Raw genomic sequence first — 72089 nt, 5'->3', positions numbered from 1 at the left:
GCTGGCTAGCCATCCTACCCCTTCTGCACAGTTCACTGCAGCTGTAAATAGTGGAGGGAAACGAACAGACAGCCAATCACATTACAAAAAGCTGAAAAGGTCAAAACCGCACAATTTACTACTACCTTTTCCAAAATACAGGAGGCTTTAAGATTCCATTATTTTCTCTTGAAACAGTTAATTAAAAGAAGCAAAAATTGTGTAAAAGGAGTATGTGGATGGAAAAATAAGTAAGGCAGTCCTTGTATAATATGTGTCACCAGTGTAACTGTTTCTTTACAGTCTTAATGTCAACTACTTCTAGTCTTTCTCTGTTATTAAGAGCCAGTCCTGCAGCTGCCTTCTTCAATTTTCTGTAGGGCATCCCAGCGACTGGCTAGCTGTCAGCCTTCCACCCTTCTTCTGCTTTTCATCTGTTCTTACAAGCAATTGAGCGAAAACCTGGCAATTTTCTTCAGGGAGATAAATTTTGCAAACACACAAAATTCACTTCACAGCTTCCAGCAGACCGGAGGACACCAATACGTAGGAAAAGGAAGAAGACAAGAATTTATCTTGACATATGCAACCCCTAGACAACACTACAATCTCCTTTGAGTAATATGCAAGGAGCCTTCTTTTAGGCTGAAGATGACACTGGAAAAAATCCCTCCCTCTATATTTGCAACACCACCATTCATTTTGCAAGTCAATTTGCTCTTATTTCTGGCTGAATCAATGTCTACAGCATCACACCACTGTCCCTGTACTCTCTCCACACTGGCTTTCTGTCCATTGCAAATAGTTTAAAAATTCCCGCTGTAGACAGAAAGCAGCACCACCCCTCTGCTCCCCAGTGCATGGAGAAACAGTTCAAGGATGACAGGCTGCCACAGCTATGTCACCCCCAGGTATGGGCTGGTGTCCCAGGACTCCATGATTTGCAGGCAGAAAAGGAATTTTTTGTTCTGTGTAACTTATTCAGCCAGTTCAGCAGGTGAAAAAGAGGCCTCTGCTACTTTGCCAGCTGACTGGTCTTCTCTGTGGAAACACTGTCAAGTAATTGTTAGGGTGTGTTTTCCTAAGAGTTTTCACTTTTTTCTTTCAGTTGGAGTCATATTTATGTAATTTTATGACTTTTGTTTGGGTATCCTTGAGAGTAAATTAAATCAAAAGCAGAAGAAAATTAATAGAAGATATAGACCCTTTGGGTTTTGATACATGAGAAGTAGGGTAAAAAGAAAAAAAAAAAGAAGAAAAAAAGTGAAAAAGAAATACCTTCTCTCCTGTTTTTCCACAGCTATTTAATGGAAAATTTCAAAGAATACCAGAATAGTTTTTCTTCTGTCAGGCTGTATGTATATTTCCCTAAGGAAAAAGAAGTAATATGGAAGCTTATGGAATATCATATGGAAGCTTATTCATTTGGTCTTATTTTCCCTTTCTGCAAAAAGGATGCCCACATTTTGTGTCTGGTCTCTGTACTGTACATGGCAGAGGAGCCCTGGCTGAGGATGTGTTGTTGTAGCTCTACTACAGCCCTGCACTAGGGTGAGAAACCATCTCAGTGCCAGTGTGGTTTAGAAGAGCCTCCCCCTTCTTCCAGGGCTGAGCAGTGGCCCCAGACATGTAACTGGGAAGGGTAAAACTCTGCTGGGGCTTGGATGAAGGGGCAGCTGCTGAAATGAAGCTGGATGGGGTGCTGCCAGTTCAGCTGCCAGGGACTGCAGCTGGCGCTGCATTGCATCCATGCAGAGGTCAGTCACACAGTCACACAGTTACACAGTCACACAGCATGGGTGCCAGCCAGGAGGCAGCAGTGTGTAACCAACCTCATGCCCAGGGTACAAGGGACTACAGCTCACACCAGCCTGGTGAGCAGCAATTTGTCTGAGGTTACCTACTAGCTGAGGGTTCACAAGTGTAACGTGTGGAATCACATCGTTAATAGAAAGGTGCCATTTCCAGATTTTTTCACAAACAGACCTTTCAATTCACTGTGCTCAAAACACTGAATGCACAATTCTCAGGTATCCTACTTTGTTAGAAAAAACATCTTAATCTGGATTTCACATGCTCAGCCATGAGGAAACGGCCCCCACTCCCAGTAAATCGTTCTAATAGTCAGTTTCTCTCTATGTAAACACTTCAGTGTTTATATGATGAAAGGGAGCTTTTGTAATTGACTTTAACTTGTAGCCATTTCCTTCTCCTCCCCACTTCGAGTTTTCTGCTTCCTCATGTCATTTTACTCCCAACTATTGTTTATCTTCTTTCCCCTCAGCTTTGTTTCCTACCCACCTTCTATTGTTTCTGTTTTCTCAGCCTTTTTGACCCTCCATTCCTTCTCTCTCTCCGTTTCCTCTTACAACATCCGCCTTTTTCTGAATTTATCTGCTCTGCAGAATTTCACAGTGCCCGAATACAACCATGGCACAAAGCCTGCTGTGATTTAGTCACCAGCAATCTGTCACTCAACCATAATGAAAGCCTGTCACAAACAAAATTCCATCATATGAGAGGAATTTCCTGTATGGAAATTATATTTTTGGATGAGAAGGGCATTTCTCTTGTGGCAACTCTCCCCACAACATCCCGTTCTTTGCAGAGCCAAAAATTGATTTACTTCGATATAAGAGAATGCCAAACAGAGCCTTTTGGGGACGGAAGAAGTAGTGCAAACTACTGATAATCAAGATAAATCAAGCCATGACGTAGAACATAAGCACTATGCTCCATTCAATTCAGCTAGGGAGCTCAACTTGTTCAGCACTGTAGGTTATTTTCCATTTGTAATTAGAGCAACAAAGAAACAGCCTTTCCCTGTTCTGCTCCATCAGCACAGCCCCAGCAAACATCCTCATTTTCAATAACTCTTCCCCTTTATCTCACTCTGCCTGATGCCTAATAAGCTGATTGCTATTTACTTTGGACCAACAGCTAATCTGTTAATGATTGATTTTAAATTTTTACAGCCATTTGTCTTTGGCAGGACTTGAGAGTGTGAGCAGCAGTCTTTCTTACCTGATGAATTGGCTTTTCTTTAAAAAAAAAAAAAAGGATTTAAGTCAAAAGTCTTCACTGTTATGTTTTGCTGACAAACAGCTGACACACAGTGAGCAAAGCTTAGACAAAAGGGTAAATCTTCATCAGAAATTTCATAAGCCTTTGAAACCACCAGTAAATAATGTAAGTGGACATTTTGTTAATAGTTGTAGAGGGGTAAAGACCTACTTATGAAGTAAAACATAATTGTACTATAAATTCACCGGGCTTAAAATTCTTAATTAACAAAATTGATGCTTGTAGCAATGGTTAGGTAGGGAATAAGAACTAATCCTGCTACTGTGCTCGAAAATGATCTAAATTGTATACCATATGATATATGTATTACCATGATATATGCCTAAAAGTGAATTTCATTTCCCATTAAAGGACTGCCAAATAGACAGTAGTTATTTTAATTGCTACAACCCAGCAGTGTGGTGCAATTTAATTGTTGATTCTAAAAATGGAAAAGTGAATAATAACAGCTTAGCCTGTATATTCTGAAAAGAATAGGAAAAATTCTATACCAGGAAGCTATGCATATTTATAAATGTTGTTTCTTCAATGAGCCACTTAGGGACAGGCCCAGCAAGGAAATAAATCATGGTTAGAATGCCTATACTGTGTCTCACCCATAGATCTCAACGCTCTTTAAAAAGCTATGCAAGTTGTGTGATTATCATTTTACAAAGGGGAGATGCCAAATATCAGAAAGTGATTTCCCTAACATCTAGAATGTTCCCGATCCAGAGTTTGGTTTAGGACTCACACTGGAAAGGCAATCCCTGTTCAAGAAACCAGAAAAGCCACTTTGTGCTAAACTATCAGCAAGTTCTAACAATAAATGCCTTTTAATCAGTTAACAATTGATTTATAAGATGATCCAAAAGTATATTCATTATACATGCTGTATATACATTATATATGCATCCAGGATCCAGGTACATTATGAGGGATAGTCTGACAGAAACAGGGAGGCAACCTAAAAGGTTGTGCAGCTGCTCTGTCCCCTTGTTGACAATGAAATAGCAGCAGAGAAGGTTGTTTAATCCTCACCAGTCTCACACCACAGTTCTGGTACCACAGGGAGCCTCTGTCAGGCTTGAGTTGTGGAAGCCTAAGAACTGCTCCCAAATAACCCCAAAAGCAGACTGATGCACATGGAACTTGTGACCCACCATTTCCTTATGTATATTTTGCATAATTTGGCCAGGACTAATGAGCTGTAACCAAACATAAACGCTGTATATACATCCAAACCTCTCAGCTCCAGGCTGAGTTACCCAAGCTTACTATCCTTCACAAGAATTTTGAACTTATGGCTAGCTTAAAAAGCAAACTGGCACTTTCTCAAAGGAAATGAACACTGGGGTAACCAATTTTGGCAAGACCAGCCCAGGCCAGCAACCATTGGTGCAGAGGTTTTGCATTCCATGGACTGGATGCATAATTGCAAAGCACCGAAAAGGAAGCACTGAACTCTTTGAAGGATGCAAGCTCTAATCTCATTAATATTTTAGATGCCACAAGACATGGAAGCTCCACCCTCTGTCAGCAATATCGTGAAGACAATCAAGGTGACTTGGGAACAGGACTCATGGGCCTCCACAATGGTCTATTGACCTTCTGGTGAAGCAGATACCGTGTGACAGAGATTGCCTATCTCAGCAGGCAGGATGGAAACAGGAGAAAGTGTTAAATATAACCAGGTAGACAGTGATGAATTGACATGCTGAAAAATCGAACGCTTCAGTAATCAGCCTAAGGATCTGATATCAACAACATTTTTCAGTTTTGTCTGAATTCATTGAAAGGTGTAGTTTAGCAAGCTCACTTCTCATTGGTAAGACCTTTCATCTTTATGCAGGTTTTCTGATTGGATTCTGAGACATCATCGCTGGGCTCCATGTCTTGCTGTTCTTTGCATAGAAAACAGAGAAAACATTTGCATGAGAGTGAAGTGGCCTGAGCAAATCAGAGAATTGGAGAAATTACTGGATTTGTGACGCTCAAAAGTATTACTCTGCTCCACTTACCATAAGAAGTCAGGGCCAGATTCAGCCCCAACATTCCTACACAAGGTTGTGCAAGGTCTCCAAGCAATTTCCAAAACATACCTGTGATCCTCATCTGACATGAAGAAAACATCAGGGTGAGAAATTAGGGATCTATCTGAACCTTTGTTGCAAGCTGGAGGTGACATTTAGTTGAGGCATGCTCCACAGCAGCCCCCAAAAAGAGGATCTTGCAAGGCTGCAGGGAGTCTAGAGGAGGTGGTCTCCAAAAATGTAGTTTTGTGGGTTATTTGCCCTGTTTGAGACTCAGAGCCCTCTCACCAGTTTGGAGGCGAATCCCTCCTCCACAGCTCTGAGTTCTTCCCTGGATGAAAGGTGTTTATTGAAAGCTTGAAACAAGTAAATGTTGCATGTATATTTAGCACTCTGAAGCCTTTGTAGCTATAATTCTAATTACAGAACTCTAATGAATGTCTTTATGGCTTCATTAAATCTTTGGGATATTTATATTATCCAAAGAAATAATCTCCATCCATTAAGAGTGCATAAATCCTGAAGCAGAAGTTTAGATATTGCTACAGATATGCTTATTTCATTGCAAAACACATATAGAGAATTTAAAGAAATCCATTAAGAGGATTATATACCTTTCTTCTAAAATATATTTTGAACATAATATTTTATTACAGAAGCCTGACTGCTAGCAAAGCACTACAGGAGAGGACATTCTAAAGTAATTACTCAGATGGTCAAATGGGCAAATATTATTCAGCCAATATTTGAAAGATCTTTCATAAGGAAAAGTTTAGTGTACTTTTCATCTGTATATTATTAATCTCAAAATTAAATACTTAGGGTACAAATGTCAAAATCTGGAAGTTTTAAAAAAAAGAAGAAGAGTATTTTTCAGGGTATATTTATCTCAGGCATGTGCACAGGACTTAAAGGTTCTCAGGACAGCTATAAATTGCACATGCAAAGCACCAGTTTTGCAACAAGACCTGCATTTTTATGGGACTGAATCTGTTACCTAGACAAGGGGGCTGGTACCACCTGAGATGCCCTTGGACAGCTGGGATTGCAGATGGGCAGAGGTCTCCCACAGATCCTGTGTCACCCCACCCAGCCTGAACAGACCCCTGAAGAGGCTAAGGACATATCCAGTGGGAGGAGGCAACCATGTACAGATACATAACTGAGATTCACCCCATCTATTTTCACACAAATCTCATGCGCCTTTATACCAGAGCGTGTCAGGAGGTGTCCCCAGACCTCGGGGAGCTCTTCTTTCAAGATACCCACTGAAAAGTGGGTCTTACCATCTGAGAAAAAAAAAAAAAAGGCAATTCTGAGACAGAGATGGATTTCTTGCATTATTTCCTCAGATCCCAGTCTTTTCCCTTTCTTCTTCCTCACTTCTGTGGAAAAATGATCCTCAGATCCTTCCCTGAACTGACTCTCTCAGATCCACTTACATCCTGATTGCCAAGCTGAAATCAACCAAGAACTTTTCCTTTTCCCTCCATTTCTCCATCTATTTCCTACTTGGACTTTCCATTCCTCCACATATATCAGGACTGTGGCCATATATTTTTATTCTTTAACAACTTGAGTGTCGGAGGTCTAATTTGCAGCATGATTTTGAGCACAGTAGTAACTGACAATGGTTAGGTTTCGCAAGAAAGAGAGCTAATATAACTATTATTCCAGCCCTTCAACTTCTGAATGCAACAGATCCATGTTAGGTTTTACACTTTTGCATCATTTCCCATTAATATTGCAAAGAAAAGCAGTATTCTCTCTCAAATTGGCTGAAGTGTGCAGTATGTCTAGGAGCAACCTCAGCAGGAGATAGATAGTGGCTGTCCCCAGGGTATCCTGCTGCTACTGATGAGGACAGATTCAGCCCTGCTCAGACATTATCTGGTGCTACTGAAAGCATACCAAGCATCTCTGCACTGAAAATTTCCAGATAAATAGGAATTTGCTGTAAAATTGTGTGTGGGTATTCACAGATCTCTTACTGGGAATAAACTGTCTGGACTATGGCACAAGGTTAGGGCCATGGTAGATATGAGGGATGCCACATGTTTTCCTTCTGCCTTCACTCTTCATCTTTCTTAACAGAAACAGGTTCCATTTATTGTGCTTTACCCCAGCCCCACTGAAGTATAATGATGCCTTGTAGTTTAGTCAGCTTGGGTGAAATTTTTAGTTCAGTTCTACATACACCAGGGACTGGCAAAAGTGCCTCAGAGCAAGACATGTAAAAGGCTCATTCTGGTTAGCTTATCAAAACAATTATACAATTATTTTTTAAGTAGTGAATACTATGGGCAGTATTTTTTTTTCTTTTTGATACTGCAATTTCATGATGCACAAATTTGCAAGCAAAGGAGTATAGAGGAAGATTGGCTAAAAATGCAGCAAGATTTGTGGAAATAATGTTCTTGAGGAGAAAAAGTCATTATAATTCTCAAAATGGGCGAATCCACAGTGTGTGTGTATATATATATATATATATATATATACATATATAATATATATATATGTACATATATACACAGAGCATGCTAGGGATGTTTGCTATTAATAAAGTAGTGGTTTGTCTCACCTGGAATCAAGTTTCTCCTTAAATGCAACAAGACATCGCCCCAGTATGTGGGATGTCTGAACATCAGCAGAACCATCAGCTGTCAGCTGAGATGGGTTTTTAAGCCTCTGTGTGGAGGCAGATTGTGAAGAAGTCAAAGCTAGCTGCATCTTTATTTTGCTGTCCAAGATGGGGTCCCAGTTTTCAGTACCTTAACACTAAATAACAGCTACCAGTTGACTTTCTATGGCAGAGAGAGAGGTTGGTTGAACAACTGCTTATAACCTTTTCTGTTTCATATTTCTTGAAATGAACCATTAGCAAGCTGAATGTTTGCAATAATTTCTGTTTCGCAAATCTCCACACTTGTCATCAAAAATTGTCAAACCTTTATGGAAAGGGAACTTCTACGAATGGGGAAACTAGAGTAGTTTACTCCTGAAAATTAGCTAGGATTTTTCTCCTGGGAAGAGAAACTTTTACCTCATACATTATGAAATAAAGCAATTCTTCCACTTAAACATGATTAAAGTAGCTGTGTGTATGCTATAGATAAAGTTCTATCTTCCATTAAATGGTAAATTTAATGAAATTTGTAATTTCCGGTACATAAACAGTGAAAATTATTTGGAATTTAAACCACCAAGCATCAGTGATGATCCCTGGACTTTTCTCAGTAGCACATATTTTACCTCTGAAAATAAAATGGAAGTCAGACTTCACTTTCTGTGAAGGTAAAATTATGCAGAAGATGGAAATACTCTTAAAATTCTTAATATGTACCTTTTTCCCCTGACTGTCAGGAGTCAAGGAATTTAAACATTTCAGAAGATGGTATATTATAATGGAATTTTTTATAATGAATGTCAGTGGACCTGAAAAGCCAATATAATGCATCTATAAGCAGCATTTCATCAAAGAATCCAGTTGTCAATGTATAATGTATTTGTTTATATTGTAATCACAGTCAAAGACCTTCTCCCTTTTTTTCAATTAAATGTATTCAGAGTATTATTAATTTCTTCTGAGATAGCTCTGTGAAGCTGATGGAACTCCAGTTTTAATTGTATGTTTAAAATTTTATATTTTTGTTTCAATCCTCCAAAATTGGGTTTTTTAATATTTTTGACTCTGCCTCTCCTGCTGTTTCATTTGCAACCTGATTTTTTGACGTCTTAACTTTTCCTCCACCATAGCAATTCTAAAGCTTGAGTAGCTGAAGGTGAAAATGCTGACGGAGGATGCTGCAAATGCCAGACAATTTCTGGATGACAAACACTTGCTAACACTCTCTTCTTACATGTCTCTGTCTCCCTGACTTCTCCTCTCCTGTCTCCACAGAAACAGTACAAGGACTAGACAATATTATTTCAATATGTGTTAAGCCACTGCTGTTGGTTTTTAGGCATATTAGGAAAGGCTGTATTTTGCTCATAGTTGCACTGTAGTCAAAGGTTTACCACATTAAGTTTGTTATTTACCAATATTCCCATTTGTGCAAGGGGAGGTTTACAACTGTTGGAGAAGCATTTTCTGAGATGCAATAAACAGAATAATTAAGCATTATTACGGTTTGGGTTCTCATTTCCCCTCTCTATCCTGCTCTATAATAGGGAGAACTATACTTTTTTGCATAGGAAGTCAGTCTGTATCTAGAGTGACTCTCCCTCAGTTTGAGTCTTGGTACCCTCAATGATAGTGACAAAATTTTAGGGTGACAGTCTGCCTCTCTATGAAGAAAGATTTATCCATATAAAATGTATAAGAATGCACCTGTCCACTTTTTTTATACAAACCTGCATATGTGTGGAGATACACAAGCAGAAGCCACCCAGACTGCAAAACTGCACCACTGAAGACACTCCTCAACTGATATGAAGGAGGAGAAACATTGTGAAAACTTTGTCCATGTTCCTGTAGCACCCAAAATAGTCAATATTACTTAAGTGGGACAATTTTAGCTTTTCCTTTAGGAACCACAACAACTCTGGTCTCAGTGGATCTGCACAAGACACTGTCATTATCACCGGATCATTGACACGATAGACCAAAACAGCTCCAGTCTATCGTGTCAATGTGCACTTAGGGAGCCCTTAATCCATGGATCATTGGCATAGGATGCTGTAAAATCTCTGTAGGAGACGTTATGGTGTAGCGAGTCAATGCACACCTAGGGACTCCTCCATTTGTGAATCATTTACAGTGCATCATGCCAATTTATACTCAGGGAGACTTTAATCTGCAGGTTGGTGCATTTAGAGCAGCCCTGTATACTGGAAATTCTTGTAGGCTAAGTGTTGTACTGTAAACATAAAGTTCACTTTCTTAAATAAATTTTGGGTTCTCCAAAAGGAGCTCCTGAAGGCATATGAATTCCAATGATGTATCATGCCATGAAAATTTGTAGCTTGCTGGGGTTCTAGGGAATCTTTCAAAATCTCAGTGTAAGAACAAAGGCCAAAAAATGCTGCTGCTGAAACCTTTGTGGTTTTGACCCTCCTCTAAGTTTTTAAAAAATGCTTGAACCAGTCTTTTTAGCATGCTGCTTACAAAATAAATTAATCCCAGGGGCCTTCTGTGCTAAAGAATCATTGATCATTTTCATAAGACCACCAAAAGTATCCTTTTCTGCAAATAATGAATGAGTTGCTGATTCAAAAATGAGACTATTGAGGCACCTAAATATTTACCAGGGTGATGAATTTTTTTAAATGGTTTTCTGTTTCACGGTATATATTTGACAACCTGCAAATTCCTATCTACCTGATGACATCTGCCCATCAAGCCTAGAAGCTATGATTTGTGACCACAAGTGGGTCCAGTTACTGAAAACAGAGAAAAGACAGCCTTTCTGTTAAGTATCCATCTCCCAAGTCTTCAGCCTGGTATAAATCACTGTCACTCCATTGACTTCAGTAGGTTTGCACCAATTAACACCAGCTGACAGCCTAGCCCCATATTTAGTAAAAGCTAGTTTCCAAGGCTAATGGGGTTGATTCAGACCTTTTGCTTACCAGGCAGCTTTGCCACAGGGAATTTTTAAAATTCTTTTCCTCCTAAAATGGATGTAAAATTTACCAAAGGCCAGTTCTAACTGCCTTGTTATTTATGATGCTGTGGTTCCCTTTATGAGGACAAGGTATTTCTGCGATGCCCTTTGCCAGCATCCCCTGGTGAACACGAGTGCTGGGTACCACTTGGTTGCTGCCTCCTTCCCAGCTGTATGCACAATTTGCACCACGTTCTGCTGCTCCACAGCAAGAGGGCATGGTGGGCACACCAAGCACAAAAATGCCACCTGAGTTTGAAAATTGACAGCAGTGTGAAACCCTTCTCTTCTGTTTGACCACAACTAAGTGCCCCAGACATTCAGCCTGGGATTAATGTGATGTCTTGGGAGCTTTCCTTGCAAGCTTGTCAGGACTGCTGCAGGCAGGGCCATGGTGTGACTGCCCAGGCACTTCAGCGAGCGCTGACAGCCCGTGTGCGTGGGCAGCGTGGGCAGCGTGCGAGGGTGGGCAGCGGTGTGCAGCCAGGCTGGGGCTGCCTGCTCCCTGGCTTGGAAACAAAAGCACTTGACAGGGGCAAGAGTGCAAGCGCAGTCGGAGCCGGGGAACCAGCCAAGCAGTAATCCAAGAAGTCAGTAGATCAGCTGTGGGGATGGGGGGAGAGCGGGGAGCAGAGGGCGGTGGTGAGGAGAGGGGAGAGCTGGCAGGTCTATTTGAATATCAGGCTCTGCCACACTCGAGGCTCCGCTGACAACTTCATTACCTCCACATATAAAAATGACTGCAGGGTAATGCAAATGGCTTTTGCGTTGTACACTCGCCTGCGTTCTCCGTGCCGGCTGCAGGCTGAAAAGACCTGGCAATGGAGCCTGGAGGCAGACGAGCTTTTGTCCAATTTAATAGGATATCTCTTCAAGGCATAATCCTCCCCTCCCACTCCCCATGCATTATGGAGTCCGGTGACCTGGCTCTTCAGGCACGGGGAGAGAAGGGGGGCTGTCTCCGGCTTGACCTCATCTGTCAATCACAGAAGAAAGAAAGCGAGGGGAGAAGGAGGGAGGGATGCCTATCTATCTATAAGAAATTTCTAATGAATGTTAAGCAAATTTCCTACAGCCTGACACGGTGATCTAATTAATATTATAGAAATGTCGACAGAATATCATTCTGCAGATAGGATTTATCACCTTGAACTGCTGTATAACTGATGGTGAAGGAATGGGCACCCCCGTCCCCCCTGATGCTGATTAAATTAGACATAAGCATCAATATGTTACTTATTGGAGACTAGAATTTCATGCTATTACTCTTCAGTTAATCAGAGAACTGTATCTTTTTTTAAAAGATATCAGACTCCCAGTTCTGCTTGTCTGATAAAACAGATGAACGGTTTGACTATACGACACTCACTGTGTGGGGGAAAAATTCACAAAGAAATCCCACCTAAAGCAGGCTGAAAGGTCCTGCAATGACTTTGGGAAAGCTCATTCTGAATGCACCTGACCCAAAATTCAGGGTGGTGTTGGTCCAGATGAAAGAAGCAGGAATGAAATATTATTGCCCCCTTATTGATCATGAAGAGACTATTTTGGAGGAGCTCTGCCATTCACTTGCCCAAGATATTTGGAGATAAGACTTTTTCTGCTGTACAAGATGCATCCAAGCCTTATTTCCTGAAGCAAGGGCACCTGAGAGTGCCTGAGAGTCCTGGGTTGTGGCACAGTTCTGCTTTCTCTTGCCTGAACCACTCACAGCCCACTGGGCTCTAGTATCTACCTACCTACCAAAACCTGGAAATACAGAGTAAGCCTCAAGCTCTTCTTGTAAAGAGCTTTATCCTAATTATTTGTTGTTAGGAGACTCTCATGTGCGAGTAGCAAACTTCTCTTTCCACAATAGTGCATAACACCTGAAAAGTTGGTGGTTTTTTTTTTCCTAGACATTATTTTGTTCAGCCTTTAGCATCCTTCTTCAAAGGCTGTGTGCAGAAAACTTCTCTTGGAGCAACTTCGTTCAATGCAGAATGATCGAGGCACATCAGCACTGGCACACCACCAATAATGATAATAGCGGCTGAAATAATTGACTTTTTCTTTTCTTTCCTGCCTAGGAATCATTATACCAAAAAATAAAAGCAAGGGGGGGATGGTAACTGTCATTATGTTTTGCAATGATGTGGCTATAAAAGAAGATAGAACTGTTCAAGAACATGTAACCATGTAAAAAGGAGTGAGTCTAAGCATAGGAAAATTGTGGCAGAATATCAGGAAACATTTCCTCACAGTGAAGCTTTCAATTGTGCAATGGTCACCCCAGGGAAGTGATAGAAGTCTTGGCACTTGAGTAATTTAAAATTAGAGTGGGTAAAGCACAGGGGAATATACTGTTGGGAACAATCCTGTATCGATAGTTGAATAGACAGAATCACCTAATTGGTCTTTTCAGGGAGAAGTGGGAGTCTGTGATGACTGATCTGTCCCTTAGGCATTAGGTTTCAGAATGACCATTTTGCATCACTAAATGCCTGTTCCTGATTTTCTGGTTGGACAGTTTAATGCATTTCTAAGCTTGGCTAGCAGAGATGAATATTGTTGCATCCTACATGAAGCATAAAAATGTTAAGCTTGAAAGAGGTTCTTATGACAATAAGAGGATTTGTGAATCTGATCCAAAATGTTGTGATTAAAATCTAACAGCAGGATACAAAATTTAATGAATGGCTGTCAGCATCCTTTTGCTCTAGGTTCAATTTCACAATCTGTTTAATTTTGCACCACCACCAGCAGCAGCAACCCTGCCACCTCACAACATCGGCAATCACTGCCTTCCCATCTTTATCCCTTGTGCCAGCACTAGTGACTGTGGGGCTGCATGGTCAGCTAGATCTCTAAAAATGAAAAGTTACACTGTGACACCCCCCAAAGACTTGTGCTCAGCCAAATCAGCTCTCAAAGCAGCTGCCTGCTGTGCTGTGTGGATGCTGAGGCCAGCAGAAGTGAGGGATACAGATATAGCAATGCAGCTTCAGGCTGGGGGCTCTCAGTGACAGCCCAGGCTTAGGTCAGCCTCTGCTGATCAGCAAATCCAGTCCTCTTTATTTTAATATTTTGGGAAAATAAGGCACAGCCAGCATAAGCACTTTGCTATGGTTGTGTGCTCAGTCTCCCAGAGCTTCAGCTACCTTAGGGTCATCATTTGATGACCTTCCCTTAAAGATCCTCAGCAGAAGTCAGATCCAGAGGCATAGTGTGGGATTCAGCTCATCTCACTTAGCAGACTAAAATGTTAGGCTTCCAGTATCAGCTTCCTGCATCCCAAAAAGAGAGCCAGCATCTCCAGAGAGTGATTCACCTCCTGTAACTTAGGCTTAGCCTTGAGCACCAGTTTCAGGCTGGGATGAATCTCAATGACTGTGAATGGAACCCAGATGACTAATTCTGACTAGATATCTAATTTTCCACAGCAAAAGTGAGCTGGGGTGAATGCCTATCCTTGGATAGAGAGAATTAGCCCATGAAGTGCTTGTGATAATGATAAGCTTCAAAATGATATTGAAATATTGTTTTAAATATGCTTTTAGCAATCAAATCTTCTTTCAGAGAGGGAGCTTTGAAAAATACCTTTTGGGAATGAGAAAGATTTTTTGTGGTCCCACAGCAACACTTCTCTGTCTCAAACAGGTGTTTCATCTCTCACACACATTCTTCTCAGACCCCAGAAGGCGTAGGCTCACAGAGTAATTTTGTTTTGTTTTCTTATTAACTAGAACCATTTTCCCCTTAATTTGCAAAAAGCAGAAACAACTTGATAGCCAGCTAAGGTGAAGGAGTGGTAAGAGTGACATGGGACACAGCTCCACTTTTAAAGCCTTTTAGTCTGGCTGATATTCTCCTGGGTCCAGGCACAGCCACACAATTCCTCGCTCAGGACACCACCCTTGGCAATACATGAAGGTTTGTGTTTGTGTGGACCAACTCACCCACGGCCCAGTAAGTGCTCAGATGCACTGCTTCACTCAACATAAATGTCTTATGGTTGCTTGTTACACCTGACTATAATCTTGGACCTCTAGAAGTTGAGCCTTTCTAATACATGTATGCCCCAGGCAGACGTCCATGCTGTGAAGATGGTGTCTGTGTGACTTCTGCTGAGGCACGACACGACACACGACTCGAGCAAACACAGACTGCATCACCCACCATTTTGTGCCCCTGTATCCTCCCCCCAACAAATGTTCAGTCATAAGTGTGCTTGTGTGTAAGCATTCATTCATCACCTACAGTCCTAAAATGCCAGGGGATAAATACAGCGCAGTTCATTCCTTTTAAACACTTGGGAACTCCTGTGTCCTAAGGAAAGCAAGAGTGGGGTATAACATTGGCTTTAAACTACACAAAGCTGCAAAACCTCTCTCCTTTGATAGCTGTCTGTTTGCAGACATGACAAAGTGCACCTTCCCAGCACAACTTAAAGACTGCTCTTCTTATACATTTAAAACAGAGATGAGGAAAATATATCATGATTTACTAACATTCCAAAATGATGTAATACAGTAGGAGAGGAATGCTAACTTTCCTTTTCAGCAACTGCTCTAACCTACACTAATGAGTAGACTGTTAGGAATTTTCTTCACTTAGCATTTCTCATTATTAATAAATTTTGCACTGACAACTATAAAGTGAACACTTTGGATTTATGCACCTAACCTAATTACATATGCTGCATGTACGCATTTCATTATTTACTTGACAGATTCATTCCTTGATACCATAAATAATTAAAGAAGGATCAAATATTAACAATCAGATACATGCTAATTCTCCTCAAATCTGGGGAAACAAACACATTTTATTTTCTGTTCAATAAAAAATGGGAAAAATTAAAATGCTTTCATTAGAAGGATTTAAAAAAAAATAGGTAAAGTTCTTGAGTGTCATTTTTATTTTGCATAGAGTGAAAATTAAAATGTCCAGCTGGTCCCTAGTCCCTTTACAGGAACACATACAGCAATTTTAACAGGTATAAAAGGTTAGTAATTCCCTTTTGACAGTTTCTAAATGAAGCACTTTGGTTTAGTGTTTGTCAGGCAGTTTGTCAGAGGGAGGTGACTTCAAATGTAAAGTCTGATCCTGTTCCCATGAATGTCAACAGCAAATTTGTACTGAACTTCAAGCAGGACAGCATCCATCCCATTATTTCCTACATATTAGTGGTTCATTTTTTCCAGACTAAAAATCCAAGCTTGCCCTCTCCCATCAAGCACAATTAGCTAAGCAAGGGCCTGATCCTGCTCACTGAGCAGCCCTGCTACGAATAAAAGGTGAAATTCTGCTCCTGCCCCTCTCTGCTGCTGTGTTACATCCTCTCTGGAAGCATCCTACTCAGGCTTTGGTGGGGTTTTCTGTAGAGGGCATTGCACAGCAGGAACCAGGCAAGGCAAGGAACTACGTGGCCTTTCCTGCACTGCCAGATAGCCCCAGGAACTGCTCAGGGCCTCCAGAGTTAGGGTTCTTCTCAGAAGAGCTACTGCTTAAGCTCTGAGTTATAATTAAATCTGCAAGAGAATTATTTGTGACGGAAAGCTGCTCCCAGTCACAAACCCGTACAAACTGTCTTGCCTGCTGTGCAATTTAAATTGATGTTTAAATATTTCTCTACACATTATTCAATATCTCCATTTGATCAAAAATATTCTCCAATTTGAGCAAATTTACTTTTGGATATCACATTCCACAATTTTATCATTTTAAAGGTGTTAAAAATTCATAGATTGCCACATTATTCATCATGCAAGATTAATGCCAGCCTGACAGGTTTTGCAAAGATGTGGGGTTTTTTTTTCTAAGTGCATATACCATATCTGTATGAGATGTACCATGGTTGTTGAATATTGATTATTCACATCTCCTTTCTTATTTCTGATGCTAAAGAGAGAATATTAGGGTGTGATTGTCAGGGTTAGCGTCTCTCTGACCTACACATGTACTATTAATAATTTATGAGTTGATTTGAAATAGATCTCTGTGAAATGAGCTGGCAATAAGCAGGGCTGTCTAAGATGACAAAGATTCAGAATAGGCCAACTCATGTACATTAGCTTCCTGGTTCCAATCTGAAAACAAAATGAAACAAAACCTCACTGTGCCTTATGCAGCAGTTAGGGATATATTATTTGAATACACAAAGCAATATCACTGCTCCATGTGAATCTGTGTCTGAGTGATGTAAACTTTAGTCAAACTTTTTAAAGTATTACACTTTTTCAGCTATATGAATATATTTACATGATGCATAAATGAGCAATACAAAGTATGGCACTCTGTTGGTCAAGCCTATGAACAGAGCCAGCTCACAGACTCCTAATTCCATTTAAGAGTCGTCTTGCTGAATCCACAGAAGGTAAAAATAACAAAGGTCAAGACCTGCAAGTGCAGCTGCTGGATTGGCTTGAGGTTGCCAGCATCTAACGGGAGCTCTTCAAAGGCTGCTAACATTATGGAGTTTCCTACATTAAAAACAATCTTTCTTTGCACTTTATCCCTTAATTTAGAAAGCAGCCCTGCTTATGTCCACAGACTTACTGAGGATGCCGAGATTGCATTTAAGGGGTGTTCTCAGGAGCAGACCTGGAACAGGCAGCCTGTCCCCTGATTGCTGGTAGCAGGCACAGCCTGAGGAGGTGCCTCTGGCAGAGCTGCATCCTGCCAGAGCTGCTCATGGAGAGGAGCTGGCAAGGAGCAGTGGGACCACAGAGTGTCCCACCACAGCAGGGCAGGGGCAGCCACACTCAGGGCCTCCCAGCACCGGCTCAGGTGCAATGGCAGCAAGTGAGACACAGCTAAGAAATCACAACAGGGCTGCCCACTGCCTTCCAGAGGGCACTCATAGAAATTCCATCCTAACACTGACTTCTGCCAGCTCCCCCAGAAGAAAGACTTCTAGTAAACCTCAGGCCTCATCAGCTAATATTTGGTTCTCTGTGTCTATGTCCTTCTTTTCTTGACTGCTGGGTTACATGTGTTTGTTACTCACTAATGAGGGGTATTTCTTCTTTCCCTGTCCATGAACTCTTGAGATTCTGAACCCTAAACCTGCATGGAAATATGTCATATAAATTTGTTTTTGATTTTTTGTTTTTTCTTTGTTTTAAATATGATGCAAAATCAAATGTTAAAAGCAAAAATCCAGCTGACCTGAACAGGAAAGAGACATTTATTTAAACAGCAATCAGCCAACAGTTAGGCATAGGGAAACTAGTTAATACCTTGTTGCAATTTTAAAATTAAGATGTTCAACCAAGGAAATTACATTGAACTGCACAAGCTAGGGCAGCACAGAGCAGTGTGTCAGAGTCACAGGGGTGTTGCAGTGACACAGAGACAATGAAATTGGATGACACCAGCTCTTCTCGGTGGGAGGGTTTTCTCTGTCTGTCTCCTGGGAGTTTTGCTGCACATTCTTTGCAGGGAACCTTTCCACCCAAAGTGGCAGCAAGCCTTTTGGAAATCTTATTAATATTCTTCCTCAGTGCTGTGAAGTATGCTGCAGACAGGAGATGACAGGTGCCTTACCATGAGCAGGGGAAGAGCAGGGGACTAACACCAGCACTGACTTACTCCAGTAAAATTGCCTTGCTGGTATCTCAGGACAAGAAATTAATCAGGAGGGAGAATTGACTCATAATCCCAAGCCCAGCCAGTGGCCAAAGCAGTTATTTATTATTTGTGGTATGGCACACCAAACACACTCTTCCCAGACAAATCGGAGGGCAAGGTCCTTGCCCTGAAGAACATACAATTTATGGAGCTGACCCTGTGAGATGCAGTGGGCCCTCCCGGGAAGAGCTGGGCAATTTCATCTCAGGATGATTTTGGCACATCTTGGGAGGTCTCACCTCTCGCTAACACAAATTGTTCTTCTGACCCCAGGGGATGACTTCTGTAAGTGAGAATGGTTTGGTTTTTAATCTGTGACTCGCAAGAAGGAAAATCTTTTATGTGCCTGTGGAGTTTCTGCATGAGCACAGTATTAGTACCTGCATAACTGAGAGGGAAACTTGAACTTCTCAGGGGAGCTGCAAATCATCATGCATTCAAGCAGCAGAGTTCAGCATACATTTCTCAGCAGGCTCCAAAGCACCATTTTTGGGGGGTGATTTAGGCAGGACAAAACCACATTAAAAAAAAAAACAGAGAATGAGCAAGAGAGGTGATTCTCCTGCTGCTGACATCCCTGACATATCCACCGCCCTTGTTGGGTCAGGAGAGCTTTAGCCAGGGGCCCCTTACTGTCCTTCCTGCTATGGCAGACAGAGAAACTGAGAAGTGCCAGAGGAACCTTCTGTAGGAACAGCAATTCATGTTACAAAAGCAAATCTTTAAGGTCTCTTTCTTGAGTTGTTCCCACAGAGGAATTTGGGTCCTGTCTTCTAAGAAATTTCAGGGGGTGCTGAGGTTGATGGTTATGAATTAGTGCAAGCACATCACCACCACTGCCATGATCTGTCTCACCAATGTTTCAGTACATTTAATATTCAGATCTCTGCACCCAGAAAAATACCAAGTACTCAGTTCTCAGACCATCAAAATTCCTTTTGGACTTCTAAGCCCTGAAGTAGCCCAGAATACTCTTCTTACAGGATGCAATGCATCAGGGAACATTCAGCTCATCAATCCAAAGCATCAATGAGTTGGCCATCTTCAGAAGGAAACATAAGCCTCATCTTTTTACAATGGCTCCAACATCATCCAGGAACAAGGAGGGACAAACTAAACCAAGGAATTTCCTCATGGTTCTCCTCTGTGGGAAAGAGGAAAGATAACATTGTACTTCTGGCTTTTGGAAAGGACAAAAACCTCTCTTATTTACAGGCAGTGGCCTGCCCTGATAAATGTGTTGTAGGAAGCCACTGTGATTAGTAAGGAACAAAGTGGGAGGGAAGAGCCAGTCAAGCTCCAGGAACAGCACAATGCCCTGTCCTTGGCACAGCCTTCATCTCCTGCTCAGAAGTCATCATCACTTTCTACAAACAATACAGAATTAAGGATAAACTTGAAGAGCCTTCTGGTGAAGTCTCTGTCCTTACCCCAAGAAAAAAATCTGGTCAGAAAGCAAAATATGAACCTTAAAAGATACTGCTTGGATTTAATCAAATGGGTTATTGTAATCTAGAAAATTATATTTACCTATAGTGCTTGCATGTCACATCAATTTTTGAGAATTGTTTTTGCTTATGAAAGGTCAGGTCATACATCCCACCAGCAAAATAAACTCGTATGGAGAGGAGGCCTGCTGAAATCAGCTACAGGCAACACAGCTTTAGAAAAGGAAGTTTGCAGTGCTCACTTACACCAATGGTCTTTACTCGTACTAACAATATGAGTAAAGACAATTGGTGTAAATGGTCCTTATGAGTAAATTGTTTTCATAACTAGAGTAATGGATGGATGAATAAAGACTCAAAGATCTGGCCAAAATCAATCTTTCCTATACTTTTTAGTCAACATCAGCTCTCTTTCCTTCAGTCCGGTTCCAGTGATAATGCCATCTAATATCAACAAGACCACAGCACATCTGCAAGTGTCCCTCAGAGAAAATCCTGTCAGTCCTGCTTATTTAACCAAGCTAAACAAGGTACCCTGATTACCTCTCTCTTCTCACTTCCTGTTTTTTAATTAGTGAGAAGAGTGAGTAACTCTCTTTCTCCAAAATTGACATGAATCTCTGTTATGAATGCTGCAACCCAAAAGATAATTAGCCCAAAATTTACAAATGCAATAGATGCCAGAGGGAGTTTGGTTTCCCAGTGCCAGAGTGCACGGTGTGGGAAGCAAAAAAGCAATCCCTTTCAGGTGTTTCAAGTCAAACATCAAAAACTGGGACCCCCCTGCTACCTCTGGAGTGCTTTGTGCTGGCAGCTGGGGCTGAGATTTTCAGAAGGAGCATGGCACTTCATCCCTGCCAGCAAGTAATGCAGTGGAGCCCAGCAGCAGGAGGAAAACTGTTCTTCCCTCATCTAAGAGAGATGTCCTGTACATCATTGTGGTCACCTTACTGTTCCTCAGTTTCCCCAGCTGTAAAAAGAGTAGATCCTGTTTATTGTAAGGCTGAATTAATTCCTCATTGCAAAAGACTTTGAGACTCTGGACAGGAAAGCTTTATCATAAACACAGACAAATTATTAACTTCCTATATCCAGCCCATGATATGTGGACTCTGGTGCCAAGGTTGATGTTGATTTCCCAGCAAAACTCAAACCGTCTAGGAGCCAAACTTGCTTTCAGATTTCTTTTTGTGTGTGACCAAATTGGCAGCATTTTTATGGACAGACACTCATATCCCACCTCCTCTCCCAATGCCTCAGATCATTAAAAGCAGCAACACTCTTGAGTCTTTTAGAGAACAGGAAATGGTAATAAAAAAGATTCATATAAACAGCACTTAGAGGGCATTTCTTGCCAAAAATTAAGAAGCTATCTTATATAAAGAGGTCACTCTTCCAACAAAGTTACTTCTTGGGGTTACATGAATGTCCCAAGGTGGACATTCATATGGTTTCTTTTCTGTCCTAGGACCAGGTCTCCCAAGGCTCTTGCACATCAGGAGAGTGATGGGCTTCTCAGGGAGTGAGCCAGAGTAACTAACTCTGGCTCACTCCCTGAAGTTGTTTAGGAGTCAAACTCCCTAGGTCAGTATTAGCTTCCAAGAAAAGCCATCCCTGCACTTTTAGTGCCTCAGTCTCACAGTACAACACACAAAGCTCTCAAATGACCATTGAAAGTAAGAAGTGTTGTGCAGATGCAAATGGGAACACAGGAATGCTTGAACATTGTGGGTGAATTCCTGTCCCACACCGGGGATTCTAATTAAAGCCCAATTTCATGGGATGAGTGCTGGTTCACACCAAGTTGTGTGTTACTGCCTGACAGCCATTGCCTTCAAGAAAAGTAAGAACTGGGTCAAACCAGCAGGTCCTGGGACTCTGAATCCGCTCTTGGATAGGGGCTGCCAGCACATGGTGAAAGTAGACTGCAGGGGCAGGACAGGAATAGGGGGGTGCCTCTCTCCTGGGAGACGTGCCCAGCTCTCAGCCCTACACTGGCTGCTCTTACCCACACACAGGGATAAAAATACAAGCCCAAAATTTATCAAAAACCAACCAACTCCAAAAAAATAATCATATGTCCAGAAATGCATAGGTCAAAGAATAAGCTGCTAAAATACCTCATCCAGGCATAAGTGAGGAGTGTTATGAATAACTCAGGGCTGCATTTCCAAGTTTTTAACACCCTGGTCTGACCCAGGCTTTTAAGAAGTTTGGCCACTTATGGCTGCTGACTGCCTTCTCCTTGCAGAATGTATTGCTTATACAGGAAACAAAACAGAATCAGGATTTCTGACACTTGGCTCAGAGGAGTGACTTCAGAAAAATCACAAGTACTCTCTTTCTGAAGCACGAGGAGATACTGTTCTTTTGAAACCATTTTCGTTACTGTGAAATAACAGGAAATAAGAACTTATGAGAGGTCTTAGAAACTGGAAATATATGGCATTTTGAAAGCATGAACATGAAAAAGGAAAGAATAGACTTTGTAGTCCACTTTATCACCACTATTATTGATCCCGTAGGACAAAGGAAATAGCTTTAAACTGAAAGAAGGTGGGTTAAGATTAGATATCAGGCTGATATTCTTTACTGTGAGGTTGATGAAACACTGGAACAGGTTGCCCAGAGAAGCTGTTGACAACCCATCTGTGGGAGTTTTCAAGGCCAGGTTGGATGGGGCTCTGAGCAACCTGGGCTAGTGGGAGGTATCCCTGCCCATGGCAGGGGGTTTGGAACTTTAATGTCCCTTCCAGCCCAACCCATTCTATGAGCCTATGAAGACCCATGACTTAATATAAGTACACCAAAAATAGGAAATAAACCCAGAAGTTCACCTATATATTGTCTTTCAGAAACAAAAAAAATCACTGTATTTGAAAATGATCGTTTTAAGATGTTCTCCATGTCAAAACAAACATTTTTCTGTTTTCAGGAAAAAATTTACTACAGCACATTCAAAAAGGCCACCTATTGGTTCCAACAAGAATGTCATTTTTAATCTCAGTGTCATTCAGAAACCAGAATTTTTTAACCCCCACACAAGCAACAGAAAGTTATTATCATGGACTTCAACTGAATCAGTGCTTGATATGTCTTAACCACTTTTACTGTGAGATTTGCATTTAGTATTTGCACAAACACTAAATCAGTCCTCTGGTATTGTTCTAAGTACCAAAATATCTAAAGCAAATACATTTTTGCTCAGAAGGCCTAACTGGGGGGCTTTTTTCTCTATAATTTTTCCTTGCTTTCTGAATAACTAACAAAGAATAAAAATAGTGTAAGAATCTGACAAAATATTCATCTCATCTGATGACTGTTTTCTTATTTCCAAGCCAAAAAAAAAAAAAAGGAGCAGATACTAGAAGTAATTTTGCAAGCACTCAAAATCATGGGTATCACAGGAAAGTTCTACCACTAACACATATTTTAAACATAACTATGGGACGAAATCAGAGAATGTGCAAATACTTGTAATTACAGTATCCATTTAAACTTTAAAATGTTTTTTATTGCTGTTTGAAATAATTCTAAACTCAGACATATGCTGGCACATTTAGCATGGAAATTAGATGTGCCTGATCAACATTTTAACAAGAGGAACATTTGGACAAAACCTATAACTGCAGCAGTACCTGGGTGGTTTGCTGCTCCTAATCATCAGAAAAGCAAAGATAAACTGAGTGAGACAATGGTTGAGTTGGGTGTACTGTCATAAACAATAAATCATTCCCTACCTTTTGGAAAATATGAGATAGTTGACATGTGTCAAGACTTTTTAATGTATCAGGAGCCAGTAAGACAAAATACATTCTTTGAAGGAGAACAATCCAATTGCAATCTATTGGTCTGATTTTTTTGTTTTGTTTTGGTTTGTTTTTACACCAAGAAGATAAAAGCTATGATGCAGATTGTTGGCCCAGATTTAGGACTGAATACATTTTAGTGCCAGGTTTCATAAATTATCCCTACACATCAAGGCCAACATGTATATGGTCAAAGATGTCCAGAGGATAAGAGACACATATGCCTTATTAGCTGTGGGGTTTTTTAAATCTGCATTTGACTTTACAGTCTTTGCAAACAATTGGGGTTTTACTGTCCATACACGTTTTACGACTTTTTCTCCTCACAGCAGCAAATGGTGGATCTAAGCAATTGTGAAAAGGAAATGTTCGAGTGCCAAATGGCATAAAGCAAGGAAAAAATGAGAAAAGGAAAAACACTCCTCCATTTCTGCATGGCATTTATCACAAGAGTAGGTAAACACTTAGCATGTAGAAATATGATGAGGCCTCATGAAAACCTTTTTATGTCATTGCTAACAACTGTATTCACTACCAGGGCAGTCATTAACAGGTTGCCAGGAGAGAAAATATAAGCTCCTAGACTGTTTCCATACAGACTGCACTCAATGTTATTACTACCACCACATCAATGCCAAGAAATGATAATGGGATGAGGGCACTCCCCAGCCAGGCACCACGAAAAACCGAACTGAGAGAAAAAAATCTAACTGAGAGGTTGTCACAAAGCAGCAGACAAAGGGACTTTTCCTTTTCTTGTCCTTGTAGTGGAGAACTTGAGGCATATAATGTGCAGTCACCCTTGCCCTGGATCTCTTACCCACCCTAAGCATCGTTTTCCCCATGAGGGAGAGTGTCACAGTCTAGGCTGTGGGAGTGTCACAGTATCTGTCTTTACAGGAACCTCCCAGTCCTGCCTTCTCTAGGATCATGAACCAAACCTTTATTTTCCAAAATCCCTGCAGCTCTTGGCAGGTTCATGTTCCCAGAACCTCTGACACTGCTGCCCCAAGTGCTCAGTGGCTCCTGGGAGGGTCCATCTGCAGGTCAGCCCAAGAGGCAGCAAGGCCCACGGTGACAGCACAGACCTGTCCTCCAGGCACTTTGCCTTGCCACCATCCCAGGGCTGCCTTTGTGGCATTTTCATTGCCACGAGCTGGGAAAACCCCACTCTGGTGCCTGTGCTGTCCAGGATAAATCCCTCTTCCCCCTCCATTGCTCTGCTCCATCCATGAATAAATTTCTCCTTTTTTTCCTCTCTGTATTTTTTTTTTCTCTTTCCCATTACCCCTTTAATGCAGAGCAGGGCTGCTGATTACAAAAGAGGCAGTTTGACTTGAGCAATAGGTCTTCTTCACTAATCCTCACTGTCATGGAAATTCCAGCTGCTACAAGAATAAGAGGCTCAATCCATATTTGCCAGCTCTAATATGAAATCTGTCAGGGCCCAAATTAATGAGTTCCAAATTCCTTACATCACGATAACAGGTTAAGACTGGTCAATTAATTACATAAATCCTTCCCGATTCATTGTGCATTTTGAGGCGCGATTGTGTCTTACATAACCGGGTGACACAAGGCCTTTGGCTCTCGCTGTTCCGCAGAAAGGCCTCCATTTAAAGCAGCCTGCCTGCCACCGAGGCCGGCAAATGTCACACCTGGGCTCTGCGCCGGGCCCTAATTGCCTTTGTATAAAAATAAAAATGCATTAATTAATAAACAGTAACATGTGCTTTCAAAATAGGGCGGAGCTGTGGGGGTCGGTGCATGAGGGGCGGCGGGGCTTTCCCGTGGGGCGGCAGGTGATGCCCCCGCTACGCCGGCTGCGCCCCTCCCCAGCGCGGTGGGCGCCTCCCTGTTTCGCTCGGCTGCGGGGGGAGCTCAGGGACGGGGGGAGCCGGTGGGGAGCACGAAAACCCAGAAATGACCCAAAAACGCCGGGCCGCCCCCGCGGAGAGCCGCGCACGCCAGCGCGCTCCCGGCGCGGGGCCGCGCCCGCTCCGCCCCGGCCCCGCCCGGCGGCGCCTCCCGCTGGCGCACAGCGCCCCCTGGCGGCCGGCGCGGAGCGGGCGCGGCCCCCCCTTCCGCGGGGGCGGCAGGGAGGGAGGAAAGGAGGGAGGGCGGCAAGAAAGGAGGGAGGGAAGGCGGGAGGGAGGCCGGGAGCGCTGCGGCAGCGCTGTGGCCGCCCCCGCCCCGGCTCCCCCTCCGCCGTTGCCATGGGCTGCGGTTGCCACGAGTTACCGGATGAAGGCTGGGCGGCCCCGCTCCCTGAGCAGCGGGCGCGGGGCGGAGCGGGGCGGAGAGCGCGGCGGCGCCAGGTAAGGCTCTGGCCGCGCTCCGCTCCGCGGCCCCGGGGCAGGGCAGGGTGCGAGGAAGGGCCGGGCCGGGGCGCAGCGGGGAGCGCGATCCGGGATGCTGCCGTCCTTTCCCTTTTCCCCGCGTTGGTTGTTTTGTTCTTTTTGCCCCTCTCCCCCTTTTTCGAGTGCTCACGGCCGCTCGCCGCTCGTAGGGCGCACACGCACCCACGGCCGCGGCCGCCGAGCATCCGCGGGCGCCCCGCTAGCCAAAAGCGAGCCCGAAGGCCGCAGTTCGATTTCTGTTTTACAAGGCCACTTCAATTAATTTGTAAGGAGGTTTTGTTCCAGAAGGCAAAGAAGCGGCTTGAGGCGTTATGGTGCGTTTTTAACACCGAAGCAGAGAATAACTGTGTAATAATTTCCTAAAGCGTTTAGGCCTTTCGTGAAAAGATTAAGCCTGAGACTGGAAATTATTCTTTACATTTTTGCCACCTCGTAAAACTAGGGAAGAAAAGTAAAGCCCCCGGTCCTTAGCCCTGAGCCTAGTCCTGCAATTACAGGGAAACGACACAGGACCATACAAGGTTTATTCTTCTTATCCATACCGTGTATAACAGAGCAAGCCACAAACATTTTTTGTTTAGTAATTCATAGTAATTATGTAAAATTTAAATGTTAATCTGGAAAACAAATTCAGTATGTCACCTGTGAAAAAAATACATGGAAACCGAAGTTTGCACTGTTCTACAGTGTGCGATTTAGAGTGTAAATTTCCCTCCGTGCTTACAGAAATACATTGCAATGTAAACAACAATTTTCACTCCAATACACCATCTTTGTGGAGTTTCTTTGCTATTCTTTTTGTAGAAAATGTAAAGTGGAAACCCAAACACAGCAGACTGTGTATATGTATACACTGTGTATATATATCTGCACATATATATACTATATATATGTATACATATATACATATATGTATATATACACATATTACAAAAATAACTGAAGAATAAATTACATGTGGTAAGTCATAAAGTGATTAGGATATTGATATTGAAATAAAGGAAACCTCACTGTCAGCTTTAAACATGAGCTAGAAAGTAGTAACTTGTTTTATTTCATTACTTAAAAGCTTTTAAGAAATCATCATAAAAATGAGGATGTAAAGCTATAAGCAAAAGAGGAAAAAAGCTTTTGAATGCATAATTATTGCAATTAGATATAATGTAATCTGATTACTACTTCTAATTTATAAATTAGGTATTATCCTGTTTTTAAAAAAAAGCTAGCAGGAAATGTCCGCGTTGTTCAAAGCTAAAAAATGAGAATCAAAGCACCAGTGACAACTGATCAAACTGTGTGTCATAGTACTGAAAAATTACCAAATCATTAAATTTAAAAAAGACATTTATATTATTTTTTGTTTAACATTTACATTTGTAAAAGCTACATTTAATGTTTCAATGAAACAAAATACTTAAAGCCTTTATATGTGATTATATACAGCTGATACATGAAGGAGACATACTAGAGAGCATGGAGTACTTTCCATCCCCCATTACAAAAAAAAAATTCTAGTAACACTAGCTACACAAACAACATTCAGAAGATAAATATTTGAACAAATTTCTCTCAAAACTGAGAAGAAAGTTATAGTATCTTAGATTTTTTTTTTAACAGAATGACAAAGAAAATAAGAGAATAACAATAGAGCTATTAGAAAAAAACATTATTTCAGAAACATCTTCATTTGGAAAACATTTGCTGGTGTACTGATAAGCTCCTAGAATTAAAAAATACAATTAGCCACAAAGGCTCTCCAAACCTTGTGTTTCTGTAATTTTGGTCAGGTACTGAGGATGTGTTAGTAAGCCAGAACTGTAAAGTGCTTCAAGAGTTTAGCTCAATCTTTTAAAACAAAAGAAAAACCTACATTGTCTTAAATAAAAATGGTAATATTCTTCTCAACATTATTCCAGTTTTCCTTTTTAAATCCTTCCCACCTTTTAAATAAATTTGCTAAACAATTTCTTTGTAATGTGCTATCTTAAAAATAATATGGAAAAAGAAATCAAGTAATGAAAATCTCTGACTGGCAGTAACAGCTATTTTTAAGCTGCTTTTAATGATAACTTGTTGCTTTAGTTAAACATTATCACGCTCACATTAAAAATAGCGTTGCTGCTAACTCACATAGAAGCTGAGATGGTGAATAGATACATTTGTGCAATTCAGTAAGACTGAGCAAAAAGATACACAGATATTTATCTTACAAAGTGCTACCATCAACAAAATACAGCGGCTTAAAGTAGTTACCTAAGAGATGTTATTCCCAGGCTACTAAAACCTGTTTCTAAAATTACACAGATTCCCAGCTGGATGCTTTAAAAGAAAAAAAAACATACCCACACATGTTTATGCTACCCCTTACTAGCTGTCTATTTAATAATCTGTTGTTTCTGTAATTCACAGGTTTAAAATGCTCCTTCTTTGAAAGTAACCACAGTTTTCTTTAAAAAGAAAAGGAAAAGAAAAAAAAAAGGGGGGGAATGTATTTACATCCACTTCGAGGCCGGTAACTACCGTACTGAAGTTAATGGGAGCTTTGCTAGGGTGATCAGACCCCCTAGCTCTTTTTAATAGCAGTTAAATGTCACATATAAATACAACACCACAGTGAAACATACGCCTTTGACAGGATCTGGGACAAGACACTACGCAGCTGCTGTGAACAATAAAGAGCAAAACTGACGTTTAATCAAAATAAGTGTTGGTGGTTAAGAAGTTGTGTTGAAGCCTGCCTTTTGCTTGTGAATAAAGTCAATATTCCAACGTGGTAACTACAGCCACAATGGAATCAGCAGCTCCTGTAACTCACAGGGAGTGGGGAGGGCCACATCCATGCAGGGTGTTACAGCTATGTGATTACCATCATCTCACAGAGGGAGATACTCCCCACTTCAGCTGCTGAACCAAAACACCTCTACCAGCACCTTCAAATATAGATGCCTAAAGTTAAACATGTTGGGTGAAATCCTGGCCCTAGTGAGGTCAGTGCAAAATTCAGCCATTGGTTTTGATGGACCTCATCCAGGATTTTCACTGGGAATGAGTATCCATAATTCCTTGGGAGCTGAGAATCTCCAGCAAGCCTAGAAATGATGTAATTTTTATTTATATTTTTAAACTTCTAAGCAACCATGCTCAAGAATTTTTGCCTTCGGTACTGAAGCATGATAAAACCAGTCTTTCCATAAACATTACAGACGGACCAGAGGAAGATGTATTTATATCTCAAATTGTCAGCAGCATATAGTTTGTACCAATGTTGTTTTGCTGATGTTGCTGAGCTACTTTAAAAAGTGAGTACCTTGGTGGGGTGTGTAATTTCATCACCAATGTCAAATGACTTCTAAAGATGAAACTTCTCTGATGCAAATGTCTAAAAGATGCTTTGAATATGTCTGATATGATATAGCAACTTTTAAGATGAGGAATTAAGTTATCTTTATTTTTTAAATCTGAGACACGAACTCACTGAAGAAATTATTTTAACTGCCACGTATGTCAAAAGAGCATGACTTACCCAATACCGAGATTGTAAAAGTCACAAAAACATAAATAGGTAGCATGTAGACCTTCACCAAGATACATTTTTTAAAAAATCACCAAAAAGACAGGTCTGTTTTGAATATTTTGTAAGGACATATGGTTGCATTAACAACGGGTCTTCTAGATTCATGTTACCAGACAGCCCTGCTTGTGTGGCATACACATGACCAGTAAACAAAGCAGAAACTGCTCTGTGCTGTCCTTAAGGTAGCAATACAGGAATGATTTTTCATGATTCTTCAGAAGCTGGGCTTGCTTTACATCCACATGAAATGCTGTCATCACTAGGTCCGAGCCCGGAGGATGAACTGCAGAAAAGGGGAGAGGGGGGGAGGAAAAAAAAAAATAAAAGGAGGAAATTGGTTTTCACAACACACTCAAAGCCTGAGTAACAGAGGAGAACTTTAATTATCTCCAGTCACAAAGAGAGACAGGAAATTTGGACTTTTAATTAGCCATTTGGAGTGCAGTTGGATATTTTTTTAGCAAGATAATTTAAACGCGAATAATTCAAGTCTGACTAAATGAAATTCACATAATCAGAATGCAGATAATTGAATTTCTACTGCATTCATTAATTCAGTGTGGAGGTGTGTGTGAAGACTTCTATGATGAGCTGTCACAGCTCAATAAAATCTCAGTCAATTAATTTTTTCATTATCTTAGTATTACATCAACAAAAAAGTGAAGCATGTGCGTGTGTATGTATGGATATGGATATATAAGAAAGTAAGGATATACAGAAATCACCTCTCTGAATCAGAGTCTGCATCGTTTTTTCCTTTTTTTTCCTCTTCGTCTTCTATAGGAAAACGTCTGTTCAGAGAGGCGAAACTGAGAATGGCATCAGCAACAGAGAATTTGGTCTGCCCAGACACACAGGCCTCCATGTCCTCTGGGCTTAGCTGAGTCTGTAGGAAGAGGTGCAGCCTACTATCTGAGAGCAGTAATGCATCTTGTAGGATCCTGGAAAAGGAAATAAAGGCAAATGTTTATGTATGACCTGCACACACACACATATATATATTCTAAAGTGTTTTCCCAGAACAAATTCTAAATGATGTCCTGCTTTTAAAGTTGCTTTTAAAGATGAATCCTAAATCAGTAACAGAAGGCAATGAACATATTAAAATGATTAGATGCGTGTTACCTTCTTATTACATTATTTGGAATTTTAGGTGAGTAAAAACATGAAGTTAATAGTTAGGCACATCTGCTATTAGAATAACTTCAAGGACATTTCTTCCATTTAACCATCTGCTATTACCACATGGATCAATTAATGATTTTTAGGCAGTTGGAGGCATATACTCTTACAAAAATTTGGTCTCTTTTTTTTTTTAATAGCCAATCTTTTATAAAAATTACAAGTCACCAATTTGTTTGGTGGAGTAAAGAAGTGTGTAAGAGACAGTGTGTAGGCAGAACAGACTTCATACATGTGCAACATCAGGACTTTGGAATACCTGTCAACATCTGAGCCAACACTAGCCAAAATGATTTACAGTTATGCTGGTTTTCATTTACTTGCAGATAGTTTTCAGGGCCTCTTAAATTTTATTTTATTCCAGCTATTATTTTCAAAAATAGGTTTTAAAATTTGGTTCGTATATATTTTAAATTAAACTTCCAAATAAATTTAGCACAGAGTATTTACTTAAAACACATGAAAGTAAACAAAATACAATACATTCCAGTAACACAGAAAGTTGTAGAGAGACTTTTCCAAGGCCTGAGAATTGAGGATCATTGTTTCTATTTTTAAATAAAAGATACGCAACTTTTCTTCAACATTTCTTTAAAGAAGGAATTCTTTACTATACAAATCCTAGAATGATTAACAACAAACTTCTTCAATTTGTGTATATCGTTTTACTCATGTAATAAAGACATCAGAGGCTATGACCAAGCCAAAGAATGCTCCACAGAATATTATTAAAATATCTTTAAACATCTCAAAGCTACTCAGACTGAATATTTACTTATTTATACCCGTTTAGGCTACAGTTTTTACCAAAAAAAGTCATTGCTGTGCAACAGGAAACAAGAGATGACATTAATGTAAGAACTAGTAAGAGCAGAAAGAAATATTGCATTTTAAAGGTACTCTGACTAAAATGAAAAGTGTGACTGATTAGTTCCTTCTCTTGAATAAGATTAATGGTGTGTTTGGACTGTAATGTTTTAAACACAAATACGTTCTGAAAACTGTTCTCTAAAGCAGCCAAGATTACAATAACATTTAATAAACACACAAAAGGATTTCTGGCTTCATTCAAGCCCATAAAAATCTGTCAAATTAAAACAAGTAGTAAGAGATATCTACATGAAACCACAAGAGACTTGAGTGCATGCACATTTCACTTGCCTAGGTGAACACGCATTCTCAACCAAACACCTCCAGCCCTGACACCTTCCAATGAGGAAATGTCTCCAACAACCCTAATGATCTACCAGGTGTGGGTGAAATTGAGCCTCAGAACGATCACATTTTGCTGAAGTTCAAAATAAGCACACTTTTCACACACAGAGAAAGCCTTTTAAATCCAATCTGAGTTCTCACAATTTCAGTAGCAAATATATGTCTGTAAAATCAATGTGGGTAATGTATTAATAGACAGAAAAACTTCTTTGTAGTCTAAAATCCAGCAAAGGCTGTGTAAAAATGATTCAAAACAGAATTTACAGGTCCACACACCTTGACAGCAACAGCTTCATGATTACAGTTTGAAAAGCCATCATTCAGCAGCCACTAAAAGAGGATTTCAGCCTTGACTCTTGATAAACGCACATTCCAAACAAAGACAAACATTGCAACAAAAAAGTAGAGGTATCATTCCAAACAATAAATCCACTTTTATAGTTTATGCAATCAGGAGAGTAAATATTCTACTTCTCTTAAATAAAAACCAAACAAACAATTAAAAGAAGAAAAACAAAAGAAAAATAATGTGCTGGAGTTTCCTGTAGAGTAACTACAGTTACTGTTTTTCCCAGGCACAGTGAGGAGATGCACATTTCTGCAATTCTAACATTTGCGTGTCTAATGCCAAATAACACAGCAAAAAGCCAAGTCATTAAATTCTGTGAATGGCATTTAGTTTCACAGATTTTCCTCTTGCTCTACCTTCAAAAGTTTCCTGCCAACCAGTGAAAACACGAGTAACTAACTGTTCATGAGATTACACTACACTTACAGCTCTGTTGCTGTTTGAAATGTATTTTATTTTCTTTATAAAATAACGGGTAATCTTTAAAATTGATTTTAGATGGTTTGAGGCATTACACCAGAGAAGTAATGAGCACTAATGTCAATGATATTGGACACAAATTCATTTTAGCTTTATTTCATGTCCAGTACAATTCTGCTAAGCCTTGAACTGCTAAAGCACTGTTATTAACTCGGCAGTAACCTAACACATGGAACAGCAAACAAAAGTGATAAGAGTACAGACTGATCAGGACCTCAAGGCTACTGTCCTTTTTCTGCAGCTATAATTCAATTTCCAATTTTACTTTACATTGGACTCATTATTTCACAGTAATTTTCTTTTCTGCTTCATAGTGCCATCTGGAGGTGAAGGGAGTGAAGAGAAACCAAGGTGCAGAAATGGAAAGATGTTCATAAAGCTAATCACACCCACACTCATATATGTATATGTGTGTGTTCACTATGTGTTCACATTGAGAATGCATTGTGCAAGTCATTTAAAACCATCCTGGAAGCAGATATACAAATACCTTTTACCTCGTTGTACCCTTGAAGAATTTCTGTTTTCTCTTAATTAAAAAATAACTGCTGTTTTTCCCACCCCCCTCTGAACCAACAGGTTAGACTGCTTTTTAATTGCAAGCTTCAAGCAACCAAACTGTAAAATAAATTCTCCACTACCCCAGGAGTGTTATGCTTTCCTGTTCAAAATACTCTTTCTTCAAGGGAATACCCACACATTTGTCACCAGATGGTACTAGTAGTATTTAGTGCTGGTATAGTAGTTCCTCTCTGGGGGCTTTTGCTGTCCTGGGGGCTCACTGTGTGAAGGGCTTGACATTTAAAAACTAGACTTGGCTTTGAGGACTTAAGAAATGAAAATTACAAACCACCACCCAAGAAATTAAAAAGGCAGTAGGAAGGGAGGAGCATCACAGCCTTAATACTCGGATGTGTTCAGGGAGGCCGGACGCGTGCGCAGTCTCGACACAGCAGGGAGAGCTCCCAGCGCTGCTCCCGCGCTTCCAGTGCAGCCAGAGCAGGCAGGGCTGTGCTCACAGTGATGGAAATCAGCGCTCCTGGAGAGTCACGGCTCACGGTAATCACTGCTGTGAACTGACTGAGCACGCTGACGGAACAACAGACCTTCCATGCACGCCTGCAGGAACGGAAGGCTAAACCCTGCAAGTCTCGATCCCATCAGCAGTCATTACTTGTCAGAGATTTCACTCCTCTTGGCCAGATTGCTCACATGCATAATGACTACTTATGTGATTAAGGGGGCTGCAAGATAAGGCTCTACATTAGAATTAGATAATAAAATAATTTTTTATTCACAGCCATGTGAATCTTTGTTTGTCAGCTTTCAGTAAATGCTTGTGATCTCTAGACCTTTAAAGAAGCAAGACTGAAAAACATCCCAAGCAGAAGAAATAATGTCATTTTTGAGGAAATGCTGGATACTATATGAGGAATATTTCTCTTTTCCTGTGTTATGGCAAAAATATTTACAAAAGAAAAAAGCATGTGTTTTTTGTTATTTGGACAAGGTCCAAAATCTGGTTTTCTTCACCATGATTTTATTATGTATATTATACACTGTTCTGCTAGAGAAAAACAACATATGGCTGAACAGTACAACTTAATCCTAACTAAAGATTTCCTGTATCTACTGTAACCTAATACAATGACAGATGCATACTTGAATGTGTGTGGAAGGTTAACACTCCGATTTTGTTTTCAACAAATTTACTCTGCCCATTTACAGCAGCTCACGAGAGCAAGGGAAAAACCCGAGGAGCTGAGAGACGGATGACAGCCTGTGCTGTGGTGCCCTCTATTGAGCATCCAGCCCCTCAGCCCCAGCCCACACCAAACAAAGCCCCAGTTTCCTCTGTGAAAAAGCTGACTGTGTTTCCTCCTTCACATTTTATAAGGGAGGAAATGTTACTGATATCAAGCAACTGTGAAGCAACTGTTGGGTATGTGATAATGTGTGCGGTTAGGAGAAGATTAAGCCACATGTGCCTGCTACACATTATTCCCTCACCAGATAGGAAACAACAGCAAGGCTCCACTGGAGACAGACACCTTGCCCAAGGTGGTTCCACCTGCCCCACAACTGCCAATGCTCCTGCCTGAGCCCCAGTCTCCCACTTTCCACATCCCTGAGACAGCACCCAGTGGAGACACCTCCAGAAGAGACCTCTGACCCTGCACCAGCTGCAGCTCGTGGGACTGCAGTGGAAAAGGCAAGGAGGTGCCTGACACCAGACACCTTCAGAAAATGGCTCTGCCTTAGGCTGATTAATTTTGGGTGGCTTCCTCACTCTGGCACCCAGCAAGGCCAGTGCATGGCCCTCTGCAGGAGCAACACTGTGGATGCCCTCTATTCCCTGTGGATCCATGCATTGTTTCTCAAAACTCTCAGTGTCTTCCACCTCATCATAAACTGCATGTCTTCTCCCTAAATCACTACGTTTTTGGGATCTGACTATATTCAATTTTAAAAAAGTCATCAAATGAACTCAACTTCATTCAAAATGGCTTTGTTAATTAGTTTTCTCATGAGCAAACTCACTTGATTTTCTCTGAGGGTAATCTAAATCCCAAAGTTAGACCTGCACAGCTACAAATGGATGAAAGCAAAGAGGATCATGCAGAAGCTAAAATTATAAGATAGTGTTTTACCTCTAGTTTAAGAGTAAACTTTTCTGTGAATTCACAGGCATCCTCAAAGGACAAGGATACTTAGCAGGAAAAACACAAAATTTTCCTTATTCTTACAAAGTAATTCATAATTGAAAAGGGGCTAGCTGACTTCCGTTAATGCAAATGGCCTCTTGAAATATTAAATTATGCCCAGACAAGAAGTGAGCTTTACAGCTCTTCATCACTCAGAGATAATAACCTGTAAGACAAGTAGATCTTACCCTGCATTTGTGCAGTAAAACCAAATCAAAATGGGACACCTGTTCCCAGATTTCACCAAAGTCTAGTGCTTAACTTCCCAGCTGTCAGCCTAATTCTTGAGCTACTGTGCTCAGCACGGAGGGGCTTCACAAAAGCTCTAAGTACACACTGTGCCCTGTGCTAACTCACCCTGGAGTGGGAAGTGAGGAAAGATAACAGAGCACTGTAGCCATCCACATATAGGCAATATGGAAATGTTCCCAGGGCCAGAAGCTGAGCACTAGAGAGCCTCCAGCTGCTCCATCCTGGCTCCTGCACAGGCAGGCACTACAGCAATCTGGTCAGACAGCACATGCACAAACCTGGTCATACAGGCACAGGGCACAAACCAAGACTTTGAAAGATCTAAACCCCCTCTTCAGAGATGTCTTGGATCCTGGTAACACGTGGGAGTCCTGCATCACAAGCAGGCATTTAAAAATGTTACCTGCAAACCCTTCCCCAGACAGGTCCACATAGGCTCAAATCTAATTCCTTCCCACTGCCACAAAGAATTGCCAGCAGGATTGTGAGCTTGTCATTACTGGGGTGAATGGAACTCTCAGCTTATCAGTTTTGGGTTAGGGTCCCCCCTTTCTACTGTGTCAGAATGTGCAGCATCCAGACCCAGAGCTTCAGTAAATTCCAGTGTGTATGTTTATTATTTGTATTATATGTTTATTACATGTAATACCTATGTAACATATGTATATTGTTCATATATGCATACGATACACATAGAACATACATCTATACAGAATATATGTGTATATTTTACATACACATGTATATTATACCTATATATTATACATAGGTATATATTATACATAGGTATATAAATATTTTATACTAACTCTCGTTAGGGAGTTCCACAAAATTCTATTTCACAAAAAGAATCATAACCTTTGGTTCAGCGTCATAGATGGGGGTGGGGGGAAAGCATCACGGCAGCCGAGCCAATAGGAAGATCCTTGTGTGCAGCAGCACAGTGGAGCCAGCCAGCAGAGGGCAATGGTACAGCACATACGGTGCCAGGCCAGTGCATCTCAACACAACCTCCGAAAATTCCTTCCAAATGCTCCCCAGGGCCGAGAGAAAGCTGGCACTTTTCTTGCACTCAAGTTCAAACATTTAAGTCATTCCCTTACAATTGAGTTGCTTCTTTTCCCACTCCTGGACTAACAGCAGCATGGTGAAACGTTCCACATGCTGTCATTTTCTGCTGTACTCATTTAAGCTACAGTCATCCACTAAATTGGAGCATGAGGATGCCTTTTAAGATAATCTACTTTTCTGGTTTGCCTTTTGAAGTGCAGACAGCAGTTATAAACATTTCTGATGCTGATATGCCTTGTTACCAGACAGGCCTCTTTCAAAATGAGAGTGTTTTTTGAAATACAACTACTCCATGGGCCAGCACAGCTAAGACAGAACTGCTCAGACACCAGAACCTGAGCTACCACACTCTTCATATTATCACTGACATGCTTCCAGGAGCACAGCCCTTCCATTTCACTGCTTTTCTTTCCTGAGGTGTAAAAATATTTTCTAATCCTTTTCTGCTTTCTCTTCCCTGTCTCACATGCCTTCAGCCAGTATTTACTGGCTGACCTTTTGGCCACAGATCCTATATAACTGCATGCAGAATATTATTCCTGCAGCAGTTAGCTGTCCCTGCCTTCAGCTGCTAAGCCTAACAAATACACCTCGGGACCAATGATTTGTTGTCTGTTAGGGAGGCTTATAATGCACTGACTGAAAGAAGATGAATAGTCTCTAGCTGCAGTGTTTCACCATGCCCTTACCCCGAGCAGCAGCTAAAGGCAGCCAGCAGAGACACACACAGCTCCTGCTCCAGCAGCTGTGAGCAGCCTGCTCTCACACCAGCAGTGCCAGGGCACGACAAGAAAGGCAGAGAAAAAGCAGAAAATTACACCAACAGGGGCTCAGCCACTGCAGAAGGTGAAGTGGTCATAGCAGTGGGAATGAGGAGTGCAGTACTGAAACTCATACACTGCTCCCTTGTAATGCAGGTCAGGGTCTAGCTAAACCTGATGGATGACTTTATACAGATTGCAGCTGCACTGAAAATGGTCACAGCTGCTAGAGCTTGCTTATGCTAGTGGGACTGGTAAACAAAGTAATTTGCATTTTAGGAAAGCTCTGTGTTAGGAGATCTCACTAGAGAATTCTCCCAGGCTCACAGGGGTTTAGCCCACAAAGACACCGATTTTCCATGAACATAAAAGGGGGAGCTTTCTTTGTACAAGAATATCCAGCTTCTTATTGAAAGCTAGAAATAGACATCACAGTGAAAGATCTCCCAAACTTAGTATGCAATTACAGAGTGATTTAAATTTAAGCCTATTATCTATAATCAGTGCAATGAAACACAATGGAAAAGCGCCAGCTGAAGTCTCCTTATAACCAACCAATAGAGCTGAAGTCACGTGTATGAATTATGACAGTGCAAGTAAAAAATATAACTAAATGTGTAGCATGTACAGATGACCACATGGTGGCTCTCAAGTACCAGAGATGAGCTATTTTAAACTAGAAATTGATGACCTCATAAAAATTCCAACACCTCTGGATAGGCTGTACTCACTTTTCCAGGAATTCTTGTAGACCCTGACGGCGATGGTCCACGTGATTAGGATTGTTCATGTTGAAAAAGGGAGTTCTGGACGGCAGTTCAGGTAGCTGTCTTTATAAACAGGAAAAAAACCACAGTTAAACCAAATGTAAAACAGCAGAGAAAAATGCAGAAAGCAAATGCCGACCCCAAGCACGTGAAAATCATGGGTTATGTTCCAGAAGCTCTTGAAATCAATTTGGGAACACAAGGTTGGGAAACTGAAGGGCCTCACACACCTCAAAGGGGAAAAATAAATCAGCCTTATTAAAAATAATTAATTCTGGTCCAGTTACTAAGCCTACGTCCATGTCTGGCTGCATTTTATGGGTTTAAATGGAAATTAAAAACTTTTGCCAAATTTTCCCACGGAGCATACATTTAGATAAAATGCATTCTACAGAATAAACTTGTGCTAGTAAGAAACACAGGATACTTTCCAGATCTGATTTCTGTAGTTCTCTGAACTAGGATGAAACAATCCTTCCCTCCATGACTGACAGATTATTAAATATATGCTCACATAAGCACTGCATTGCTCTGAAGCCTCTGCCGGAGCCAAACGAATTCTCGATAGCGTCGTCTAACACAGGATGTTTTCCTTGTAAAGCATATACTGTTTGTCTGTTGGGAAATAAAAAACATTTACTTTGCAAATCAGCTTAAGCTAAAGTGCAGGCATGGTATTAGCAACACATCCAAAATGTTATACTAATGCCCGAGACACCAGTGGAAAGCTTGACATTAATTCAGTTTATGTTAAGGGCTGTGCTTTACCTCAGGCAGGACTGCTGACAGTTTCTACTGCTTCTCAGGGAAATATTTTTCATTGCCTTCTTTTTAAAAGGAAGAGATTTGGATTACAGTACAATCCACAGTAACAGGAAAAACAGACCTCAGAAAAAAGTTTCAGCAGATAATGCCAATCTTTGCAGGGGAAAAAGATTCTAGCTGTTCTAGTTACAATCCTGCAAACAGGTACACAGAGTTTTTGCAGTGTGCAGTCCCAACTTAAATCAAACCAAAAAAACCAAGGCAACTGCTCTCTGCAAGTAGCATCATTTGGAAATTTTCCCAAAGAACACTATTAGTTCACTAGGAAAATGCCAATTCATCAAAAGAGAAACACTTTGTGGAAATTAAATACTTCTGCCAAATTTTCCCACGGAGCATACATTTAGATGAAATCCCATACACCAGACAGGACTCCATTAGTAAAATGCCTGCAGTCCAGCCCACCCTCCCTGCCTGCCAGGAGCCATAACTCCAGCCAGCCACAAGGTGCAGTCTGTAGAGAGCACAAAGATGTCAGCCTCCTGGAACAGAGGAGCACACCCAGGATACCACACAGTTGGAGAAGATAAATGCTCTAAGAGCTGGGTAGAAGGGGAACTCAGCTGGCCTAAAAGCCAGGCAGACACAATACTTGGAGTCCATTGAGAAGTCTGGATGGTAGGACTGACCCAGGGACTTGGTGTCCAAAAGCCCTGGCACTGTGGTGGCAGGAAGCTGAATTGATGCTTAATAACTTCAGAGGTGCTGAGTGATGGATCATATATCACTGTATGCTGGCTTTGGCTGGGGGAGAGTTAATTTCCTTCACAGTAGCTGGGGCTGTGTTTTGGATCTGTGCTGAAAACAGTGCTGGTAACACAGGGATGCTTTAGTTACTGCTGAGCACTGCTTGCACAGAGCCAGGCCTTTCTGCTCCTCACCCCTGCCCAACAGCAAGCAGGCTGGGGGTGCATGGGAAACTGGGACAGCTGATCCCAACTGACCAAAGGGATATCCATACCATATGGCATCATGCCCAGCAACAGACTAGGGTGGAGGCTGGCTGGGGACTGCCACTGAGGGACTGGCTGGGCAGTGCTGAGCATTGGCTACTTGGTGCTGAGCATATGTTCCCCTTTGCATCACTTGTCTTTCTACAGTTTTATCTATTTTTCTTTTAAAATTTATTAGTATTGTTATTATTACTATTTAATATCATTATTAATGTTATTACTACATCTTGATCATTAAACTGTTCTTATCTCCACTCACAGGTTTTCTCTCTTTCATCCCCAAATCTGCTCCCTCCAACCTGCTGGTGGGGCAGGGGGGATGTGAGCAAGCAGCTGTATGGTGCTTAGCTGCTGGCTGGAGTTGAATGAAGACACACTGGGTCTAAACAACATCTCCCCAACTCAGCAGTCACTGAGAAAGCCTGAATACATTTTTGTTTGGAGGCACTGAAGTCTGTGAAACAGTAATACTGCAATCACCCTGCCAAATCTACAGAATTTCTATTTACCAAAAATGAAAAATATAATTGCTTTGGAAGCGGTACTTGAAGCACATTACAAATTTAAAAGTTTCACAACTCTGTATGCCACACAGGAGAGAAGTGCTTATCACACAGGCATTTAATAAGTCATCATTTGACTGCTTGCTCTCATACACTAACTGCTTAACTCTTCCACACAATAAGGAAATGCTTTTGGTCTTGTGCCAAACATTAATCATGTAACTTGGTGCTCTCAAATACCTTCATTTTACACTGCAGTTAAAATGCTTGGATCTAGATTTGGCAAATTAGGATAACATCTTCCACATGTGATCCACCAAAGAACAATCAAGAAAATAAAATTATGTATAGGACAGATTTATGGCACAAAAGCACCATAATGCCAAGTGGACTCGCATTAACATATGGTGGACTACAAACCCAAATGCAACCACTTCACACATCCAAGCACCACTAAATTAGTATAATATGAATGTGAAGGTACACTGAAAACAACCATACTGCAGCAACCAATAACTTGGCAAAAAGAACTGAGGACAATTTAAAGCACAAATAACTTGAAAAGAAAGTTGTTTTCCCATGAATACCTGAACATCAACATTCTTCTACATACAGTAAGTTATCACTGTCTGTAACAGTCTTCTAGTTGATAGGTAGAGCTAAGGATTGGCTGTTGCAAGACACTGTGGAATGCACATGTGAGCACATTAGGTTCCACCCCAGCTCTGCTAAACCTACGAAGTGGCAATTGGCAAACCCACTTTACCTGTTCCACTGCATCCCAGTTGTTAAAAGGAGAATAATAGCCTCCAGCATCCCAGAAGCAGAAATTCCATTAATACCCCAAAGACAACTCTGGCTTGGACAGAAACAGCAAAAAGAATCTGTTCTCATATTTTTATACTCACGTGAATAAATATCTCATAGTCTATGTAAGAATGCCATGAATCTTCTTTCTGTATCCTGGGGTCTCGCACCAAGACAGTTACAAATTCCTGTAAGTGCATAATAAAAATCAAGCAATTAATTTCAGAAGACAAAGGCAGCCTCAAAGACTCTTGATTGTTCTGCTGTTCCACAAACTACTGAGTCAGATTAAAAGCTGAACTGCTGTTTTATTGAATTTTGCAACCCTATAAATGGAGAAGCATAAAGCAATGAATCATCTGAGCTACACCACATGCCTGGGAAAGTCCCTGCCAAATTGCTAGCTGAAAAGGAATATTTCAGATTAAGTAACACTGTGCAAAGTCATACATGTTTCATGCATGGGAGACAAGATCTTGGCAGGGACAAACTGAAAGTCTAACATTCAAAGTCGCCCATGTAAAGGAGAAGGAGGCAGGTATTTCAGGCTTTTCCCACATTTGTAATCAACACTGACAAAGAGCACAGCTGCAGATGTGGCACTGGGGCATTTCTGTTCCATCAACCTGCCCAGGGAAGCAACACAGCTACACTGCAGGGCAAAATTCCCCATTTCGAAGGGACAATCATATAGAGTATTTGTCGTAAAAGTTGTCATATCTAGCTTACTTACTCATAATTTCTACATTTATGTAATAATTTAGAGGGGTTTCAAGAGAGAAAGAGAAGGCCTGTGGATGTTACTGTAATGTAACACTAATGGGAATTGGAAGAGACTGAAGAATTAGATGTTTCTCAATACTTTCAGCTAATGATCAAAATTTTGTTGTAGAAAAAACAAAACCAAACCAAACCCCCAAATCCTGATAAATCTGTATATTCATGCTAGGATGGAAAATATTCCTTTAAAATACCAAGGTCAAAAGTGTGCTTAAATACCAGCTACTTATGGAGTACATGTAAAGTCTGCCCTACTCCAATTGCATAAATAAGCTATTCACCCCAAAAGCTAAGCCAACCACTTAGCAAAGACTTAAAGAAAAGTGTATCACTTTAAGCAGTAGATGCATTCCCCCTGAGAAGAAGGCACTGTGCAGGATCTCCAGGTACAGGAATCAACTGTGGGAGGAATGACAGTATCTCTGGTAAAAAAAAATGCTTTTTTTAGTGCATGTTTGCATAAATCAAGAAATCTTGAACTAGAAAGCTCTCCAAGCATGTCTTCCTATGTCCAAACCAAAGACATCAGAAATAAAAGCTTTATTCCTCAGCCAAGTATTCTCCCCTAACACACACCTGCATGTAGAACCATTGCAAACCTTCAGTGGACTGACAGGAGAACAATAGCAACCTTGAAAGATGAAGATATACTTTTTCCTGGACAGCCATTGCACTCTGTAGGTAGCAGAGAGACATTCAAGGTCTGACTGAAATAATTTCCCTCCCTGATTTCCAGGTGTTACTGAGATGGGGAGCCTGTGGCCTGATGGCTGGACACAGCTTTTGTTTTTATGTTACTTAGCCCAGCTCCTGGTCCCAGGGGTGTTTTCTGTATAATTGGTGGTTACTTTTCTGGTGAGTATCATGAACACCTTGCTAAATAAAGCACATTTGAAAGGCTCCTCCTGCCACCTCTGCTGCTTCTTTCATCGCTGAAGAGCACCAGAGGGCCAATTCTCCCCTGCAGCTTTTTAACCCCATGCCAGCATGACACAAGAGGAACAAATGATCAGAGCTTTAATCATTTTTACCAGCTGAGGGTCATGCCTTTACTTTTACAAAAACACTAGTAGGGCCTTATGAGGAAGTTATTTCAGCTGCAGAGAAGATATTCAGCAATGTGCTGAACACCGGAGAGGACACCATTTTTGGGTTGTTTTTCTCCACCTGCCCCACTGCCTGTAGTATTTACCATACATAGGTAGGTAGGTAGGTAGGTAGGTAGGTAGGTAGGTAGGTAGGTAGGTAGGTAGATAGGTAGGTAAGTAGGCAGGTAGGTAAGTAGGCAGGTAGGTAGGTCAGACCCACTGTACCATCTTTTCATGCCACAAGGTTTTGTCTTCCCCAAATTCCTATTTCCCTGCATCCCAATCTTCTCCAAAGCTGCAACCACTTCTCAACATACTTTCTTTCCTTTGCTGAGCACTGAATGCATCAGTCCTGCAAGTGGAAGAAGAGAAATTATGCCAAGAAGCTTCGAACAGGACACTGCACTCATTTTCCCTTCAACTGCTGCAGCACAGGAGTCACAACCTCAGGCAGCCTGCTTATAACCTGACCTCAGCCTCCTTCCTCTCATTTACTGCTGTATCAGCTTCTTGTTGACTTTTCTTGTGTCCAGGTTCCCCAAATTACCCCATTTCCAAATAACCTTCCATAACCTTCTCCTTTGTACAGAATCAAAACAGTCTTTGAAGTAAAATACTTCTTTGAAACCTTTACAGTACCAAAGTATTGTGATTAAAAGTTGCTATTGGATATGCTGCTGGTTAGCTATGGATTACTTTGCAAATCATTCCAGACCACAAGATTTGCACTGGAAAACTTCTGTACACTCTTAACTTGCAATTAACTAGCCACTGAGTTTCAACAAGGAGGAAGTTAAAACCATTCAGACTCTACCTACCAAAGAAATGTGACCTGCTGTATATGCAGTGGCAGGAAGTGTCTAAGCAGTAAAGAACTGAGCCAAGATGAAAAATGATGTGCAGAACAGCAGAGCACCTCAGCAAAATGCAGCCCTCAGACACAGTCACTGTCAGCTTTGATTTGAAACACTAGGATTTCAACAGAAGACTGGGTCTTCCTTTTTTCCACCCTTACTTACCGAAAAAATGACAATACTGAGTTTAGAATGAAGCAAGATATACAGTAAGCAACCAGAAATGAAAAATAAAAATGTACAGCCTGTCTCAAGATTTAGGGTTACTTCCCCTATTTATCTCTTGAATCCAGGAAGTGTTGTTCCCATAAGAGATTTTGCTGCTCTGAAACAGTGGCATTGCACATATAGACTGTTCCTTCTCTTGACCTTTAAGTCTTCTCCAGAATACAAGATCCCACTAGGAAAACAGCACTGCTCTAATCAAAGCAGACTAACCACCCAGTATAAGTGATGATCCACTGCCAGAAAAGGTGCCTATGCTTTTGCATCCCTAGAGTAAAGGTCAGTATTCACATACAGGCTGTGTTATGGTCCAAGCAGAGTTGGGCGGCAGAACACTCACTCCTCTGCGAGAATGCTCCTTTGCTCAGTGCATCCTGCATTCACTGGTCACAAACAACCAGGACATTACAGCAATACTGGGTAATAACTACCTTTCTCCTCTCTATGTATTCCACTCCCTCCCCATTTTGCTATAAAACTGAGGACACTCTCAATAGATAAGTCTTTTCTCAAGTAAGGCACTGTCCGCCTGGGGGAGGTGATGCTGACCTCTCCCTCCCACAGACCACTTAAAGACTAACTTAATATCACAAAACTGCACTGTAGTCCAGCTGTACAACATGGGAGAATCAGTACAAAGACAGCCAAGGTTTCAGGGACTTTTCACTTTTGCCAGCTGCAATCCTGTACAAGGTGTCCCCCCCTCCTACCCAGTGCTGCTTTGTTTTTCCAGAACTGCAGATCTATCTAGCTATTATGTCACATTACTCGTATTTTCAGTTTTGTTTTTTTGTTGGTTTTTTTTCTTGGTTGTATTGTTGGGGTTTATTTGACTGGCACAATACATATATCAATGCATTCAAGAATATGTGTCCTCTAATGCTTCAGAGCAACAATTCTCTCAAAACCAAAATTTCCTGTTAAAAGTGTCCAGGCTTAGGCAAGGAGGCCTCTTGCACTGGAAACAGTATATACTCCAAAGAAAGGTACTGGAAGATGTGGCATCTCCATTTATTCCTTTTCTCTGGAAACTACTAAATTCAGAGGCAAACAATTGTCTGTCCAAACTGCTAAAGCTATAGCTTTGATATGGAGCCCAGCAGCCATGCTGACCTAAACATCCTCATGAATATTCAGAATCTTCAAATCTGCCCCAAAAACAGTCAGAACTACTTAACAAGCAGGAATTGCAGAGCAGTTTCTCTGGCTGCATGTGCCTTTTAATTCCTGGCTAAACCAGCCAGTTTAAGCATGGCACTGGTGGTATTTTGCTACCCTGTCCTCAAGGCCAGGAGCAGTCCAAGTACATAGGGTCACACATAAATGACAAAACAGCCAAAGTGACACCCATATCTGGATTACACCTACTCCCTCAAGGTTACAGATCCATGCAAAGAACATGAGTGCTGACAGGAGACTATAAGGACAGCACTGAGGTCACATAGACACAAGCATGGAAAAACAAAATGTTCCATTTTGAATCTGCCTCAAAAGGAAAAACAATGCATAAAGGCAGCTGAAGCAAACACAATAAATCTTTCTCTTTTAATTTTTCTGTTTCTTTTTTTCTTCCCCTTCTCTCTTTTCTAGGATATATTTCTGCATCATGCAATGGATTCCTCAGAGAAAAGCATAAGTCAGAAGCCTTTCTATAAAGAATCTGATCACAAAAAAATGTGCCTTTCTCAGAAATCTCTTAACATTTTCCTACTAGGAAAATAGGAAATCTGACATGGAAATATCTATTTTTAATATGAGGGGAAAATCTGCCACAAGAAGGAGGAATAAAAACAATCTCACATTGGTTGACTATTTGTATTTAATCATTTCAGTTGCATTTTAATTCAAATGTCTGTGCTCAAGACTGTATCAGGTGATGAGCTTGTGCTCCTATTACACATATGATTAGTCAATAACCCCTGAAGAGTAATTTTCCACAAAGCTTCCAAGAAAAAATAGCATATCCCATCAGGCTGCCTGTTAGTAAAAGGAGCAGCCACAAAGGACAGGGGACTTTTCATGCTGTGGATGTTGGCATCTTCACTCCATGTATACTGCGTAGTAAGGCTGATAAGAATCTAAGAGCTGAGACAAAATAATTTGTTGAAACTTTTAATGTTCATTGGACTGAGCAGAAGAGAACATGCAAAGAGGATTCTTGTGGTCCATGCAGCTGGAAATCAGAGCTCAGATCCAGATCCAACCATTGTCCCTATAAAATATCTAAAACTGATAAAAAGAAGACTCCATCCAAATCCTTCTCCCCTGTCTCAGTGTCTGAGCCCTTTATGCACAGTCACTTACTCTGAATGAATATCTGATTCTTCTATCAGATTTTAACAGAAGGAACTGGCACTGCATCATTCCAGAATATTCTGTATCCTGGCAACTAAAAGTATGAAGAATATAACCAGTCTTCTCTAATCCATGCGAATTGTAATGAAATTAAACCCACAACTTGAATCCTTTTTTATTAAAGCTTAGATACCACTTACCTGTTTTTCATGTTTTGGCGTCATCTTCACTGGTTTGTAGTAAAAAAAAATCAACCTGGAAAAAACAAAAACAGAATAGACATCAGATTGGTATTTAGTAGTTATTTAAAGGTCATTATCACTTTTGCCCTTTATTAGTAGACAGTGGAAAAAGCCAGGCTTAGTGCCATATATGGCAGAAAACACATTGCATTACCTGTGTATCTCAGAATTTATTCATTTTTAAAATAATCCCTTTTTTGAAGCACTGGGCTAGTCCCCTTCTCTATATATTTGTCATACTTGACAGTCCAGTTCATCTCTGGAAGCCAGTGCTTTTCTTCTCTGCTCCAAGAGCCATCTCAGGGCTCATCCTCGCACCCACCTCCAAGAGCTCTGCTGAGCCAGCATTCCCAGTGCTCAAACACAGCCGAGGCAGCGCTGCCTGGGCCTCACTCCCAGGGAACCAGGAACAAGTCTGTGGGACCGCAGCTGAGGTCCAGAGACCCTAAAACATCTGAGTCAAAAGAATCAAATGCCCATCTCAACTGTCTTCCTCAAACTCAGAGAAATGGAGACGCAAACTGCTTGGATCCCTCAGGAGAGCTAAAACTCAGGCTAAATTTCACAGCAACTGTGTTTTCAAACCTCCTTGTAGGGAGGGGATAATTAGACCAAAACGAAACACTTGTCATTAACTTGTATTTTAAATCTCCTCTTTTGCTGAAAATCCCAATAAATTTTTAACTGCGTCTGCAGTCCAATAAACTGGACAGTTTGCTCAGGACAGGTGCCCATATGGGAAGAGCAGGACAGCTTTATTTACTTGCCAGGTTATATACACACTACCTTCTGTTTAGTGACAGAGCTTGAAGCTGCTCTTGTTATTATACAACTACATATTAATGTCAAGCCCAGCCAAGGAGTGCTGAATACCCCACCCCTGCTCAATGCCTCTCACAAAGACTTTCAAATAACAAACCCCACCCATTTTAATAAAACAGAGCACAAAGATAAGCACACATACATTTCTTGGACCAGGAAGTTACTCTGGAACAAACAACCACTTTGTTGTCAAATTTCTATAGGGTCAGTCATATCAAAATAGGATACTCTGTTTCCAAATAAAAATGACCATACATAAGACTTCATCCTAAAGGGTGCCATTGTACAATTCCCATTTCCATAAAGATAAGGCCATCATTTCACTTCTATAGCTAGAATGGTAGTGATAAAGTAGGAATAACAAAAACATATTTAAATATTATTTTTTTAAAAACTCCATTTATATATATATGCTTAACTAGCATGTATGTTCCGAGCTGAAGTTATAGTAGAGCACTCAAACACTTCTTGCTGCACAGGCTCAGCAGTGTCAAGCCTCTCTGCAAGGTGGGGGTAAAAATTTGGCTCACTGGTGCTAACTGCTGTTAATGCAAAAGTATATTATAAACTTTCCTTTTAGGGAGATAATTAGCTTTTCACCTCACAGGAGGGCACCAGCACACATCACAGGCTTTTCATGGAATTGCATAATCATTTAAGCTGCCTCCAAGATCATCAAGTCCAACCTTTGACTGACCAGTACCTTGTCCACTATACCATGGCACCAAAGCCCATGTGAAGCTGTTTCCTGAACACCTCCATCCACCACCACACCCTGGGAAGCCCATTCCAATGCTTAACAACCCTTCCTGCGAAGAAATTCTTCCTGAGGTCCAACCTGAACCTTCCTTGGTGCAGCTTCCCCTGTCACTGACTTCCCCTTGTCACCACCTCGTGCTCTTCCCCTGTCACTGGTGATCCCCAGGCAGCTCCAGCCTCCTTTCAGGCAGCTGTAGGGAGCAGTAAGGCCTCCCCTGAGCCTCCTTTTCTCCAGGCTGAACACCCACAGCTCCCTCGGCTGCCCCTCGTAGGGCTCAGCCTCCAGACCCTTCCCCAGCTCCTTGCCCTTCTCTGGACTGGCTCCAGCACCTCCATGTCCTTCACAAGGGAGGGACACAGAACTGGACACAGGACTCGAGGTGCAGCCTCACAAGTGCTGAGTACGGACAAAAAAAACCAGCTATGTTTGGCTTGGGCTGTTTGAAGAAGATTCTTTGTGCTATCTCTCCCCACTGAGTACAGCTATAAACCTATATAGTTTGATGTAATTTTCCCCCCTTTCTCGTTTGAATGTGCTGAGGTTTTTTTTCAAAATGGCAATGCAAAATTTTTTTTCCAGTTATGTATCTTTGTTCCATCAAATTCTGCAGTGTGTTTCTCTCCTGCCTCTAAGCTGATTCAAGTGAGAAATTTTGCAAGCCCAAAATATCTCATTCCTAACACTGTTAGCAAATGACAAGGCTGAAATAGCACGTTTCATTCTGTCATCTGTTTTGCTAATGACCGAGTTATGTGTTGGTACAGGTTAGCAAGAACGGCTTAAACTCCAAACAGCCACCACAATTTAAAATATTTAATGGCAAAAAATTAATATTTCAACACCAAAAAGCTTCCTAAAATATTTAAAATACATCAGTTTTTCATCAAGTAATTCGGAAAAAAAAAAATCAATAATGGAAATGCAAGCCCCCCAAGGCTGCCTTCTTTCACTGATTTCAGTGAGATTGCCCAGTCACGCTGCAGCCACTTGCAAATATACTGAATGCAATATTCTGTGTGGTAGCAAGACGTATTTTTGGGAACCTCTGTAACACATAGAGAAGCCAGTGAAGCAGAACACACAGCAAACCTAGTGAAACTTCTGCTTAAGAAGTTATCTTTGTATCTTGAGATAAAACTACTCAAAATACCAGTGATGGAGAAAAACAGCCGTCAGAAGACAAACAGAAGGCTTTTGGTCTTTTTACTCTAAGCAAAATTTCCTCTGACGGGGAAATGAACAAGTGCTGGGAAAGAGAATCAAAAAAAGCCAGTGGTCGGTCTGTAGTTTTGATAAAATACTTTCTGCTGAGGGTGGGAAACCTCCCCCACATTGCTTTGAGTAAGTTTTTGTTCTGCTTCTGATCCATTATCAGTCTGAAAACTTCTCTTTTTTTTTTTTTAATTAGTTTCATATACTATATCAACCGCTTCTTGCAGTACATATTTTTTTGGTTCTCAATTGCATAACCAACAAAACTGCCAGGGAACAGCTCCACAGCTGCTAACAGCAACCACTCAAAAGCAAAAAGATTACGTAGGATGAATTGCCATACTTCCTGTGCCTGAAAAAGAACCAGGAAGAAGAGGGAGGAAAAAAACACAAGTACTGCAGTACTTTTCTTAAGGAAAACTGATAAACTGCAGTGCTCTTCTTATGGGTAAGAGATAAATAATATCAAGTATTATATTTTATCTCATATTTTAGAGATTAGTTTCTATTTTAAAATCTAAATTAAAACAGATAATCTAACATTACTAGGGATATACCCTTTTATCATGTAGATGGACTGCTCCTGAAGGAGGAAGTGATTCCTCCCCAGCATTCTCATACTGCAAGATGAAAACTCAAGCAGCAGTGCAGACAAAAACCACATCAACTTGCTCTAAGAACAGCATGAACAAATGCAAGCCCTCCTGGCTGCCTCACCAATAGCTGTATTTAGCTGCACTGAAATGTTACAATTTCACTCATTACTGGGCAGTGACCTATGCAATATCCTTATCTGCCCTAGGAGTGCTCATGCATTCCATGTGGTCAGTGTTTCCTCTCAAGGATAAATGCTGCTAGTCAGCTCATCCATCCATCCATCCATCCATCCATCCATCCATCCATCCATCCATCCATCCATCCATCCATCCATCCATCCATCCATCTTTGGTTATTTTTAATCATATAACTAAATTACCACCTTCAGGCTTTAAAGGGGAAGTGTGATTTAGTTTTAGACCTTGGTGATGATTCAAAGTACTATCCAGTCATAAGCAAAGTCCTCAGCTGTGCTTTCGGGGTTGTTCCCACTATCAGTATCAAATGAAACTTTAATTCAAGGCTTCAATATGACCAAGAAAGAGAGAAAAACTGAATGTCTAACTGCTTACAAGTCTTTCCTGCATTTTGTGGTTTGCTCACCTTAAGACTCAAACAAAGTCATAAAAATTTTCATTTAGAGCCTGTAGAAAGTTCAGCTGCATCCATACATGGAGCTCACTGTCAAAGAACATGCCCATGTGCACCTGGCCACACTATGTTCCTGAAAGGCAAGCGATCTGTGTGGATTTGTAAGGAAAATACACAGGCGGGGGTGATGGCGGAACTGGGAGGAACAGGAAGAATAATGAAGAGACGCTCTGGAGAGCTCAAAAAACCCCTAAACCTATAAAAACACAGCATTTTGTGTTGCCAAATTGACCACATCCTAACACAGCTTGGCATTTACAGTAATTGGATACATGGCTATCACAGAACTACTGCTCTTGTTGATGGGAAAAATTTTATTCAGATGCTGCTCCTCAAGCAGGGACTTTCAGTCGATCCAGAATAACTCAAACTCAGCATAAGCTAATGCCTTCTACTTCACCTGCTCCATTTAACACCTGGGGCCAACCCAACTGTACTGATCAGACCCATGAGTTCATTTCTGTTCCTCACTGTCCATGAACCAGATGGTGAGCACTGAAACTCCACACTGTGCAGGTCACAGAGCATATTTCCTCTTTTCATCTATCCTGATGGTTATTTGCCTCACCCTCAGCAAATTACTGTAAGGATCTGTTGGTCAAAAGTGAAAGGAGTATGAAAGTCATGAGCATTTTCATCTATACACAAGTCTGGGGTGTGCAGCCTGCTTAGTGAAGTCCACAAAATGAAGTACCCCTTGAGCAAATCCTTCTCACTTCCCAGGATCAAAGTACCAGTTTCATCAGTGTTGTATCACAGTAGGAGCACGATCACTTCACTGCTGAGAAAAAAATAAGCACACTGTCTAAACTTCTTTTAAAAGAATGGGAGCTTTCCAAACCACCAACAGAATTCACACACCTTCCTTTCCACCACAATACAATGTAGAAAGGCACTGTCAAATATCATCCCTTTGTGGCTGCACTTGAAATTCCCAGGCACTGTTGCCAAGATGCTTAGTTAACTACTCCTTCCTATGGAATTTTACCTCATTTAGTTTTTAAACACTTTTTTATGGCCATGAGGACAGTTTCTCCTTAACCATTACATTAGCATTTCTCCCCAGTCAGCCATTCCCCTGTCCTGCAATCTTGCTGGCTAGTAAGACACGTTTTACCAGAAGGATGAATCTGGATCATTAAAAAAGGGAAAAAAAAGACAATAGATAAGAAATTTTTGTTTGTTTCAGAGGAACTTGACAATCAAAGAGTTAATGAAAAATACTAATTTCCCTCTGCCCTCCAAAATAAATACATCACAAGGATTACAGTGTCAGGTGTGGGTCACAGATTTCCAATTACAGTGGTATTATACCACGCTTTCAATTGCTTCAAGTTCAATACAATAGTGCTGGACAGCAGCACGAGTTACGTGCCAAGCCCTTCTGAAACCTCTAAAAGTCTAAAGACAAACAAGGAAGAAGTACTAAAAAATCTGTTCAGAGTAGGAGAGAGCCATTCAGATGCTTCCCCATTCTCTTTTTGTTGTTGCTGATGGGTTAGTTTGGTTTCTGGGAGGGAAGAGCGTTGTTTGTTTTTTTCTTTTTCAGGTTCAAATTTCAGATATACCCACAACCAAAGGACCTCATGGATATTCTGCAGCTTCAGTGGGTTGATGATCACAGAGGATTGCTATGGTTTTCTCTTAATAGAAGCTACTGGTAAGGCTAACACAGGCATCTTGGGATTTCAGGTAACAACTACAGAACAGTAATTGTGGGTCAAATCACTGAAAAAACAGTACATGCCAGGGCTGGTCACAGTAATTATTAATTCCTCAGGGCTAATGCTTGCCACTGCTTCTGCAGACAACCAGGGGGCCACTCAGAACTTTCCTGCAGCTCCAGCTCCTGTGTCTTCAGGCAGACTGTCAAGCTGGTCTGCCATGGGAGCCTGCCTTTGCTGCTCTTTCAAATTTTTATGGTGCCTAAGATTAAACTATGCAAAATTATTTTTGTGCCATACATAATCGCAGGTTTTGTTGCTAGGACACTTTCAGAAGGTTGACAAAAAAATAAGGCAGTCTTTGAAGGAAGCATTGGTGACCTTCAAGGTAAAGTTTCAGGAAGTAAGCTTGCTTCAGGGAGCTTTTGAGATTCCTTAAGCTAGGAAAAAATCAATTTCAGAAGAAACAGCAACCTTGGCAAGCTGGCAAATCAACCATCTTTTCAGCCGTACTCAACATGGAAAACACATTGGACAGGCACTAGGCTTCTTACTGATAACATACACAAAATAGGCACACCACTGGCACTGAAACTACCTCTGAGAAGGGAAAGAAGCGAGTAATTTCCAGGCTAAGCCACTTGCTGAGCAGCACTGTGTACTTTGCAAGCGACAGTTCCGCTCAGTTGCAGAAGCAACGAGTGAGGATGTACACACTGTGCATAAACCACACACAGATCTTACAGGGTACACCAACAGAGAAAGATAAACCTGCCCTAGGTATTTATTACAGGATGCAAGTTACAAACAACACATCAGACAGCTGTTACTTTCAGAAACCAACAAGGTGGGGGTTGTAAAGAGACTAATGTCTCAGCATGTCAGAACACAGATTAAATTCCTAAGAAAAATATTAAATGCTTCTGAAGGAAGGTTCAGAGAATGTATATGTCTTTCTTTCAAAAATCATGTTTTTCTCAGGACTTAAGTATTTCATTGCATAAAATAAAATTACGTTGCCTTAAAAATAGTATCCTTCTCAAGGTATCTCTGTAATCATTAATTTTTATTTATCACAGGAAAAGAAGGGCTGATGGAAGCTGTATCTTTGCTGGTGAGTAAGCAGAGCAAAAGTCAGCAAATACTATGCAGTCTTATCACTACATTTCCTTCTCAGTCTCTAAGACGCAGAGGCTGCCATCACCTGACCCCTTCCTTCCTGACTTACCCGCTGAGACACTTTGAATCTCATGTACCAGAAATTTCTCATTTTTTGTTTATTCAAAATATTTTAATTTATGATACAATTTTTGTCTGCTGCTTGAATTGCTGTTACTTAGCACTACACGTTCCAGCTTAGCTTTTTTCCTGCTGCGGATTTCCTTATGCTATCAAAGCATCTATTTTTGTGATGTGTTACCTGCTCCAATCCAGGAAATGTTAGTGTTTGATCTTGTGTCCAGAGAGGAAAGTAAAGCAAAAGTTATAGTTTTGGCTGCAACCACAGAATTAGAAGTCCCAGTCTCATGACATGGGTCTGGGGAGATGGCTGGGAAAGACCCAGCACAGATATAGTAAAAAATGAAATGAACAGCTAAGCAGTAACATCCTGAGACAGACTGATCCTAAGTCTGTGAGTCTGTGTAACTGCAGCTTAAGACAGAGGGTAAGACAGGAAATACCGCAGTCAATATAGTGTGCCCACAAAGCATTCTGATCAACTCTCTTCAAACTCTTGTGTTTCTTGTGTCTCCTAAGTTGACCAAGCCCATGGCAGATCACTACAGCAGCGCAGCTGGATCAGATATCCAGTCCTTCACACTATGGCAATTCACTCTTTGGGCTCTCTTCCCCTGAAAAATGCATCAGATGGCCCATCACTGATGCAAAATCTTACTGCTGTCACATTTGTGTAGCTGCAGACACATATTGCACTACTTTGTGGCCTGGGTCTATCAACCATCAAATTAACCAATAAAGAATGTATTAACAGTGAGTTCACTTGTTCAATGGGCTTTGTTACCTTTCTAGAAGCCACACTGTGCCAGTGGCATGAGAACAGTGTTTTGGAAGCAAAGGGCTTCTGAATAGTGTTACTTATTACTAAAGCAGGCAATTCTAAAAAACAAACAGTGTTTGGCAGGAGAAACTTTTCATGAGACTGACCAGTAAGAAAAACAAGCTGAAGATCAGTGATTCATCCATTTACCTAGATTTTCTACCTCTCATTTATTTGAGAGATGTGAATTTTATTGTTTTCAATAAAACAATAAAATGTTTTATTGTTTTAAGATGTGATTTTATTGTTTTCACCCCACTGCTGCACCCTGACTTTATAAGACTTATGTCAGCTTTTGGCCAGTTCCTGGCCTAAGAGGCTCACCTGTGATGTGGCAAATTTCTTTCTGTGATGTAGCAAATTTCTTTAAGAAGTAGTGAGAGAACAGCAGGAGGCATAGCAAATACACAAAAATGGGAGGGAGAGAAGAAAAGCAGCACTTGGCTGCTCTGCCATCACAGCCAAGTCAAAGAAGTTGCTGGTCAGCCTGGAACAAACACTGCTCAAGATAAAGTGGTAAGAGAAGCAAACGTTGAAAACAGTGTTTGCAGGACAAGTAAGGTTCACAGCTTGCTTTCACAGTGCCCAAACCACGTGATGTTTTTCCAACAATGAATTCAAGCAGACCACTAAGTAGTCTGAACAATAAATTCTGCCTTCAGTAGGAGAAAGATTTCACACTCACAGAGTAGATGCTGCTGAAATGAGCAGAATGCACAGATCTGTATAGCAAGTCTATGGGAAAACAGTGGACCAAGAGGAAACTGGCTTGTGTTAAATAACACTTATTCCAAGTTAATTTCTTAGTCACTGTCTTTAAACACAGAAGATATACACTAAACTTTTGGAAGTCCCAGCCTGTTTTCTGCTTGTAAGCGCTTCAGAGGCAAATACTATGAGAAAATGCATATGAAGTCACCAGTTGAAATAATTTATAGTCATAAACAATGTCCCAGAAGTCCTTTTCTTTTGCAACACCTGCAACAGGCCCAGTTCCATTCTTTTTGTTGTCTGTTAAGTTTAATTTACTTCAGGCTAAAAAAAGCACAACCCAGTCTTAGAACAAGTATCAATTCATACAACCACACCTTTAACTAAACCAGCTGAAACCTACACATTTTGAACGGATGTATTAGAAGTATTACTTCATGGTCCTACAGTTAAACCCATACCAAATATCCATCACATGGCTGGAAGGATCTGATAACCATCAAGAGATCCTCTCCAGCCCTACTGGTTTGTAGAAACACAGTGATGTTGCAGTGATGTTGCTCTTGAGCCCAGCTCTCAGAACAAAACCACAATCACAGCACCCCAATGAAACCAAGGGCCCAGACCAAGCAGGAGCAGAAGGTACCAGCTGCCACACACCCCCTGCAGCTGGATGCCCACAGAGGGAAGCTCCACTGCAGGTATCCAGCCTAGACCTCACTGCCAGTAATTTTTCTGCAGAACTGACACAAGTAGGTCACTCGGTGTCACTGGAGATGTAAACAACCACTACTGAGGATGCTTTTCCCCTTTATAGGTGAGTTTCAAATCCTGCACCACATTATGCACAGCAAGTGTTTTACATGCTCAGAAAGCATTCTGTGAAGATAGCACTGTCCTTGACAGGGTCTGTATTATTGTTCTAGCAGAACAGGAAGGAAAATGGTTAGATGTTTTAGTCATCTAGACTAAAAACAATACAACTTTTGTAATTATAAAAGCTAGTTATTAACTGACCACTGAAATCCAGAATTTCATCTACATTAAAGAGAGAATAAAGCTATTCAAGGTTGGAAAGTTATCTAGCTTAGCCAAGCCTATGGAGAAAATGCAGCACTCCTTAGAATTTAACTTCGCCAGAAACCCAGTGAAAGGGCAATCATATACATGAACCTACATGATTTTTTCATAACAAACTTCTATTTCAGATGGTCTAGGACAAGTCAGTTTACCACCCAAGGTTGGAATGACAGAAGCTCTAGTGATCCTCAGGTGGTCAACATAATTCTGGAGTGTCAACTAGTGTTTACACAGTGATGTTCAGATGCTGTAAGTTCCAAAGCCTTCTTTTTCAAGCAAACCAATAGGTTTGCTCAAAGAGAAGATATTTAATGCGTACAAGTCGCCTTGGTGCAAAGGATCTGTGACTCTGGAAATCCTGGAGAAAAAGAAAGAATCCTTTTCTGAAAGAAAATGATTGCTTATGCACATATGCTATAGCACAGGATATTATTTTCCCAGTTTGACTGAAGCCTAAAGACTGCCTTATGTTTTCTTAAAGATAGTCCACAGGACTTCAAATTATCTTTATGGTTATCTTGCATTAGTTACAAGGTTTGGTGCAAATATTGATGTTTTCCTGAGAAAATCAAGATATTTTCTTTGCAAGTTGACCCACACTATTAACACCAACCTACCATGGTTTGCATCAAACTCCTGTAATTCCTCTGTGGATAGCTCACAAAAAAAGACCTCAGCTGGGAGAGGATCTTGCATTTCTACTCTGAGGTTTAGCACTGGATTACATCCTATTGTTGACATCTTTTTCCCAACCAGCACGTCAAACAGATCTTCCAGCTCAGCATATTCTGTGATTCCTCTTCACCCACCCAGAGAGGGGGAGACAAGGGGCTTTCTCTCATCTGGGATGAGCCATTTGCCTTCCTGCCTCCCCAACTTCAAACAGTCACACCTGCAAACAGTGGCCAGACAGATCTAACAAATGCCACGTAGTCCTAAATCCTTGGGGAGCACAACAACTCGTGTCCCAGCCATTAAACATCACCCTTATTATTTCACATGCCTGAAGACACGTGAGGGTGTCTTTGGGCTGTGCATGAGACAAGGCTGTTAGACTCAGCTGTTCCCAAAGCACGACTGCAATGACACTGTGTGCCAACGTGACTATTTATACACAAGCGCCTGGCACGTCAGAGGCTCTGGCATTATCAAGATGTTCTTCAGTGCCCGAGACTTGCAGATATGTCCCTTCTCCCCATAATCACTCCCCAACACCTCCACTGCCACCTCACCTTTTCATATGTCATTAGTAGAAATTCATTTCTTCTGGGAAAACACACTCTGCTCTTGGGAAAACAAAGCCTTCCCCTCTGGGAAGACAACTGAAGATCTCATTAAAACAGAAGCTAAAGTTATGACTAATTTAAAACCACACATCACCATTACACAATTAAAACAATGAGACTAATAGAAGACAGAACTTACAATGTGCTGCTGTACACAAGAAGCAAGGTAGGTGAGCAGCTAGGGCCTCCCTGAGGGAAAGGAGGAGCAAGAACTGAAAGGATGCGTGGGCAACACGCAAACAGAGGTCAGAGTAAATTACTCATTGTCAATTCTACAGTAAATATAGAAGCTTTATTACAGAAGTAGAACAATTGGCTTTGAAACATGGTTTTAGCTGTAAGTGAGTGCATCTTGCTAGACATCTCTGGTAGAGAAGAAAGGGAAAGAAAGAAGTAATTTTCTTAAGCCTCAAATCCTTTCAATATCAGGAAATAGAAATTCCTCCACACCACAAAAAAGTAGGTATGGAGGGTAATTGGCTTCCTCTTTTTATGCACAAGAGGGAAGATCCATAATGAAATCATTCCTTGTTTACCCATTCTCAAACAAATGGAACTTGATGGTGTGCACCCTGCCCCTCAGCTCATTGACAGTCTGTAACACCAGGCATACGAAGATGATGGAGCAAAGAGAAACTCCCTTCAGTCCTTCAAGTACTTCCTTTCGGGCCAGGCCCACAGAGTGATACTTTTTGCAATAATTTTTTCAAGGTTCATATCTATTGATGAAATCACTTGCCATACTAGAGACAGTTTGACAAAAGTCACGCTGAGGTGCCAGTGGGACAACGTGCAGTGCTGGGGTACTGCAGACACCTTGAGCAACACCTGCACAGCATCAACCTAGAGACATGCCCTGTTTAACTGCAGACTTTCAGCAAAGCAGCAGAAAACAAGCAAGAACGCAGTATGTATGTTAGTTATGTCTGTACCTGAAGTACTGAAGGAGTAAGCACACCAGGGAGCAAGTCAAGGCCCAGCACAAGGGCTGGCAGACCATGTGGGCTCCTTTCTCTGTGGAGAACAGGCCCAACAAAATCAGAAAGGAAACTGAAACCAGGAGCCCTGAGGATATTTAAGGATTCTGTGAAGACATTTCACTAATTAGGCCTTGAGAAGACAAATACTGGTTTGAATTTCTCCAAGTTGAAAAACGATCCCTGGAGGAACACTGTGGGAATTGCAGAACCATTTGTGATTTCATCATTGGATTATGTTCCATCAGAACTCCCACTGTTCCGCCTTTTCTACAGAAATCTGGACAAGCAGGATTCAGACAGCTAAACTTAGATGTTTGTGTCTTTGTGAACGCTCACAAGGTGTCCTACTTACTCTTCAGCTGCTGCTCAAGAAGAGGGTGGATCAACTGTAGGTCATGTGCCAGCCTCACACAAGTGTTTTGGATCCCTCGGGACAGTCACCTGGAAAGGCACCAGCCACACACATCAGGCCACTGACCCACGCCCAAACCTCTGGATGCTGCACAGGCAGCACTTTGGCGCTATGTGCAGTGTAGATGGATTCCTCAAGAGATCCTGTTCCTTCTGCAACATCTCCCACCATGAGGGCCTGTCTGTGCCAGGGCTGCTGCGAGTGTTTCCAGCTCCAAGCTGCCTTTGCAGTCTCTCTGCTTCTTCCTTCCCTCCCACAGATGCTTGATTTTAACAGCACAGAGAGCTGTTGACCAAGCTCTCAGCAATTCAGTTGGAGCTTTTGCCAACAAGGAAATTGTGATGGCAGTCCGCTTTCTGTGGGTGGAGAGGTCACACCTGCAGCCACCAATGAAGTGGCATGACAAGACTTTTATTTTTGCCTTCCTGTCTTCCAATGTCTCTATATACAAAACATGAATGTTTTGTAAACATATTAATCAAGGATTCTTCTGAGTTTCTTTTCTTTTTTTCCCCCCTCCAAGCTGGGGAAGAAGAATGCTTACGAAAGATGTTTCTATTCTTAATTTCTGTTCAGAGACCTAGAGCCAAACACTACGCAGCAAACTTGTGCATGTAACTCCCTGTAGACATGAAGCATGATTTGCTTCTCTTTTCCAAGACTTATCTTGCCAAGAAGTTGGGAAATTCCTGTAGGACACATCTTCTCTTTGTATTTTTATCGGAAGAAACAAAAAAGTTGCTGAGGGTTTCTTTTTTAGATAATAAAAATATGCAAAATATTTAATGAGAAGAAATAAAAACCACAATACCCTAAATTATAGAGATCTCTTTTACTCCTCTGTTTACAAAAGCCAAAACCTTATGCATACTACACACCACACACATGGAAATAAGATCCATGTGACACACTGCAGAGGTATGACACACCAAAGTTGTCACCTGTCTCATACTACCTACCTACTTCCAGGAAGCAAGAAACAACCCCAGCAGTCCTGAGTAAATGTTCACAACTTTTTTGTTTTGTGATTTATCACAGTGTGGGTTTTTTTCTTTCGGGTTTGGTTTTATTTGTTTTGTTTTCTTTGATTTGTTTTATTTGATTTTTTTAAAATCAACCTGCCAGAGGAGTGCTTCCTTCTTTCACATGCATAAGTTACACAATTGCATGATAAAAGCAGAGAAGGTTGCAGTTGCCCAAAACGATGGCAATTAGGAAACACACTGAGCAAAAATTGACTGAAATGAGACCACAAGACTGATTCAGCCCTTTATGGTCAGAAAGGCCCCAACTTCAGCATTGTTACCCTTGAGAGTATCTCTCATTCCCCAGGAGGAGGGTGGGTGGAGGGGAACACCACACTGAAGCAAGCGCCTGATCTGTAGGCTTGGCCCAGCAGGCCAAAGGCAACGCTGCTCTGCGGCAGGGGAAATAAGCTGCCAGGGGAAGGAAGGAGGGAAGAAGCATCAAGGAAACGTACTCTAGGGTTTCTTAGCAGCAGCACAGTGGATCTAAAATTTCTGTGAACAGAGCCTTCATCCCCATTATGATGATCCCCGTCTGCTCAGTGGTAGCACTGACCTGCCTTGCATCCGTCACGTCACCAGTCCCAGCTCAATGGTGACAGTCCACCAAAAGGTCACCCCATGTTTGCCAACTGATGGCTTGATTCAATGCTCCACTTGTTCTTAGGCCTGAGAATTGCTCAGTTTCACCCAAATGCTCAGTAGTTTTTGCTCAGTATGGATTAGTGCTTGGGAAGGGAAATCTGAGGACACTCGGAGCCTCAGCACAGCAAATCATTACTCATGTGCAACCTCTACACTGCACCTCTGCTAAAAGCACCTCATCACTGCAGGCATGCAGAGATCACAGAATTAGCTCAAGCAGCTACACCAGGGCTGCCTAACCTCCAAACAGGAGTTAACATGGAAAATCACAGCTGTTTTGCAACGGTAGAAGAGCAAAAATCCTTAGAAGTAATATTTTCAAAATATTTCCCTCCTTTAGAAAAAATAATCAAGTATAATTATTTTCCTAATAAAATTTAAAATAATCATCATCATCTATAATAAAGGTATAAGTATTTCTATGAACACAACCATGGTGTACCAATGCAAGATCTTTAAATTCATTGAAAGGCAAATACTCCTTAGACTCAATGCAAAATATACATTTTAAACAAGAGGTTTCTGGATTTCCAGTCAAGCATCATAAATAACACCCTAGGCTGAGTCAGGCCTAATTATTACTTGCATCTTCTACACAAAGAAAACATTAGTATTTCCACTTTTCTAAAGAAAGTCCAGTATTGTGTCATTCAGGAAGGCCCTGCCTTGCATTACTTTCAGTTTCAGTTGTCCCTAGCACAAATAGAAAAACATCTCCCTTCACTTGAGCTATTTCTGTCAATGTGAGGCAATGAAAACTCCAGCTACATTTTCCCTTGGGTTATGGGTGATGCGGGCACATGCCAGGTGGGTGCCTCAAACACACCCGCGTGGGCCAGACCCTGATCCTCAAGAGCTTGCCTCCACATTTCCACCCGCCTTTCCTCCCTGGAGGCTGCTAGCAGAATGAGGCAGTATTTCCCTAAAATCCTTGAAGGGCTGCGAGAACACCCAGCCAGCTGTCCTGATCTGATGGCGACTGTGTCTCGGGGTGTGACCCCAGCGAGTGCGAGATGGGCAGCAAACACAGCGCCTCACGGAAAAGCACCGGCAGCTGCCCCCACGCCTTTGTGCCCGGCTCCAGAACAGGACCCAAGGCAAATCCAGCAACCCTCAGCCACTGGAACTTGCTCTGCTTTATAAAATCTGTTACTTTTAATTGCATACTGAGTTTTCATAGGCTGACTTCATTTGTACCTAAAAATTTCTCGTGCTGCTTAACTTGGATAACACAGAAATTTAAAAATAACATAAGGCAGTCTCCTGACTAACAGAACATCGAATCGAATGTTCTGCATTTAATACAAAAGCACGCTATGATATATATTATATATTTGTATATGTATACTGCATGTTATATAATGTATATACACAACAATAACAATATGTATATATATACACACAGAGCTTTTGCACATCCCTGCGATCTTTAGATCGCAGTTGCCAAGGGCGATGGATTTGCCACAGCAAAACAAAGAGGAGCGGACCAAAACAAGATTAGTAGTTGCTTAAACCAAATCTCCCGCTGCCCGGCGTTAATCATTGCCAAGGGCAGTCATTTACCGCGCCGTAAACCGCGGCGGAGCCCTGTGCCAGAGACCGGGGAGGGAAACACACTCCGAAGGGCCGCGAGCAGCCGAGCGCCGCCGCCGGGGCCGCAGGGCTGCCCGCTGGGCCAGGGCTTGCCGAGCCGCCCCTGAAACCGCTCGGTGCCACCGAGCCCGGCAGCGCCCTCCGGCACCGCAGCCCGGGGCACGGCCGCACCCCGAGCCCCGCACCACCAACAGGCCAGCCCCGCCGGAGCCGCTCCGGTAGCCCCCAGGTGTGCGGAGGTCTGACACCCCCCGATCCCGGTCCCGATCCCAGTACCGACCCCGCACGGCTCACCCGCCGCCGCCGCCGCCGCTCCTGCCGCCGCCCAGAGCCGGGAGAAGCCGGCGCGTCACCGACAGCAGGCGGGGCCGCGCTGCCCGCCCCGCCCGGGCCCGGAGACCCAGAGGGGCAGGGAGGCTGTCCTCGAACAGAGGCTCTGACAGCCCGGGCCCGGGGACCCAAGAGGGGCAGGGAGGCTTTCCTCGAACAGAGGATCTGACAGCCCTGGTCGGGAGACCCAGAGGGGCAGGGAGGCTGTCCTCGAACAGCCGATCTGACAGCCCGGGCCCGGGGACCCAGAGGGGCAGGGAGGCTGTCCTCGAACAGAGGCTGTGACAGTCCCAGGCACCGGGGAGGGGAGGAGGCTGAGCCCTGGGGCGCGCCTGTGGAGCGGAGCAGGCATGGAGGTGTCCTGTGACCTGCGTCCTGATGGGATCTGCGTCCTGATGGGATCTGCATCCTGATGGGATCTGCGTCCCGTGATTGAGTCACCTTGACTGAGTTGGGCCCCTTGGTGTTAATGACTTGTAACACCTCAGTTGTCCGCACCCCATGTGCTTGATGAGACTGCATCCTAAGTACGCATCTCGCTCCGACAGAAAAAGTCCAGGTTTACCGGGAGATTTAGAAACCTTGTAGTTAAGGCTAAAATACAAAGTTTAGTTAAGGGAAAAAAACCCAAAGAAATTAAAATTATCCCTGGAGTTTTACAAGAAATGGCTGGACACAAGGGTTAATTCTATGGTCTAGTTGACAAGGTAGTGATAGCTCAAAGGTTGAATTGGATTATCTTGGTGGTATTTTCCAACCTCAGTGATTCTGTTGCTCTGTGATTGGCAAATCAAATTGCCTAGTTTTTAAAACCTGAATAAAATATCACCTCAAGGTTTATTTTTGGCTTTACTTGGTTTCTCAGGAATCAATGTTCTAGTAAATTTATTTCCTCAATGGCTAGGTGTTAAAATTCCAAGAGGAATTTTAAATACGTGATTAATGTTGTGTGCCATCACTTGGAGATTTTAATCGTAATAGCGTTTATGCCACAACTCCGAAACCTCGGATTCCTGGGTTTTGGAATCTGTCTTCTGAAAAACAGCTTGGCAAGCTGGGGGGAAATAATTTATCTGTGACAATGCTTGTCTCTTGCTGTTGCAGCTTTTATTTTGTGCTGGAATTTGTTTAAGAGTAATAAATGAAAGCACCTTGCAAAATACCCACTGATGAGTGTGGAGGGAAAAGAGTTAAGTTTCTGTTGCAATAAGAAGGGGTAAGGGTTTCTGCTTCTGAAGAGCTGGAATGATTACTTATCTCAGTGCTGATAAGAGTCCTCAGAGGATCTGAGCAACTTCTCCTATTTTGAAAAAGAGAACTAGTTTTAGTACCATTATATGTATTTACTTAATTTCTAAATACTGAAAAGGCTATAATATTTTCTTTTCTTAGCTTTTTTTTTTTTCCTGTAAAGTGTGGACAAATTTTTTCCCATAATACATCAAAATATGAAGCAAGTTCTGGGATAAAAATTCTCAAAGAAAATAATTATTAACTTGTCCTGAGTACTCCAGAAATTTTATCCAAAAAGAGCTCTTAAGCAAAACACTGCAGAGACAGGTAGAGATCAAGATGATCGACTACTGGAGCAGAGAATTGCAGGGATGTTGCATGAAGTGTCTGCATCACTCTTTTCCACCCCATGTGGGTGTACACAGGGCTCCAATTGTCACTTGTCCTGTAGTGGCAAATTTTTTGGTAGGATGGTGAAAACACCTAAAGGCTGAACATCACTTTTTTTGCCATTGCTGTCAGATGTTACTCTGAGCAACCACTCTGTCCAAGAAAGGATTCACAAAGGATGGCCAGAATGGGAAAAGGCTGAAATGAAAGAATGAGACTAACACAATTAAATAGCTCTCTCTGCAATTGCCAGCATAAACTCATTTTCAGAAATCAATTTTTTTTCTTACATTCTAACATTCAAAAACTAATATCAGTGAGATTTATAAACCTTGGTTATCTGTGCATAAATGTGAAATAGTGCTACCTGTCAGCCACACAATTTTGCCACCAAAAAAAAGTCATAATTAGCTATAGTTAAATTTAGCAAAAAGGGACTATACAGGTAAATTTCTTAATGGAATAAAGAACAATTATGAGAGGGAACAGTTTTTTGTTTTGGAGAAGGCCTGTTCAAACTTCCAAACTGCTTATTTGTAGGATTTCAATTCTTCATTCATTTTCCAGACTTTTTTTTTGTTCTGCCTCACTTCAGTGCTGTACTGAATAATCACCTTTCATAAGGCTATGATGTGCAGATATATCCCAGGAAAGAATGGAAAATGAAAGACCTTACTCAGGTGACTGTGAATGAAGATGTGAATGGTGCCCCTACAGAATTTTTCTTCCTTCCCATTTTTATAGGAAAGCTTACATCACTAGGACCAGATGCCAATCATCATAATATTCACATTTTCTGGTTCTGTAGTGGAAGGTCTATTCAAGCCCTTCTTGATGGATTTCCTCATGGGGAGGGCTTCTCTTTCCATAACCTAGTTTGGTCAATGTACCCAGTTTTTGTTAGCATGGACAACATTTTCCTACTCTAAGCCGCCTTCATGATGTTTTTTATTTTATGTTTTTCTCTCCGTTTTTTCATGGATGATGAGGCCTGCATACTGCAACTGCTCTTCCTCCTTGCTTTTGCCAGCAAAACAGGCTCTCAGCTTTGATCTATATAAAACTGTCTGGTGAAAGATTCAGAAGGACCAAACTTCAGTATTATAAATAAATAAATAAAAAGTACAACATCCTAGGAAAAAAACCCCCAGGAAATATGAAGGAGAAAAAGATGAAAGGGCTGGAAAAAGGAGATTGATTTCCTGAGGAAAGGGATAGAAATCAGGGCAAGGGGGAGTTTTAGAAAACTGGTGTTGGCAATTTAGTTCTGTTGACAGATGAAAATTTGCATCAAGGAAATTCCTGTCCATTTTCTGTGAAGTCTTCATGGTATTTTTGCCAGTGGCATTGTGCCCTGACATGATGCCCAGGTGTTTCTCAGGGTGCAGCTGTAGTGCTGGAATGGGTGCTGGGGCCTGCTGCTGGCACTGCTGACCTGCTGGTCTCAGGGGACTTTATTCTTTCGACCAAGAACTTGACTTCAATGCTTTGATAAACTAATTGTTCCTCAGGGAGTTATCAAATCTATGTAAAGTATTTTTCCTTGTTTCAACAAAAAATAGACAAGGGAACTTTATTCCATAACAGCTCTTTCTTAAAATTTCTACAGAAAGAAGATTTTATTCTGCTGTCTTTCCATCAGTTTATTTCAGATTAAATCTGCCACAGATATGACCATCCATTTATTCATAAGGGTAAACTTAAGTGTGCATTCATCTACACTGATATTTTGTTTTAGGTGAGATATGTATTTTTTGAAGCTAATCTCTGGTTGCCCTCCCTTCGTGCTCTTTGGTTCATTTTGTAGAACAGCCCCAAAATACACAGTAAGAAATGTTCCACCTGAAACATAAAAAAAAGCTGCATTCCAGCCCCTGATGGAGCCAATCTGAAACAAATCTGAAACAAAGGGAGAAGGTTACATCCTTCACATAAGCTGGTTTGCACTGGAGAGCTTTTCCTTTTGGAATCCTGCTGCTTGCTAACATAGACCTAGCCTAAGTCACAGAGTGATTACAATGCTGGTTTTGTTACCCCATGTTTATAATCCCTCAATTATTTCATTCAAGTTGAATACATTTCTGCATTCAGAGAATGTTGGATCCTGACTGCTTGATCGCGTAATGAAAAAATTCCAGGTAATAAGAAAGATTCTTAAATTTGCAAAGTACACTGCTTCAAACTAAATAATTCGAGTTAAAGAAGAAGGACATGTGGGATATTATGAAGACAAATTAAAACGCTATTTCTAAGACTTTCCCATATTTTCCTTGTCATGGCTGAAGAGGAAGAAATCATGCAGCTGTAGGCTGCAGAGGGATTCTTAGGCATTACTCTTAGAAAGCATTAATAAAAAATGAGAAGAGTTGTGTCAATGATTGCAGTTCTGAAAAATGCTTGATAAAGATGCTCAGTGTTTTCATCTTGTGGAATGTGTAAGGATTGAAAAAAGAGTGAGATGAACAAAAGAAGGAACTCTGTGAATGTTTCCCCTTACTGCTTTGTGATCTGAGGTGAAAAACAGCAGTTGTCCCTCAACTATGGTGTTGTGTTTGGGAAGGAGGGATTTCTTTGTAACTTATTTGCAAAAAAGCATGAAAAAGCATGAAATCAACACATTTTTTTCCAATGTCTTGCTACTGATTTTTGTCCATTTTCCAAGTATATAGGGCAATAAGCAGATGAACATATTTAAATACTCCCACCTGCAAATAGGATGTTCCCCTCATGTGGCTTGGGAAAATGTTCTCCTATCTAAAACTGCTGAAAGAATGAAACTCTTGGCTTTAGCTTGTCTATTTAGGTGACCATGGCTAAGGAGGACTTTTGATTAGAACAGGCAAGTTGCCAGGACCCTGGACATTTTCATGCAATGAGTGCAGTAGCTTTAGACTTGGTTTTGCAAATGCTGTGCTCTCACATTCAGTAGTATCTGCTAAATTGCTGTTTCAAAAGTGCCCAGCTTACAAGCACAAAGTCTGCCCAGGCAAAATTGGGTCAGACTGTGGGAGGGAGAGGATTATTTGGATTTGCATGTAATATGAAAAAGGACTGCTTATTTTGTTTTGGGGATTTTTTTCCCTTTTTTTCTGATAATTCCAGTTTTCCATACTATATCTGATCTGCAGACAAGGTCAAATGGAAGGCCTTGATGGTTTTAGTGTGAAGAAGAAGAAAATTATCAACTGACAAGAAAAGGATTATTAATGAAATTCCTTTGCCATCTTTTCAACTTGAGCTGCAGCCAAGAGCCTTATTAAAAACTGAAAACCATCAGAAAAGATCTATGGTTCGTTGCCACACACTTGTTTTTGCATAACACTGTCTAGTCAGCCTGCTGGACTTGCATGATACTCCGCAGGAAAAAAATAAACAAGGAGGAAAGAAACATGAATATTTTTGAAAGGACTCCTCCTTTACATGTTTGATAGAAGCAAAGTAATACTTTTTTCCTTTTTCTCCCCTGAATTTTCTTCTTACAAGGTTGTTATTTTATCCTCCCTTTCTTTCTAGGCAATTTTTGTTCTGCTTGGTTTTGTTTCTCAAAGTCAGGTTAAATAAAATTGCATAGAGACACTGTTTATTTTGCATGAATACACCAGACTGACCAGCTAAAATCAACATCCAGGGCAAATTCTAAAGTAACAAAAGATACAGCCCTAAAATTTGCCTTGATATTTATGACTATATCAGAGAAGGCTATAATAGTGTAAAGCAGTGGTTGACTGGAAGAGCCTTATACATTGGTTTTCAATCTGCAGTTTATTTATTCTGTGCTGGTTTCTTGCAGAATGTGAGACCAGAACAATCTTGTTCTTGAAGGGGACTCCAGATAAGTGGGTTTTACCCATCTTTTCCATCTTCCCTTTCTGTTTGTATCTTTCTAATGGGATGCAAGGCACAAAAGCCAAACAGCTGGCTGCCCTATTTTCCCTGCTTATATAGCATACTGAGATGTTTGCAGTCAAGGCAGATTCAAACATCTCTTTCAGACAGCTCAGATTGCCCAGGATTTAATTTGTCCTCTGAAAACACCTGTGCCCCCAGGGTCCAGAGCAGCAGCCAACAGCAATTCTGTACCTCCAGTGGGAGATGTCTGCATGAGACTGGCTATAAAATGGTAGCTTTTTCCTTAAGTTTCCAGAGGCTTGGCCATGAGCTGCCATTTGGTTATCACAGAAAATGTGCATGTCATATGAAAGGCAGTGCCTGTGTGGATTACTGTGTACTGCCTGCTGTTGTCCTGATACATTCATAAAAAGAGATAGAATTAGAAGAAGCTTGTGATATTTTCAGTCCAAATACTCTCACTTGGTAGAAACCTTTCTGGTTTTTCTTTTGACAAGAAGAAACCAGCAATAAACCGTCATGTGCCATTTATTCCACATCTGGAAAAAATAAAATAAAAATTTAGCCATTCTTCATTATTTTTAGATGGAGCCCTGCTTTAAGCACATTGCACATGTGTATTTCCAAATGAGCATCTCTTTCCTCTGGTAAATTACCCCAGAGTTCTCACCACACTCCTGAATGCTTGGAAACTTGCTTCTTCTGCTGATGGGACCCCAAACCTGAGGGACGGATTGGTCTCACCTGGTGAGGTGAGTGAGACTGCTGCAGTTGACTTCTAGACAATGTCTGCAATGGCTTGATGAGGTAATTTTTTGTTCCCTTTGGGCAGATGGAAGTTGGAGTACCAGCAGTGGGAACCAGGTGTGACAATAAAGAGGCTGGGAGGAATTAGTAATTTTGGAAGGTGTTTGGATTGATGGTTTTTGTCTGAGATGAGCACAGATGGGAGGGGTCAAGTTAGTGGTGAATGTTTTAAGACAAGCTGCAGCCACGTGGCTACCAATGGAGTTAGAAGATCCAGAACAGCAGAGATGCAATTAGGAGAAGCAGGCTTGGAAACAAGGTTTACAGGGTCTGGCATTACTGATAGTGGTGAGGGTACTGGGGAATGGACCCCTTTTCCTAACATCCAAAGACATCCTAACATCCTGGTCACACCCAGAACAAGCCTCTCCCATTGGTACATTGACAGCAAAGTCTCAGGGCTTACACCTCTGCTGAAGATGTGGCAGCTGAACAAATTGCTGTGCGCCTGCTGAGTTTTGGTGATTCTGCTGTTGGTTCATGTAAATGCCACATCACACAATCTCATTTAGCAGGAAACAAGAGAGGTTGAAGCTAAAGGCTGTCACCTTGCTTTCCCAGTGCTCTGAGGTGCTGCCTGTGGATGGATCTCACCAGGCTGAGGAGCAATGGGAGCTTGCTCCTGTGGTTGACTCCTCCTGCCATTGCCCCTGCCTTGCCTGCATAGCCTGGTTACTTGCAGGGTCTGTGCTGGTGTAGGAGCCATTTAGGGTGAATTTTTTTTGCCAGAATAAATACACTGGTACAATTCCTAGTATTAATGTAGTAAGTCAATTTAAAGCTACATTACCTCAGTGTAACTTAGTCTCTTCAGCCCAGGCATAAGCATATGGCCTCCAAATGCTGATTTAGTGAGCTCTTCAACAAGGCTTGATTATTTAGGCAAACCTGCATAGTTAGACTGAGACTACTCTCATAAGATTCCCATAGGCAACCTGTACCTCCAGCATTTAACATGTCAATGGCTGAGGCCGTCACTTTCAGTTGTATCAAAACCTCATAGTCGCGAATAAATTTTACAAGTACGTGTGGTTGAAATCTACTGAACCAACTCTTTTGTTCAGCAGAAGAGATGGGCAAGCAAAAACTATCAGTTGTTCAGAATCACCTCTTGTATTTTAGGATGTTTTCCTTAGTTCTTTTAATAGTCAGATGCATCAGATGCCTCTTGCTGCCTGGCACAGCCACATAGACCGGTTTTGCCCTCCCTGTTTCCCACATATTCTGTTCCTTTCAGAAGAGTGTATCCATTTTCTTAAAGTTATTACAGTGAAGAAAAGCTAATGCTTTTTTCAGACTCAGTCTAAAATGTACATGGAATAAGCAGTCACATCTGTGTAATATTTAAACTTACAATATGAATGGCACTGTATGCACTGGTATATTTGCAACAGCTTCTTGATTGTCTGAGAAACACCTGCAATGTCATTTACAGCCAAAGAAGCGTGTTGTAGGGTGTGAGTGGTGCTGGATTGTTGTTGCTTCTTTGCACTTGGCAGCCTGGGCTTTGTGAGGCTACATGTATGAGTTGCAGCAGTAGCTCAGCACCACAAGAAACCTCTGACTATTACCTCATCATGAATCCATGTGGTCTGTTGTTCCATTTCCTTCATTTTGTACATTTACAGTGAAGGAGTAGTGCACTTTGGCTTGATCTGTGTAAGGTGGTTACTGGGAAACGATCTGAAGTGCAGAACTGAGAGCCCAGCAGCTGTGGTGTACCAGTTCCTAAAGAAGATGCGCTTATTTTCCATGATGGATGCTTCTGTTTGCTTTTAACACAGCTCACTTCTTATGGTCAGCTAAATGCATACTTAGTGCAAAAAACAAATAAATTGTCCCCATGGAAAACTGTTGCAGAACAGATACTCCGCAGTGGTTATTCTTAGCTCTTTCCTGTGTAGACAAGTCCTGTGATGTAGATCATTGCTTTGTCTGCCCTTAATGTCCTCGTGTGAGGTTTTTAAATTATATTATGTGGCCAAAAAGAGCTAATGCCAAGATCTGTCTGAAATGTGTTATTTAATTAGACATGGCTTTAGGAATTTGATTGTCTCTAGTTTCCACCTGTGTCTTGATTTCCTCTTTCTGACTCCAAATTTTAAAACGTTTGGGTTTGTTTTCTGATTACCTTGTAAATTACCAGTGTTGGATAATAACAGTGTGGGAACAGTGGTAAGAATTCCTTATTTAAATTTTTACAAAACTGATTGGTCTGGCCTTCAGATTTGTTGACATTGCAATACTCCTAGGGAGATTTATAATGCCTCCTCTCTCATCTCAATTTGGGATGCGGGACTCTACTATGCACTTGCTGTGATTTCATGTAATTATTTCCATACTCTACTGTGCTGTGTTCTCACTTCATTAGCACAGTTAAGCAAGAAACCAGAAGCACTTTTGCAATTATTTATTTCTTTTTAAAAAAAAAAAAAAACAAAGAAAAATTTTCAAAGTTTTTGTATTACTAAGCCAAACCAAAAGGAAATAATAAAGAAGCATTTTGCCTGTGTGAATGGAGAGCCTGGTAGTTGGGCTTGATGTTGCTGTTACAGCCATTATATTCTGATTACAGAAACATTGAGTAATATCTGGGGAAGAGGGAGAAGTGAGATTTGAAGGGGCTACATAATCAACTCTTCTTTACCTGTGCATGTTTTCATTCACATCTGCAATGTCCAGGCCTTGATATACTGACCTCCACTCAACCCAGCCTTAGCAACTACAGAATTAATTTCTCACTAAGTACAGGAAAGAGGCATGCAAATTTCAAGTGAGACCCTGCCAAATTGTCTTAATAATGACATGTGGCTGGGTCAGACACAGAAAGATGAAGTTGGACCTGGTTTTGTACTTATTCAAAACAGACACAAGCAGTGGGCTGTCTGTAGCGGTTCTAAATGAGCAGCTTCAGGTGGCAAGGAATATGAAGGGTGATAAGCAAGAGAAGGAGGTTTGAACCTCAGTTTTGGTTCAAATGTTTTTGAACCTCATTTTTTCACTTAGAGTATCTCAAGATTGTAACTGTCTTTGAAATACTACTACTTCAGTGCTGATATCTTTAGGTACATACATCATCCTCTGCTAATTCAAGCTTTAGTATTGCCTTAAACTTTAATTTTGCTTTCTCAAAGCACTGT

General features: G+C 41.4%; 1 protein-coding gene across 2 annotated transcripts; it reads right to left on the bottom strand.

Moving 5' to 3' along the window:
* Window positions 1-29334: 29334 nt before the first annotated feature.
* On the bottom strand, window positions 29335-62654 carry SNX10 (sorting nexin 10). Of its 2 annotated transcripts, none has more exons than XM_058027325.1 (7): window positions 62635-62654; window positions 46802-46856; window positions 41461-41547; window positions 38786-38886; window positions 38236-38334; window positions 30215-30430; window positions 29335-29772 (listed from the first exon to the last, which is right to left on the bottom strand). In XM_058027325.1, exons 2-7 carry the CDS (start codon window positions 46823-46825, stop codon window positions 29694-29696), a joined length of 606 nt encoding a protein of 201 aa, XP_057883308.1. In that variant the 5' UTR covers window positions 46826-46856; window positions 62635-62654; the 3' UTR covers window positions 29335-29693. The 2 variants fall into 2 exon arrangements, with proteins under 2 accessions (XP_057883308.1, XP_057883318.1); XM_058027335.1 differs by having other exon boundaries at window positions 62621-62646.
* Window positions 62655-72089: the final 9435 nt, after the last annotated feature.

This window comes from Melospiza georgiana, chromosome 1 (assembly GCF_028018845.1).
Source record: "Melospiza georgiana isolate bMelGeo1 chromosome 1, bMelGeo1.pri, whole genome shotgun sequence".
In the NCBI taxonomy this organism is placed as follows: domain Eukaryota; kingdom Metazoa; phylum Chordata; class Aves; order Passeriformes; family Passerellidae; genus Melospiza; species Melospiza georgiana.
Note: the sequence above shows the minus strand (reverse complement) of the source record. Positions and strands in the feature narration are given on the sequence as shown.

Coding starts and splice junctions, on each gene's coding strand:
- SNX10 (XM_058027325.1), bottom strand. CDS start 46,825: ATGACGCCAAAACATGAAAAACAG. Junction 41,548..46,801: donor CGCCAAAACATGAAAAACAG/GTAAGTGGTATC, acceptor ATGCACTTACAG/GAATTTGTAACTGTCTTGGT. Junction 38,335..38,785: donor CAGAGCAATGCAGTGCTTAT/GTGAGCATATAT, acceptor CTGTTTATAAAG/ACAGCTACCTGAACTGCCGT.